At 42.0% G+C, this 71,372-nt stretch overlaps 2 protein-coding genes across 11 annotated transcripts; one reads left to right on the top strand and one right to left on the bottom strand.

Annotated features, from left to right (window-relative positions):
* The first annotated feature begins 18,724 nt into the window (after positions 1-18,724).
* On the top strand, positions 18,725-42,950 carry SKIC8 (SKI8 subunit of superkiller complex). Of its 10 annotated transcripts, none has more exons than XM_072628604.1 (12): positions 18,750-18,917; positions 19,362-19,411; positions 19,936-19,963; positions 21,036-21,141; positions 24,608-24,780; positions 26,047-26,195; positions 30,480-30,573; positions 30,991-31,084; positions 36,273-36,365; positions 37,022-37,100; positions 41,001-41,106; positions 42,346-42,950. In XM_072628604.1, exons 2-11 carry the CDS (start codon positions 19,400-19,402, stop codon positions 41,088-41,090), a joined length of 918 nt encoding a protein of 305 aa, XP_072484705.1. In that variant the 5' UTR covers positions 18,750-18,917; positions 19,362-19,399; the 3' UTR covers positions 41,091-41,106; positions 42,346-42,950. The 10 variants fall into 10 exon arrangements, with proteins under 10 accessions (XP_072484704.1, XP_072484705.1, XP_072484710.1 ...); XM_072628609.1 differs by having other exon boundaries at positions 18,773-18,917; positions 42,778-42,950; XM_072628608.1 differs by having other exon boundaries at positions 18,773-18,917; positions 42,269-42,950.
* DNAJA4 (DnaJ heat shock protein family (Hsp40) member A4) lies at positions 42,944-60,434 on the bottom strand. The gene is made up of 8 exons (XM_072628601.1): positions 60,257-60,434; positions 59,414-59,552; positions 54,946-55,126; positions 52,885-52,989; positions 51,900-52,127; positions 50,411-50,641; positions 45,189-45,289; positions 42,944-45,100 (listed from the first exon to the last, which is right to left on the bottom strand). Exons 1-8 carry the CDS (start codon positions 60,325-60,327, stop codon positions 44,885-44,887), a joined length of 1,272 nt encoding a protein of 423 aa, XP_072484702.1. The 5' UTR covers positions 60,328-60,434; the 3' UTR covers positions 42,944-44,884.
* Between the last annotated feature and the right edge of the window lie 10,938 nt (positions 60,435-71,372).

The following is a 71,372-nucleotide window of genomic DNA, read 5'->3' as shown; positions in this document are numbered from 1 at the left end:
GAAGTCTCTAGTTGAGTGCCCCAGATATCTATGCTTACTCTTGTGCTGTTTAATATTTTCATCACTGTCTTAGATAAGGGTATATATGGCATTACCATCAGATTTATGGATGACAGGAAGCTGGAGAGGATAACTAAAATGTTGGATGGCAGAATCAGGATCCTAAAATGTCTCATCTGGTAAGAATCATAAATCCGATCTATTAATATGAAAATTAAGAGATAAATGTAAATCTCTATACATATATGCAAAGTAACCCATTGCTTAAATCTAAGATGCTATGTCACTAAACAACAGTTCATTTGGAAAAGATTGGGGGTTTTGGTGGACTACCAACTCTGTATGAGTTACCAGTGTGACATGGCAGCCAAAAAAAGCTAATGAAATGTGATGTTGCACCATGAACATGGTTAGCACCAAAGGAGGGATTGTACAGCCAGCCATTGGGACAGAGTCAGTCTGAGTGACCTCCATGTTTTAATGTTGTTCAGTCTTTGGGTACAATGCTCAGTCAACCTGGAGGAGAGGCTTGGTCTCCTTGGAACTATTCCCATCTCTCAATGAGGCAGTAATGGAGAAGAATTAAGGAGACACTGATCTCACCTCCTCATTGCAGGATCATCTTACCCTCACATGTAAATTGTTTTACTCCTATCTAATAAAAGCAGCTCTAAGCTGGAATTCAACAGTGGCCCCACTCCAACTGCTTGATCTCCAATGAACAACTCAGTAACAGTCTCATTGTACTCAACCTTGATCAGACGACATCTGGAGCGCTGTTTTTAGTACTACGTGCCATATTTTAAGGGAGGACATTGACAGACTCAAGCTGGAACGAGAAAGCGTAACCATAATAGTGAAGGGTCTCAAGACGCTGCCAGATGAGGTTTGGTTAATGGAGCGATATTTAGCCTGGACAAGAGAAGGCTAAGAGGGGACATGATTTCTGCTTCCCAATATTAGAAGAGCAGCCATATGGAAGAGGGATCAGATTTGTTTTGTTTGGCCCCAGAGGTAAGAACTAGGAACAATGAATGGAAGTGACCAAGAAACACGTTTTGGCTCAGTGGAAGGAAATGTTTCCTAATCATTAGGACAGTCCAATAGTGGATCACTTTGTGGACTGCTTTGGGAGATGGTGGGTTCTCACTGATTAGAGATCTTCAAACAGAGCCTGGAGGACCCTTTGTCATGAACAAGGAGGGAATTCTCATTTAGGGAGGTCCCTTCTAATTCTCAGATTCTGTGATTCTTTGTTCTCTTTCCCTTGCCTCCCACAGCCAGGAAGTTAGCAGGTCCTGCCAATTCTTCCTTAACTATCACTCTTGTATCCCTCCTAACCCACCACCACCACCCTAGTCCAAGCCCTCGTTACCACTCACCTGGACAGTTTCAAGAGCACTTTACCAGGGTCCTCCTCAATTTCTCCCCTTCTTAGTCCATCTTTCAGGTTGCTTCAAGACAAATCTGCCTTGCACATAAATTCTGTCCTGTTGCTACCCTATTAAAAATACTCAGTGGTCTCCCTTTACTTCCAATGTAAAGCTCAAGTTCCTTTGCCAAATATTCAAAGTCCCCAAAAATCCATTCTATCCTTCCAATATTTTCTTATGTTATTGCCTTCCATGTGTTCTATCCTCCAGCCAATCTGGTCTGTTCTGTCTCTCTGGGATCTGTTCTGTCTCTCATGTCATCTCCCACCTCCATACCTCTACTCATACTGTTTCTAATATCTGGAATGACTTCCTTTTATCTCTTGTTTCTGTCTCTTCCCCTTAGTTCTTAATTTCAGCCCTCCTTGTAACAGACTTCTAACTCCTGATCTCTCTCCATCTGGTATTTCTCTTCTTCTATTTCTCCTTTACAAACAACCAGAATGGTCTTCCTATTGCACAGTTCTACCCAAGAATCTTCTGTAGGTCCCTATTAACAATTAAACAAAGACGAGGTGCCTTCACCTGGTCATAAGGTTCCTCCATAGTGTGGCTTCTACTTACCTTTCCAGTCTTCCCTCACACTACTACCCCTTTTTAGTGTATTCCATGTTCTGATCCCCTCTTATCCTCTCCTACCTCCAGGCATTCTCAAGTCCCATCAGATCAACAAGCATTTATTAAGCACCTCCTACAATATGCCAGACATTGTGCTAAGTGCTGGGAATCCAAAGAAAGGCAAAAAATAGACCCTGCTCTCAAGGAGCTCCCAGTTTAAGGAGTGGAGTTGTTCACCCAATGGCAACCTCAAGGTGATGTCTTGATGTACCTGTGAAATGGATTTAAGTGAGGCAGGAGAAACATTTAAACAACTAGGTCCCAGCAAGTTATGGCAGGTTAAATTGAGGGTAATCTCAGAGGGAAAGCACTAGAATTAAGGACTAGAAGAGACTTCCAACCTGAGACTTGAAAGAAATCAGGGAATTTAGGAGTCAGAGATGGAAAGGGAGAAAGTTCCAGGTAGAGTGGACAGCTGGGGAAGTTTATCTGGAATGAATGAGATGAGTGTTCTGTATGAGGAATAATCAAGAGGCCCTGGGATCAATGGATCACAGAGTACATAGAAAGGAATAAAGTGTAAGAAGCCTGGAATGGAAGGAAGGAACCAGTTATGAAGGGGCTTTAAAAAGTCAATTAGAGGATTTCATATTTGCACCTCAAGGTAATAGGGAGCTACTGGGTTTTTGTTTTTTTTTTGCACAATGATGGGGTCTCTGAAGGTCCATCCAAATTTAGAGCTGTATTCCTATGAACTCAAGACTCAAGTCAACACACAGAATTGTGGTATGGATACATGGTTGATCTTGGAATCAGGAAGACCTACCTTAAACATGGACCAGCTGCATGACCATAAGCAAGTCACATAACCTTTTAGTGTCCCCAGGCAATTCTCTAGCAACTTAAACTACAATCAAATCAGTGATTCTCATAGGTTGAGGGAGTTTTTGCACAAAGAATTCCTTACACTGGTGAAACTGTGGTTATAGGCCCAAAATAATAACAACTATCACTTCCATAGTCTTTTAAAAAGTTTACAAAAAGTCTTCCTCACAACCTATCTGTGAAACTAGGATTGTGAGCATTATTTATCCCCATTTAACAGATGGAGAAACTGAGGCTCACAGAGGTGCTTTGCCAAGGTCATCCAGTGAGCAAGTGTCTGGACCCCAACTCAAATATAGGCTTTCCTGTTCTAAGTTCAGTGAGGGTTCTTCCTACTGAGTCACCATCTCTTTAGGAGAGGTTTCTCAGTTAACATCTGGGTCCCCAGAGCCCATAAGCAGATGCTAGCTTGGTCAGTCCAATCGAGACTGGGTGGGTGGATAGTTCTTGCAATCCTTAATACTTGCCATATTTCTTAAGGAATGTTCTGTATCCATTGAGTCTCTACTGCATTGGCATCATGTATGTGTGTGTATGTGTGTGCGCGCCTGCTGTTTTGGTCCCTAGATTCATGTTTAGTCTATCTTGGGGATGAGTGAATAACAAAATAGGATTTTATTCATGTATGCATACATTCATGTATGTATGCATAAAGCAAATCTGTAATAACCACCTACTTTGTGTCTAATCCCATGTTAGAGATGGTGGAGGAAACAGAGAGGAAAAAGGAAATGGTCTCTGTTGCCAGAGAAAGACCAGTGGACTTCAAATCAGAGGACCTGTGTTCAAATCTCTAACTCTGCTGCATACTCCTTGTATGACATAGGCCAAGTCACTTTACTTCCCTAGGCCTCAGTTTTCTGATCTGTAAAATGAGGGGATTGTATTGGATGACCTCCATGACCCCTTCCAACTAAAAATCTGGGGATCTTAGGGAAGCTGGGAAGATAAGACATACATTAAGAGTACAGTTTGATAAAGGAAAGCAGAAGGAAAGGTAACAAACCAATGGGTCATGGTTGGATAAGGGGATTTCTGAATTCTTGAACATGGAGGTGGTACAGTTGTGAGTGATGAGGAGATCTGTCAATCTTTGTTGACTGACTGTTTGGTAGATCATCTTTGGTTAGCCTGTTAAAGAATCCTTCATGGCACTATAAATGTTATTCCTCTTTTAGGTGAAGGACTTTTGGAGACAGATATGACCTTGTGAGCTTAGAAAAGTCAGGGTGGTGAGCTGCTAGAAGTCCAGGAGCTGGAAAGTTGGTTGGGTTTTATGGAAAGCCCAGAGAGTGAGTCACACAATCCTGAGCGACCCATTTGACTAATAGCAGGTGAAAGGAGCCAAGAGGCAACAGAGAGTCAGTTTTGGAAGAGAACTTGGTGGTGTGAATGCTATGTAGTAACTACTTTAAATATAAACCCGCTCTTCTCAAGATCAAGGAGATGGGGGGCAGGGAGGGAAATTTTGTGCTGATATTCTTCATTTTATCTTTGGTGTAAATAACCTTTTGCAAAAACAAATTGACATTAATTGGTTAAATGGAATTGAGATGATAATCAGTAACGGTTAAGAAATGGGAGAACACATGGAACTTGCAAGAACTAATAGCAGGAGAAAACCACCCTTGACTCCTCAGGGGTCCTCCTAGAGCTCTAATGGGGACCTATAGCCTTGCCCTGAGATCTGAGACTTGTCTGTTGAATGTGTGGTTGGGTTAAAGATCCTTGGAGCCTATGAAGTCTCTAAGACAAACAGAAGTACAAAACACTCCTCCATCCTAGGTGGTCCTTTTCAACTTTCTATGGTCTACCATTCTCTGGTCCCTTGTTGGTGGTGTGCTGGGTGAGGAAATAGAGGATGCAAAGAATCATATAATTTTTAGACCACCTACAAGTGTTTATTTAACCACTGGCATTTTAGATGTGAGATCTCTATCTTACAACCAACAAATGAGATCCTGATGGAAGGACTGAACTCAGCCAGTGATATTCTCAAACTAAATGAAACCAGAAGACAAAAGGAAGCTGTGGCTGTATGAAAGGGTGGTTTGAAGGTTCTCTCCACAGAAACAGACGAAGGGGCTGATGGAGTTAATTTCATTATGTGCCCAAAGGATGGAAGAAACATCATTTCTTGGGATACTCAGTTATTTCCTCCTGCAGTGCTCATGATGAGCACAAGCAAAACATTGCAATAAAGATAATTGCAGTTTATGTGCTAACATCTGTTGCAGAGAATGGAGAGGGAGACGCGTTCTAGAAGGAATTTAACAAGATCCGGTATCCCAAATCTACAAAGACTTTTTTAAGCCTTTCTCCTGTTATCAGGGAGCCTGGGTGGAAGGGACATTCTTTGGCACAGGCATTACCGGAGTTCCCCAAGTTTCTAGGTGTTTGGGCTTTTGAAGGAACTTCTTTCTGCCAAGATGTCCTGGAGTTACGATGCAGAGGAGCCAAGCAGAGAGGCTCTGAGGGTGGGGCTTCTGGCACCAGGTTGTGCTGGGTTGATCCCCTTGCTTGTCCTGCTGAGGCTGCAGGAAACTGGGGAGCTCAACAATCTCTCTCTGTCACAGAGAGAGAGGGAGAGGGCCAGAAGGCAGAAGGAGAAAAGGGAGAAGGGAGGAGGATAAAGGGGAGAAGAGAGGAGAAACACTCAGATCAGCAGACCAAGGGGAGTGAGACCTCTGTAATTTAAGGGTTTGTCATTTTTCTTTCCTTTGCTTCCTAGGAATGTTGTCTGGGAAACTGCCCTCTGTTTACCTCACTGCTTTCTTCCTGTTTCTTCCCCTCCTCCCTTACACCCTTCTATATTGGGGTACAGGTTCATCCCAGCCTGAAAAGGGAAGCTTATTCCTTTAAATGCTCATTGGCGTTATGTGGATAACAACAACAATAGCTAACACTATATAGCGATTTCAGGTTTGCAAAGATGTACACGTAAATGATCTCTTTGGATCTTCACAACAGTCACGTGCGGCTTGTTGCTGAGACATTTCAGTGGTCTGGCTCTTTGTGATCCTATTTGGGGCTTTTTTTGGATACTGGACTGCTTTGCCATATCCTTCTTTGGCTTAACTTGCAGAGGAGGAAACTGAGGAAACAGGGTGAAGTCCAACTCTTCATGACCCCATTTGGGGTTTTTTTTAGGTACTGCAGTGGTTTGCCAATCCTTCTTTGGCTCATTTTGCAGAGGAGGAAACTGAGACCAACAGGGCTAAGTACCTTCCTATAGGAAGTGACTGAAGTAGGATTCAAACTCAGGTCTCCTTGACTAAAAGCCCAACATTCCATTCACTGGGTCCCTAAGTTGCTAAATGATATGGCCATTTATTGCAATGTTTGTCAGAGAAAAATGTAACCTAGAGCTCAAATGCAAACCTTTGCAAAAAGTTCTCTTCATTAGTGGAGAGAATTCATCTTATGTCATCTCAGACCAGAAGCCAGAAGAGCAATTTTCTCCCAGGCTCTTACCAACTCCACAAAGACTCTGTGTCTGTATGAGGGGTGGAGTCAATGAGAGCCTGGGAGAGGGAGGACAACAAATAGACAGAAAATGAAACAGATTTGCCAATATTTCTATAACCATTTATTTTCATTACGTGGAACTGCCACGTTAGACTTCAACACCTCTGCCCTTTATGTGCTCTGTAAGTAAATAGAAATGAGATTTAGGAACGTGAGATCAGGAAAAGCAGCTGGATTAGGTCAAATACACTCTGTAGGAATCTCTGCTGGATTGGATTTTGTTTCATAATATATCACAGAGAGGAGAAGATATAAGAAACCCAACAAACCATCAAAGACCATCTTAGTGATTGACAGTGTCTGTAGGCAACTTGATAATGAATCTCCCCACAATCTTAGCTAGGCTGGTGCTTAGAAAACAGACCTATAGCCCATGACGTGGCTCAATAGCTTATGTTCAACCGGCATATACCCTTTGAGAAACCAGGGGCACCTCTAAGCCAAGATGAAGCATCAGAGCAGGTTATAAATATAAATAACAGCATTTAAGAAACCATTAAGAAATATCAAAAGGGAATGTGAGTCACATAAATGGAGCAGACACATCAGAAGAGGGAAAGATTAGGCGGGGAAGTCTTCATGGAGGAAATAGGACTTAAAGACTCAGACAGGTGGAGATGAATTTATTGGTATTCTAAAAAGCCAACCTTTATTGGGAGAGGGAGGAGGATTGGGGGAGGACTTAGTTAAGGGGAGGCCTAAGGGTGGGGTGAGATACTGCTGAAAATGAGGAGGGATGTTTCAAATCTGTTTTCAGAACTGGCCTTGGCTCCACTGGTTCTTCATTTAAAATTTAAAAAATGTTGGATTCTTTTTCTTTCTCTGTTAAATTAACTGACTAATAAATCAATATTGATAAAATTTATTTGTTGCTGTTTATTTAAGCCATGTCTCATTCTTTGCGATCCCTTTTGGGGTTTTCTTGGTGAAGATATGGGAATGGTTTACCATTTCTTTCTCCAGCTCATGTTATAGATGAGGAAGCTGAGCCAAATGGAGTTAAATGACTTGCCCAGGGTCACACAGCTAGTAAATGTCTTAGCTGGATTTGAACTCAGGTCTTCTTGACTCCAGACTGGGAGTTTTATTCACTGTACCACCTAACTGCTCCAATAAAATATATATTCTTAGCTTAAGGATGGGGGAGTGGTTGGGCAGGAAAAAAAATTCCTTAGGATATTAGACATATCCTTTCTTTCTCATTGGGCCTCAATGTTTTCCTTTGTAAAATGAGAGGAATGTGATGGTTTACTTAGAAAACCCCAGTAAATTAGTGAAGAAACTGAAACAATTAATGACTTCAGTAAAGAACAAAAATGAAATCATCGAAATTACTATCATATAGTACAATAAAAACCAATGCAAAATGATAGAAGGAAAAATTCCATTCAATATAACTAAAAATAATAAAATAACTGGGCATTAGCCTTATCAAGACATACATAGGTCTTACATCGTTACAACTATAAAACACAGAAACAAAAGAAGTTTTAAACAATTGAAAAGATTTGTTGTTCATGGTTAGGTTGAACCAATGCAATAAAAATTAATAGATTACCTAAATTAACTTAGAAATTTGGTGTTATACCAACCAAACTGCCAAGTGGATATTACATAGAACTAAATAAGGTAAGAGCAAAATTGCCTGGAGGAACAAAAATTCTAGAATCTTAAGGGAATTCATGAAAAAAAGTAGGGTTAAAGGAGGTATAGTATTATTAGATCACAACCTGTATTTTAAAGCTTTAATTATTTTTTAAAAAACTATTTGATACCAGTAAAAAAGATAGGAAAAAAGATAGAAAAGTAGGTCAGTGAAAGAGACTAGGTTGGCAAGACTCTAAAGCAATTAGATAGAACAGGTCAGTGTTTGTTAAACTCAAGAACCTAAACTCCTTAGGTAAGGACCCTCCATTTCTTGACAACTGGGAAAAGTGAAAGGCAGTTTGGCAGAAATCAGATTTAGTTCAAATTTTTATGTCATAAGGTAAAAGAAGCTCAAGATGGGCATGTGACCTAAACATAAGAAAATTCCATATCAATAAAAAAATAAAAGAGTAGAAGGAGTTGCTTTTATGAGTATGACAAGGGGGGAAGTATGACTACACAGTGTCAACAAAGTCATACAAAAGTCAAAAAAAGGATGGCAAACCTTGTGAAACACAAAAGTGGACAATTTTGATTATACAAAATTAAAGCTTTTGTACAAACAAAATCAATGCACATAGAATAAGAATTGAAACTATCAAATAGGGGGACCAGCGCTCCTCTGAGGGGAGTTTGAAAATCAAGATATATAGAAAACTGACACAAATATATGACAAATCATTACTGAACAGATGGTTTTCAAAAGAAAAATTGGATACTATCCATCACCATACTGAAGCCTGCTTCAAATCACTTAGCATAAAGGAAACATACATAAAACTCAAGAATTGTTTTAAGAATTATTTACGTATTCATCATATCAAAGATGATGAAAAATGGAAATAGTAGGTTTTAGAAAAGCCATGGGAAGAGCGAAGCATTAATAGCATTGTTGACAGAACTATGGATCTCTGTCTCTCAAAAATTTGTCTAACCAGTATGGAAAACAATTTGCAATTATGCAAGAAAAATCACTAATTTTGACTCACTAATCCCTCTACTGGATATATTCTCCAAAAAGAAAGGAAAAAACGATATCTGCCTATCTTAATACTGATATGGAGATAGATAGATATAGCTTTTCCTTTCTTCTTGGAGTATATATCTATAGATAGATATGCACATATATTTACATATTTATACAAAACATACATATGTATATATGTATATATGTATGTGTGTATATCTATCACAGCATTGTTATGACATGAAAAACTAGAAATAAAGTGAGTACCTATCTATTGGGACATTATTGAACAACATGTATTATATGACTATAACAGAGTATTATTCAAGCATAAGAAATTAAGGATATAACAAATTCAGACAAATGTGGGAAGATTTATATGAACAGATGCAAAATGGAGTGGAATCAAGAGAAGATTCATAATGGCTATAGTAATATGAGTGAAAATTTTTAAAAAGATATTTGAATGCTATTAATTTCAGTGCCTAATCTGGGTCTCAGCTGGTAATGAAATACCTCATCTTAGATGGGAAGTAAGGATTATAGATGCAGAATGAGTTATGTGCTATCCGACTCAGTCACTGGTTTGTGTGTGTGTGTGTGTGTGTGTGTGTGTGTATGTATGTGTGTGTGAGAGAGAAAGAGTGTGTGTGTGCATGCGTGTGAGAGAGATTGTGTGTGTGAGAAAGTGTGTGCGTGTGCGTGAGAGTGTGTGTGTATGTGTGCGTGTGTGTGAGAGTGTGTGTGTGTGCGTGTGAGAGTGTGTGTGTGTGCATGTGTGAGAGAGTGTGTGTGTGTGCGTGCGTGCGTGAGAGAGAGAGAGAGTAAGAGAGAGAGAAAGAGAGAGAGAGAGAGAGAGAGAGAGAATAGTTTAATTGTAAGAGTTAATGGAAAGGTACTTTGGTCTAAAAACAAAATTCAACCACAAAACTTTAAAAAATCCTATCTATAAAAATATAAAATCAGGGCATTACATTAGGTGATCTCTAGGGTCCCTGTCTAATACTAACATTTTATGTTCCTTGTTCTAACATTCTAGATCTCTTCCAGTTCTAATATCGTATGATTCCTTTTGTTGCCTTTTGAGAGGGTCCTGATCCAATTGCTACCTCATCTCCACACCAAGTTTAAAGACAGTATCCCCTGATCTCAGGATTCCCTATACAATTATACAGACATCTGTTCTTCCTGCTCACTGGGACTTCCAGATCCTTAGAGATAGCAACAGTTGGGTATGAAGAAGAAACCAAATGATTAATTATGAACATCACTGGCTATAAGGAATTAGTGGTGGTACCACTTGCTTAGTTTTCTCTCCCAACCCTACCCCTCCCCTCAAAAAACCAAACAAACCCAAACCAAATCTTTGACAAACATTAGTGAACATCTCTATCTTCTCTCTGGTCCTCAGGCTAGAGTCTTGTCTTATCTGAGAAGTAATGGAAAGACCCATTCACCCTCTTGCAGCTCCTTTTCCCTGCTGGCCCTTCAGTAACTCTGGGTTCTAGTTCACATTTGGTTATGGACTTGCTCTGTGGCCCTGGAGTTAGGAGGACCTGAGTTTAGATTCTGCCTCAGAACTTACTAGCTGTGTGACCCCCAGACAAGTCATTTAATCTTGTTTGCCTCCGTTTCCTCATCTGTAAAATGAGCTAGAGAAGGAAGTGGCAAGTATCTTTGCTAAGAAAACCCCAAATGGGATCATGAAGAATCCAACAGGACTGAAACATAAGTGACCAACAACAACATATCTGTATCTATATAAACATTAATTAAAAAAAAAAAGTCATTTCCTCACCTTTGGTATCATTTGGATCACCTTGTCAGGAGAAAGGGAGGGATTCATTGGAATTCACAATCAACTCAAGGGGCCAATACAGACCTTTAGAAAGCCAAGAGTTCTGAAGTGAGAGCCTAAAAAATATTATCATAGGTCAGCCCTCCCTCCCCATTTAATCCATACAAACTGATGGAATATTGGAAGGTCCAGCCCAACCTATTTAGTCTAGCATTCGAGGCCTTCCACAAAATTATTATTCCTTACTTGTTCTCTTGCATCCAATTTTCCATCCTGTTACTTCTAGACCTAGAGCTCAGAAAATGTTGGAGTTGGATGAGACACTGGAAAACGACTGGTCCAACTCCTCCTTAGACTAAAGCCCAGGTCTCCTGACTCCTAGTGCAGAGTTCCTTCCTTGTACTGTTGGGCCAGAGCGAGTCCTTACAAGTTCTCTGACATTGACCCCAGGAACTCCCCCCCCTCCACCTCCTTGGGTCCTCCTTATCCCTGAGGCCCCTCTCTTAGCTCCCACTCTGAATGGTCCAGGAACTTGAGTCCCTTCCTGTACTGTGTGTGGCCACAGAGAAGGTAAAGGAACTGCAAACTCTAGTATGGAGGCACCCAGTGTGGCTTTGGGGATATAGATAAGAATCCTCTGTCCTTTCTTTTACCCAATGAGAGAAGAGATTTAACTAGTGATTTTAATTTTGTTTTTGTTCAGTTATTTCAGTCACATCTGAGTCTTCTTGACCCTCTTTGGGATTTTCTTGGCAAAGATTTAGAGTGAGTTGCAATTTCCTTTTCCAGTTCATCTTACACATGAGGAACTAAGGCAAACAGGGTGAAGTGACTTGCCCAGGGTCACACAGCTTGTAAGTGTCCGAGGCCAGATTTGAACTCAGGGAAAGGAGTCTTCTGGACTCCAAGCTCAGCGCTTTATGCACTATGAAACCACCTAGCTGCCTTTCTAAGGCATGTGATTCAGGGCAAATCACTGCACTCTCTGAGTCTCAGGCAACTTGGGTAGAGAGGGAATGAGTGTCAGTGTGTTGGAGGGAGCTGCCACACTGGGAGTTCTCTATAAGGATCAGATCACAAATTCTTCTGTGTTGTGTTTCACTTCTCTTAGACCTGAATCCTAGAGGATTCCTCCCTAGAACTGTGGGATCTCAGCTTTGAGAGGGACCTTCAGTTTGCTCTTTATGCAGTTTCTTTGCTACTCATTTTCCCATAAGGAGTTGGAGGGTTCCTCACTGGATATTTCCAGTAACTTGATGGGTTTTCTGGGTTGTTACTTATTCTCCATGGAGTTGTGCAAACAGCAGCAAAATCCCCTCTTCTTCCAGACAAAGGCTGCAGCTGGAGTCCCCACACCCGCATCCCACTCGGCATCTGTCTGGATTAATGATGTCTCCCTCCTATCCCACAGAGGCATGGTCTGTCACATCCACTTGTACTCCTGGAGCAGGAGGCGGGTGTGGCTCAGTTCCTCATTATGAAGTGACTCCAAATCCAATCTTAAACACTCGATCTGCTCCACAGATGTTCTCCAGAATTCACAGAAAGGTTGGGGGGGGGGGGCAGAGCAAGGGAAAGCAATGAATCATCCCTTAGGTTAGCTTAAATTATTTTTCAAAGAGAAATGTGCTTGGACTCTAACTCTCTGGAGATGGCAGGAGGTCCTTATAATAAGAACCAATGTTTACATAGAACTGAAAGGTTGGAAAGCATTCTACATCTCTGATCTCATCTGAGCCCCAAACAGCCTTGTGAGATGGATGGTACAGCTATTATTTTTCTCATTTTACAGAGGAAGAAACTGAGCCTCAGAGAAGTTAAGCGACTTGTCCATTTTTACTGAGGCAGACAGTGGTTTAAATGATTTGCCCAGGGTTACACAGCTAGCAAACATCTATGGTTCGATTTGAATTCAGGTCTTCCTGACTTTGGGTCAGTTATCTGTCCACTGTGCCACCTGGCTGCCTAGGTTGTAAAAGGTCCATTGGGCAATATGCTCTGGACAGAGAACCATTCTGTCCTCCAGACGGAACGGGCTCCCTAATCTTGCCAGCCATCTTAAAAATACACATAGAGCAAAGAGGTATGCCAGGAATATTGATCATTATGATCCCAGATCTAGAACTCAGACAAATTTGGAAACTGAGACCCAGAGAAGGAATGGGACCTGTCCAAGGTCACACAAGCAGTAAATTGCAAAGCTAAGATTTGAACTCAGGTTTTCTGACACCAGATTCAGTGTTTTTTCAACTAAATCACACTCTCTTCAGTTTTGGTTGTTCTGACACTCACTAATCTGGTAACTAGAGACAAATTCCTTATCTTTTGCCACCTCTTCCCTCTCCAGTCAAAATTTTCTCATCCATTAAACAGGAATGATGAGACTTAGACTACCTACGTCACTACATTGCTGTGAAGACAGCATTTTATAAACTGTCAAGTGTTACAAAGGGGAGTGCAGATGACTCAGTGCTACCTATTCCCACTTCTAGGGAAAGTTATGGAATCACTCATCTGTCCAGCTTGGGCTGGAATTGGGGATCATCATCATTAGATACTGGGCCATTCCTGGGCAGAATCTTTGAATAACTAAAGGAAAATACCTCTAATGGTATAGGAGGTATCTGAGACAACCTGGGGAAGGGTGGGGTTATCTGACTTTCACAAAAGTATTACCATTTAAGAGAGAATGAAATTGAAACATGAAGAGAGGGAAGAAGACTTATCTCCAGGTCAAACAGGGGCAGGGCCAAGCCTAGAACCCATGTGTCCTGACTCCCAATTCAGGGTATCAGTTTGTCTGTCTCCCTCTCCTCAGACCTCCTTTCACCTCTGTAGATCAGCATCTTATCTGTAAATAAGGTGTCTTGCCCACAGTAACGTAAGTATTAGGTGCTAGAGTCAGAATTTGAACTCAGATGTTCCTGACTTCAGGGCTTATTCTCAACACTTCCTCTCTCAGGATTCTTTCCTCTCTGCTCACCCTCCACTCCCCATTAGGACAGTAGGTACAGCTGATAAAACAGACAAGGATGCACAGAAGACGACAGGAGAGGGAGTTGAGTAGGAAGCACAGGCAAGCAGGACAGTTTTGAAAGTAATGAGTGGAATTTATTATATAAAATTTTTTATTGACATTTATTTTACATTTTCTAAATTTCTCCAAGATGCCCCCTCCTAATGTCCCTGCCAGAAAGACATCCCATATTAAAGACTTTTTAAGAATTCAAGCTGTTGTGCATCCTTCATTCTCAAAGAAGACTGATGATATCAGGAGGGTGATGTCTTGACTTGAGCATGGATAGGATTTAAATGAGGCAGTCATCAGCCTCACCTTGCTCTCTTTCAGAATCATTGTAGTTCTGTGGCAAGACAAAGGTCAAGACAATTGGTGATGGTCCCAAGAAATTAGTGGCATGAAATTCATGGTTTTATACAATTTCTTTTTGTCTTTTATGGAAATGCTGGTTTTTTTTGGTTTATTCAAAATAAAATATAAAATTATATAAAACAAAACAAAAATCCCCCCAAGTCTAAAGGCAGGTTTGCTTTCTCTTTGCAAGGTTTTTTGGTTTTTTGTGAAATGTTTCAGCCTGGGATGGTGATGTTTGGGGAAGGGAGGGGTGTGAGGTGCACAGGAGGGAGAGGCAGAAGGAGGGATGGTGGAGAAGGAAGGGGCTGAGCCAATACATCCTTCATTACATTCCAGTGGTTTTTAAGTGGGTAAACGTGGGCCATTGTCTGGAGGGGACCGTCTCACTCTGGGCAGCTGATGTCAGTTTCTCCTGGCCTTGATGTTTCAGGGAGCAGATACTTGGGCTAGGACTCCAGGAGCTTGGCTTGCTGTGATCACTGTTTGGGAACCCCTTTTCCTATGGAGACAAGTGAGGGCATTTGAGCTTCACTCTAGGAAATATCTTGGAGGAGGCAAGAAAAAAAATGGGGAATGAGAACTTGGAGGAGCAAGGAGGGTAGAGGGTTGTTGTACAAGCTTTTTGGTGTCCTTTGCTATCTGGAAGACTTGGCTGGGCCAAATGACTCATTCATTCCCAAAGGTCTGGGAGTGGAGAGGTTTTGTTTTACACCATGACAAGTGTCTTCTGTATTTCATGGGAGCCACTGTCCCAATAGAACCCTTCCATAACATGGCTTATTACTACAGATATAGATTCCTTGAAATTATGGCATCATTTGAGAGAGCCCCGGGCTGAGTCAGAGGCCCTGGAATTGTACTTCAGTTGTATTGACTAGATTATTGACTTTAGGCACATCACTTAACCTCAGTTTCCTCTTCTGTCAAAAGAAGAGGATGGACAAAATTATCTGTAGGGCAGGGGTGGGGAATCTGCCGCTTTGAGGCTACATGTGACCCTCTAGGTCCTCAAGTGCAGCTCTTTGACTGAATCTAAAGTTTAAAAAGATTCAAAGGGCTGCACTTGAGGACCTAGGGAGCCACATGTGACCTCGAAGACACAGCTTCCCCACCCCTGCTCTAGAGTTTCTCCCCATTATAACAGTTATGTCAGAGATCAACATGACTATTATTTGTCCTTTGTATCCTTCTCTTCCCTCACCTTCCACGGTCAGTCTTTTTACAAGAAGGACCAATTCTATTCCTTCAGTATCTCTCCAGCCATCTCTCCAACCCCACTGCCACCACCTTACCTCAGGCCCTCTTCCCCATCTCAATATTCTCCTAACTTGTCTCACTTTCTTTTCCAAATTCATTCTTCATAAATCTTGGCTGAATATTTCCCCCAAGGTACAATTTTAACAGTCACTCTTGCTAATTAAAAAAAAAAAATCCTTTGATACTTCCCTATCTCTCCTTAGCTTGGCATTCAATGCTCTCCACAATCTGGGTTCCAAAGGACCTTTCTAACCTGATCTTCACATTATTTCCATTGGCCAGCATGATCCCTTCAGAGATATTTTATCCATATATGAGAGTGATCTTCCCAGAATAGTATCCCCTGATCCTATAGCAGATGAAAGCTGTTTGGCTCTGGTGAAGTTCCTCCCAACTGGGAGATTCTGGACTTCAGGTTAGGATCACAAATCATAGATTCAGAGGTGGAAAGGACCTTTGATGTTACCTAGTCCACCTACCTTGTTTTATGGCTAAGAGAGCCCAGGCCCAGGGATACAATATGATGTCCCAAGATCAGCTATGTAGTTAAGTGGCAGTCAGGATTTGAATCTAGGGCTTCTGTCTCCAAATCCAGGGTTCTTTTCATTGCAGAAAGCTGACATGGAGTTAGACCCTTGACATTTCAGGGGAGTACATCTTAGAAGTTATCTAGTTGGGCTTCCTTATGACACAGAAGAGGAAAACAAGGTCCAGAGAGGGAAATAATAAAAACTAACATTGATGTAGCCCGTTAAGCCTACAAAGTCCTTCACGTATACTAAGTGTGTCTGATTCTCAAAACACTATGAGGTAGATGCTAATATTATCATTCCCACTTTACAGATGAGGAAACTGAGGCTGACAGGGGTCAAGCGACTTGCCCAGAGTTAGAGCTGTTCCATGGTGGAGCCCAGATTCCAAGTGCGTCCGGACCCTGTGCAGAGCTAAGTCCACAGCGCCACCTAGCGCCTCTTTAGGGAAGTGACTTGCTTAAGTCAGCATTAAAATCTAAGTTAGACACAACCAAACCCAAGGCAACCAAAATCCGGAGGGATGTAGTAAATTGGGAAAGAATTTTTACAGCTAAGCTCGGGGATAAAGGCCTCATTTCTAGAATATATAGAGAACTGATCCAAATGTATAATCATACAAGTCATTCCCCAATTGATAAATGGTCAAAGGATATGAACAGGCAATTTTCAGAGGAAGAAATTAAAGCTATCTATAATCATATGAAAAAATGCTCTAAATCACTATTGGTTAGAGAGATGCAAATCAAAACAACTCTGAGGTACCACATCACACCTATAAGATTGGCAAACATGACAGAACAAGAAAATGATAAATGCTGGAGAGGATGTGGGAAAGTTGGAACACTAATTCATTGTTGGCGCTGTGAGCTCATCCAACCATTCTGGAGAGCAATTTGGAACTATGCCCAAAGGGCTACAAAAATGTGCATACCCTTTGACCCAGCAATATCGCTACTAGGACTATATCCCCAAGAGATCATAAAAATGGGAAAGGGTCCCACATGTACAAAAATATTTATAGCAGCACTCTATGTAGTTGCCAAAAACTGGAAGTCAAGGGGATGTCCATCAATTGGGGAATGGCTGAATAAATTATGGTATATGAATGTAATGGAGTACTATTGTGCCATAAGAAATGATGAACAAGAAGACTTCAGAGAGGCCTGGAAGGACTTATATGACCTGATGCTGAGTGAAAGGAGCAGAACCAGGAGAACTTTATGGACAGCAACAACCACAGTGTGTGAGAGTTTTTTCTGGTAGACTTAGAATTTTGTAATAACACAAGAACTTCTTACCAAAAAAAAAAAAAAAAAATCCCAATGGAGGATCTCAAGGCAAAATGCCTGCCACACTCAGAGAGAGAAATATGGAAGTCACTCACATAATGTAGCAGATCATGTTTGTGTATGTGTATGTGTTTGTGTATCATGTTCTGATTTGTTATACGATTTCTTTCATTTATCTTAGTCTGACTACATAGCATGACTATAGTGAAAATATACTCAATAGGAAAGTATATGTAGAATCTATACAGAATTGTATGCAGTCGTGGGGAGGGAGGGGGGGAGTGGGGGGTAGGTGGGGGGGTAAAATCTCAATTGTATGGCAGTGACTGTTAAACATTACAAAATAAAAAAATAAATAAATAAATAAATATCTCCAGGGGAAATCATAAGCAATAAAAAAAAAAAATCTACGTTAGAACCCATCCTCCTGGCTACCTTCCTACCTTCTTGAGCTCTATACATCGAATAAAAAAAAAGACCACATTTATTAAGGGCCTCCTGTGTGCCAGTCACTGTACTAAGTGTTGGGGATACCGAGAAAGGCGTAAGACAGTCCCTGCTCTGCAGGAGCTCACAGTATAACGCTACAATGTAACACTAATAACATACACTCTTTAACATTTACACAGAGGTCCTGCTAGGGGTCAGGCACAAGGCTAACCCTTCGTAATGGCATCTCATCGGATCCTTACAACAACTTGGAAGGTGGGTGCTGTTATCATCCGTTTTACATTTGGGGAAACCGAGGCAGGGGTCACGTGACTGGCCCACGGTCCCCTAGCTAGGAAGGATCTGAGGCTGGATTGGAACTCGGGCCTTTCTGACTCCTCTGAACCACCCAGGGGCTTCGTGCCCGGAGGGACGTCTGGGGGAGAACAAAGGGGCTTCTAGTAGGCCCCGCAGGAGCGGGGGAGAGTTAATTGTCCTGACGCGGCCACCAGGGCCTGGAGGCTCGGCCTCAGGAGCCCCTGAGAAACGCTCTTATAGAAGGTGGGATTTCAGCTGGGGCCCGCAGGAAGCCAGGAGGCAGCCCGATAGCCGGGGCAAATGCCCGGAGTCGGGAGCTGAACGACGGCGAAGCCCGTGCCGCGGGGACTCGGGGTGGGGAGGCCCAGAGGAGACGGCCGGCGGCGGGTCTCTGCCTCGGGGTGCCAAGTACGCAAAGGGGCCGAGGCCATCCCCAGGACCGCTCCACGCGCGTGGCCGAAGCTTCCGGCAGCCGTGTAGACCTTCGGGGGCCCTAGGTCCCCAGGCTGGTCGGAGCCGGAAGCGCGAGGGCAGAGGCTGGGGGCTCGTTTCCGGGGGCCCACACAGTTCCCCCTCAGGTGTTGTAATTTTTTCCGGGCTGGAGAAAGGAATTCGTGGTCTGGAAGGAAGGGCGGGGCCCTAGGGATGGGGGCGGAGCCAGCACCGCAGTGGGCGGGGCCCGAGGACCTCCTCATTCTTCTTTCCTTTTCACCTGAGCCCAGCAGGGGGCGACCGGACGCCACCGCGGAGCTCACGCGGCGTCGTGGCGTCACCCTAGCGCGCCGTGCGCCGGCATCCTCAGCTCGTACGTCATTACCCGGTGCCGCTGTCGCTAAGGAAGAGGCTGAGAGAGGAAGGCCTCGGCGAGGGAAGTCCAGGCTGAGCAGGAGAGCCCAGAGCGGGTGAGGCAGGGACCAGGGGAAAGCCCAAGCGGGCCGCGGCGAAGGAGGCGGGCCGGCCTGGCCTAGGTCAGGTTGTCTGCCCGCCCAAGCCCCCCTCTCCCTCGGCCGCTGAGAAGGTGGGAGCACACTGCCTCGGGCTTCCCCTCAGGAAGGGGGTGCGGGGGGCCGCGTGCCCGCCACCGGCTGGGGGATCCCGTCCCCGACCCTCCGTAAAAGGGGCCCCCCTGGGTGTGGTAAGCGGCGGCCGGGCGGGCCCTGGGGTGACAACGCTGCGCCGGGGCCTCTCGGCTTCTCCCCAGCCCGTGAGGCCGCACGGCCCCCAGCCGTGCCGGGGAGACGGCCTTCGTGTCCGGGGTAAACAAAGGCCGGGGTGGGGTGCCCCTGGGGTAGGGGTTCCTCCGAGGCCGGCCCTCCCTTTACCAGTAACACCCACTTCTTCCCCAGAGCAGTCTGCCCATGGTCGCTCGCCCTAAGCGGAAGAGATGAGTGTCCAGGTGAGCATCGAAGAGGCTGCGCCCTGGGGCTGAGGGCTCCCCCAGAGAAGCAGGGTGTGGTGTGGCAGGATGGGGCTCATTGGGTCAGATACTCTGTGCTGCCTGGTGACCCTCAGTCCCCTCCTTTGTGAAATGGGCTGGAGAAGGAAATGGCCCCCCTGCTGGGGGCCCAGAGAGTCAGACGGGCTGGAGAGAACCGAACAAGGCGTTTGTCCTTTGCAAGTTCACGTAGGTGACAGAAAAGTGTCTAAGAAGGCAGCTCCTGGTCTGCCCAGGTTATGTGGCCGAGGTGCGGAGATGAGGTATAAACACACCAGAAGACTGGCCGGCAAACTCTGCCCGGTCTGCTAAATGAGGATGCTGGTCCAGGGGCCTCAGGGGCCCCTCCGCCCCGCACAGGCTGTACGAGGGGCAGTCAGGGAAGATGCCTGGGGGATGTTGTGGGAGCGAGGGGCCCTTGGATAGAGAAGGTCTGTTGTGGAGCTCTGATCAGTTGTGTGACGTGATGACTCTTCTCTTTTCAGTATAGCATTCTCTTCAAACAAGAACAAGGTATGGAAACAGTCTTCTGGCCTTTGGTTTCTCATCAGAAAGCAACAGCTTTCAAGATTCCTTGTTCTGCAGAGCTGCAGTTCCTGAGCCCATCCTTACTTGGTCTTGTGGGTTTTTAGGGAGTACAATGGGTCACTTGCTATGACTGAAAAATTCTGTGTCCTTCAGCCAACCTAGTGTGGAACCTCTCTCTCTAAACCTAACAGAGGCTGGTCTTCAGGCATCAGATATAAATTCCTTTTGGGTACATGCTTACCCATGGTCACACAACAAGTTTGGGTTAGAGATGGGCCTAGAACCCAGGTCTTTTGATGTTAAAATACCTTTTATCAAATACCTCTCTCAGTTGACTTGCAGTTCTGAAGATGAACAAAAATACACTGCTCCACACAGCAAGAGCCTCCAGCCCACAGATTGAAATAGTTTACCCTTTGCACAAGGGATGTGATTGTACTGGAGGCAGCATGATGTAGTGGTTAGCAAGTGGACCTCTTAGGCAGACCTGAGTTCATTCCTGCTGGTGTCACATCCTTACTCTGTGACTCTGGATGAGTCATGTAGACTCTTTCTGCTGCCAGCAACTTTACCTCTATTTAAGTTGCAGAGAAAGTGTGGATTTGCAATGGTAGAAGAAATTCCTCACTAGATATTTTCTATAATAATGAAATCACAGGTCTGGTCTGAAAAAAGATAGCCCATGGTGGATAATATTTTAATCCAACAAGGATTGGTAAGTGTATGACATCTCTGTGCCACTGGGCTGGATTTCATGATTTCTAGGAAACTTCCCAGCTAGCACTTCTTTTTCCCCCCCTCAATGTTCTGTTGTCCAGTTTAAGCCTATTTTAATATCTTTGTTTTTGGAGTTATGGAACTATATGTATAAATTTTATACACATGATTGAAACATAACTTCGGTATGTCAAAGATCTATGATTTCATTGTTGTGGATATTCATTCTGCTCACAGATTCCCCCTATAGTATATGTCTTTTTGAGTTCTTTTGCTTGAAACATTTTATCACCTAGTGACCAACCCTCTTGTGATGAATAACTCTTTTTCCCTGTCCTAGCTCATGATGATGCCATCTGGTCAGTTGCCTGGGGGACAAATCAAAGAGAGAACTCTGAAATGATTGTCTCAGGATCCTTGGATGATCTAGTCAAAGTGTGGAAATGGTAAGTCAATTTTTCTGGGAGTGTTAGGCTTAAATAAAGTTTTTGAATTTTCATCAGGTTACATGATCTTTTGGTTTTTTTTTTTTTTTTGGTTTCAACAGTGGTGAGTTTAAATTGCAAAAAGATATACATTTTTGGATGTGACTAATGTGGGAATTTGTTTTACCAAACTATGTGAATCTGTACTGAGGGATTTATGTTTTTGTTTTGTTGTTTTTTAATTTGCTCTCTGGGTATGTTTGTGGAGGGGGGTGGGATAGATTAATTGAAGAAATATTTATTAGGGAAAATTACAACTACTGAAAAAAACAAACCAGTGGTTGTAATCAGGAAAATACTGAGTTGTAGGAAAGGAGGGACAGCTAATGTTCTTTCAGCCTTACACCCTCCTATGTGTAAGTTTTAAAATGTCCTAATGGCCCTATCACACATATATCGTTAAAATATTTTCATCTATTCTCTAGCATCTAACCATATTTTGGGGATGCAGCCAAAACAACCTGAGGGAAAAAATGTATATCTCTAAACACTTTAATCAGCAAAAGAGAAAAAGGAGCATACAGCTATAAGAAATAGAAAAATTTTCAAATTAAAAACTCTCAAACACAAAAAGATACCATGGAAATCAAAGAAGAAAGAAAGTTGAAACAAAGAAAAACAACTGAATTGATAAAAACTTAGAGCTGTTTTTTCTGAAATAAGATAGGAAGACTTAAATAATATTTTTTTTGAAAAGAAGAATAAATCACCAAAATCAAGAATGAAAAAGGGAATTCATAATAAATGAAGAAGAAATCAAGGAAATTTAAAGCCATATATAAGCCTAATTACATGCCAACAAAACTGAAAACTTAAATGAAATGGAGTACCATTTATAAAAATATACAACACAGATTAATAAGATAAGAATTAGAACATTTCAACAACTCAATGTCAGAAATAGATCGGAATAAGCTATAAGTTAACTCCCAAAGGAAAAAGCTCAGGGAGCCAAAATGGATTCACAAATGAATTCTATCAAACAGTAGCTCGTTTAATAAATACATTGTTTGCAAAAATAAATAGCACCTCCCCTTACCAGATCCTTCTGTGAAACAAATATGAGCCTGATAATTAAAGTAGGGAGAGAGAAAATTGTAGAATAATAACCCATTCTAATATTGGTGCAAAAATATTGAATAAATTATTACCAAATTATTACAAAGTTGTATCCCAGAAATGCAAGGAGGGTTCAACATTTGGAAAACCTCAATCATAACAGACTGTTAATAACAAAAATAACAATCATCTGTAGATGAAGAAAAAACCTTTGACAAGATAATTTTATATTAAAAACACTAAAAATCATAGGAATAACTGAATCTTTCCTTAATATAATAGATATTATCTGTTTAAAACCAAGAGCTAGCATTATTTGTAAGTGGAAGTTTTTCTCATAAGATGATGAGTAAAGAAAGGATGGCCATTATTCCTTTTACTATTTGATTTAGGTTTAGAAATGCTTGCCATAGCAATAAAACAAGGAAAACAAATTAAAGGAGTAAGTGTAAGCAAAATTATCTCTAGTGCATCTGCAGAGCACCAGATGTGAAGTCAGGAAAGCATGAATTCACATCTGACCTCAGAAGCATACTGTTTCCCTGAGCAAGCCACTTAACCTCTGACTGCCTCAGTTCTCTCATCTGAAAATGGGGATAATAATAGCACCCTCCTCCTAAGGTGATTTTCAGGACAAAAATGAGATGAACTTTGCCAAACTCAAAGAGCTCCAAACATGCTACCTGTTGTTATTTGCTGGTTACAGGGTGGATCAGTTATAGAATCTTTGAGATTCAAAGAAAAAATGGAAATATTTGTAATTTGAGTCAACTAAGACTAGGGTAAGCAGAATCCCGAAGCAATTAAGCCTCATAGTCTCATGTTAAGTAAATCTGAGGGAGCATTTGCTGAGAACAAGATGTTCTATTCATGATAAACTGTTGAAAAGGACTAGAAAGTAATTGGGCAGAATTGAAGCTTATGCCACTTCTTATACCATTTACCCTGAAAAGCTTTGAATAGATAAATAACCTAAAGGTAAGGGTCACATTAATTTAAAAAAAAAAAAAAGAGGCTAATGAAAAAAGGCACCTTATAAAACAGGCTAGGAAGAGAATTCCTAACCAAACCAAGGGGTAGCACTGATCAAATATGATAATATGTAAAGTGTTATGTAAACCTTCAAGCCCTCTATAAATGCTAGCTAGCTATTACTAAAGAAGATAAAATGAACAGTTTTGATTATATAAAATAGCAGAGCTTTTGCATGAGCAAAATAACGCAGCTAGACTTACAAGCAGTTAATTGTAAAATCTTTGAAGTACATTTGATGAAAGTCAGATATTTGTAATATATAGAAATATGTGTGCTTTGGTACATATATTATAGGCCTCAGTTACTGTATCTGTAAAACAAAGGGCTTGTACAATGTGGCCTCTGGATCCCTTCTAGCTATAGGGTGATGATCTACTGATGATTGGCTCTTGTTATTTGAAGCAAATCTCTCTTACGAAAGTCCAGTATTTAAATTATCTAGGGAATTTGATACACACATATGATAACAAGAGGACCTACCTCAGGGTTGTTGTGGGATCAAATGAGATAATGAATGTAATGTGCACAATGCCTGGCACATAGTAGATGCTTAATAGATGCTTGTTCCCCCCACACTCCCCTGTAGGTTATCATAGCTCTAGAGTTAGGAGGGATCTCAGAGGCTATATGGTGGAACCCTCTTATTTTCTCAAGAAGTTTACTTTTGAGGTCCCCAGAGGTTAAGTGACTGGCCCAAGGTCACATAGGTAGTACACGTCAGAAACAGAATTTGAATTCAGGTCCTTTGACTCAAAGGGCAAGTGCCCTTTCCATTGTACCATATGGACTGTAGGTGCAAATTAAAGACCTTATTGTCAGAAATGGTCAGTGTGATCATCTCCTTGGCTTGACAGTCATTCCCTTGTTAGAAGGGAGGGAATAGTAATAGGAAGGTGACACTAATGCCGTTAGCATCAGTGAAGCATTTAAAAAAGAATTTTCTTCTTCCCTCCTTCCTTCTTCCTTTCCTTTCTTCCTTCTTCCCTTCCTTCCTCACTTGCTATTGGGATAATACAAGATGAGGCTTCTTGTAAGAAAGAATGCCACATAGAAGTGTCCACCGTTATAATTGCTGTCATCTTTTATAGATCACCGTGTGGCAGTCACTTAGTGGCCATCTGCTGATCGTTGGACAGCAGACACTGCTGTTCTTTGCTTAATTTTGTGTTAATGCTTGTCCAGCTCAGCTCCTTCCTGTGATTGATTGTGTTTCGTAGAAATGACTAGTCATGCAAAACGGACATCCAGAATGTTTGTGTTCTGTCTCAGTGTGCCTCACCAGCTGTAACAAATGGCCATTTCATCTTTGCCTCATTCCCTCTTCTTATTGAAGGAAAAATGAGAAGCTAGAGTTACAATGGAGTCTGGAGGGTCATCAGTTGGGTGTGGTTTCTGTGGACATCAGTCACACTGGGGCCATTGCTGCATCTAGTTCGCTTGATGCTCACATCCGTCTGTGGGATTTAGAAAATGGCAAACAGATGAAGTCCATCGATGCTGGACCTGGTAAGGAGTTTTGCTTTTTGTTTTGCACAAAATAGAGCCAGGCTGTTGCATGATTTCTTGCTGAAGAGACAGTTTCATAGAAACTCGAATAGAGCAAATCTGTGGCCTCATGTAACAAATGTTTTGTGTGATTTTAGCTATATTTCCTTTAGTTATCTATAAAAGTGTTTCATATAATTGATGGTTGATCAGAAAGTGCATATTCCCAGCACCAAAGTAATTCCTTTTGTGTATAAACTGATAGTGACCTATTCTCTTATCTTTACCTGCTTTAGGATTCTTAGCTCTCTCTCAAACTCACTTGGATCAGTGAAATTTCCAACTGCCACCTGCATGTCACACAGTCACACTTTATTCAGCTGCTAAAACCACTACTGCTTAAGTGCCTTGTGTGCACACAGTAGGTGCTTCAGTGCTTGTTGAATCAAATAGGGTTTTTTGACAGTTGACCAGGCACTCTTCTCACCCTGCCCTGGGGATGGATGAACCAAACCTGACTTTCATTATCCATTGAGGAAGGAGTGTGGAATTTCATTGCTACTTAATTACCTTTCAGTTGAACTTTATTACAGAAAGAGCGTGGGTTAGTTTCAGCTAGTGCTGATGGGTTATTGCCAAGGAAATCTGATTATTAGCCTTTTTTATTATAAAAGAAATTTTCTGGTGTCTAGGGCTATTCCTGTGCCAGTCTTTTTGAAGAGATCCTTTGAGTCTTCTTGAAGGCAGAGACTTGGTTGTAATTATCCTGGTACCTTTCAGTCCCCAGCATGAGGTTTGCATGAAATAGGCATGTGATCAGTATTTGAACTGATTAGAGTTCCTTTAGGAGTTACAGCAGACTTGTCTCATGCACCGTAGACTCTTTCTTGAATAATGCTACAAGGTTTGAGTATTCACTTAAACTCAAAGCAATAATAACTTTCCAGGTTCCAAACTCAGATCCTGAAGTTTAAGATGTCGATGGTCTTATTCAGAATGTGCCTAGGTTTAGGATTGTTAAATCTTATCTACAGTTAAGCATGTGAAACATATTTATGGAAACAAAATATGATGAGAATTGAAAGCTAAATTCTGAAATTTATAAAATGCATCCAGTAGTGATGTGTAAAACAACAAGTGGGGGACAGTTTGTTAAATTTTGTAATGCAGAGATGTCTAATTTAGTAAAAAAAAAAAAACAAAAAACAAAACAAAAAAAAACAAACCAGAACAGCAGGCTGGAAGACTGTGAATCGATCCCAGTCATTGTTCTCTTTCTCTTTGCAGTGGATGCCTGGTCTTTGGCTTTTTCACCTGATTCCCAGTTTTTGGCTACAGGAAGCCATGTGGGGAAAGTAAACATTTTTGGTGTCGAGACTGGGAAAAAGGAATACTCGTTGGATACAAGAGGGAAATTCATCCTCAGCATTGCCTACGTAAGCAATCCTTTCAGACCTGGGGTTTCACCTACGTTTGGTTGTTTTCACTCCAGGCTTCTAGTCCCCCCCCTCCCCCCTTTTTTTTTCTTTTTTTTTTTAGTGTTTATTTATTTTTAGTTTTCAGCATTCATTTCCACAAAATTTTGAGTTCCAAATTTTCTCTCCATCTCTTCCCTCCCCCCACCCCATAATACCTTGCATTCTGATTACCCCTTTCCTCAATCTACCCTCCCTTCTATCACACCCCTCCCTTCCCTTATCTCCATCTTCTCTCTTTTGTTGTAGGGCAAGATTGATTTCTATACCCCATTACTTGTATTTCTTATTTCCTAGTTGTATGCAAAAGCAATTCTCAACATTTGTTCCTAAAACTTTTGAGTTTCAGCTTATTTCCCTTTTTCCCTCCCCACCTATCCCCACTGGGAAGGCAAGCAATTCAATATAGGCTATATATGTGTAGTTTTGCAAGACTTCCATAATAGTCATGTTGTATAAGACTAACTGTATTTCCCTCCATCCTATCCTGCCCCCATCTATTCTGTTCTCTCTTTTGACCTTGTCCCTCCCCAAAAGTGTTTACTCCTAATTACTCCCTCCTCCCGTTTGCCCTTCCTTCTCTCATCCCCTCCACACCCCACTTATCCCCTTCTCCTCTACTTTCCTGTAGTGTAAGATAGATTTTCATACCAAATTGAATGAGCTTGTTATTCCCTCCTGAAGCCAAATGTGAAGAAAGTAAGCTTCACTTTTTCCCTCTTACGTCCCCCCTTTTCTCCTCCATTGAAAAAGCTTTTTCTTGCCTCGTTTATGAGAGAAAATTTGCCCCATTCCATTCCTCCCTTTCTCCTCCCAATATATTCTTCTGTCACCCCTTAATTTCATTTTCTTAAATATCATCCCTTCTTATTCAACTCACCCTGTGCTCTCTGTGTGTGTATATGTGTGTGTGTATGCATGCGTGTGTGTGCGTGTGTGTGCTTATATACTCGCTGTAATTACCCAAGTACTGAGAAAAGTCTCAAGAATTACAAATATTATCTTTTCATGTAGGAATGTAAACAGTTCAACTTTAGAAAGTCCCTTATGATTTCTCTTTCCTGTTTACCTTTTCGTACTTTTCTTGATTTTTGTATTTGAAAGTCAGATTTTCTATTCAGTTTTGGTCTTTTCATCAAGAATGCTTGAAAGTCCTCTATTTCATTGAATGACTATTTTTTTCCCTGAAGTATTATACTCAGTTTTGCTGGGTAGGTGATTCTTGATTTTAATCCTAGTTCCTTTGACTTCTGGAATATCATATTCTAAGCCCTTTGATCCCTTAATGCGGAAGCTGCTAGATCTTGTGTTATCTTGATTGTATTTCCACAATACTTGAATTGTTTCTTTCTAGCTGCTTGCAATATTTTCTCCTTGACCTGGGAACTCTGGAATTTGGCTAAAATATTCCTAGGAGTTTCTCTTTTTGGATCTCTTTTAGGAGGTGATAGGTGGATTCTTTCAGGATTTATTTTGCCCTCTGGTTCTAGAATATCAGGGCAGTTTTCCTTGATAATTTCATGAAAGATGATGTCTAGACTCTTTTTTTGATCATGGCTTTCAGGTAGTCCAATAATTTTTAAATTGTCTCTCCTGGATCTGTTTTCCAGGTCAGTTGTTTTTCCAATGAGATATTTCACATTATGTTCCATTTTTTCATTCTTTTGGTTTTGTTTTGTAATTTCTTAGTTTCTCATAAAGTCGTTAGCGGCATTCTAATTTTTTAAAGAACTATTTTCTTCAGTGAGGTTTTGAACCTCCTTTTCCATTAGGCTTATTCTGCTTTTTAAGCATTCTTCTCCTCATTGGCTTTTTGGACCTCTTTTGCCAATTGAGTTAGCCTATTTTTAAAGGTGTTATTTTCTTCAGCATTTTTTTGGGTCTCCTTTAGCAAGGTGTTGACCTGCTTTTCATTATTTTCTCGCATCATTCTCATTTCTCTTCCCAATTTTTCCTCCACCTCTCTTACTTGATTTCCAAAATCCTTTTTGAGCTCTTCTATGGCCTGAGACCACTGTGTATTTATTTTGGAGATTTTGGAAGCCTTGACTTCCTTTGATGGTATACATTGTTCTTCCTCATCCAAAAGGATGGAAGAAAATACCTGTTCACCAAGTTAGTAACCTTTTATAGTCTTACTATTTTTCTCTTTTTTGGACATTTTCCCAGCTGGTTACTTGACTTTTGAGTCCTTTGTCAAGAGTAAGGTGTACTCTGGGGACTTGTAAGTACTCAGTTCCTCCAAGGTTGCACAATCAAAGGAGAGGAATTTACTTCCCACCTGGCCTATGCATTGATTTGGGAGAAACCAAAAACTTATCTGCCCAGAATCTACTAGTAGAATTCCCTCTCCACAGCAGCCTCCAGCTCCACCATGCCAGTGCTGCTCCTCACCCCAGGGTTGCGCTCAGGGCTGAGATTCAGATCAGCTGCTCAATTCCCCCAGGGGCTTTAGTCCAAGGGCTCCAAAATGGATGCTGATGTTGCAGTGGCTGCTGCTGGCGGGGCCAGACTGCGTTCCCTTGTCACCCAGATGAAAAAGCTTTCTCGCTGACCTTTGAAGCTGTCTGTGGTATTTGTGGGTTGAACAATCTGATAACTGCTGCTGCTGGCGGCGCCCTGAAGCCTGTTCCAGGTCCTGTCCCTGCCGCGCCGGTGTGATAGACCTTTCCTGTCTGCCTTCCAGGCTGTCTTGGGCTGGAAATCTTTTTCACTGTCATTTTGTGGCTTCTGCTGCTCTAGAATTTGTGTAGAGTCATTTTTTACTGGATTTTATGGGCTATGTGGGGGAGCTTCTACAGGTCCATCCTTCTACTCTACCCTCTTGAATCTGCCCTCCTCTCCTTTTTTTTCTATACGAGTAAATGTATGCATTGGATGAGATCTGTTCCCTGAGTCTGTTTAGGTACTGACCTCGTTAGGCCCGGGCCAAAAGTCAGCAAGAGGTCTTAAGGGAGACTTTGTGGTAAAGGTTTGCAGGGTGGCATGGTGGGCAGCCTAGCACTTGGGCCCTGGATGGCCATGTTCTCTGGAATTCTTTGTGTGACCAACATTTATCCTGCTTTTTTGCTGCTTCCATGAACAATTTTTATTGCTATTTATTGGTTTACATTTTTATAACTTATTTTTATTTTTCCTTAACTTTTCTTGGCAGTATTAGAACCTTTCCTTAATTCCACTAATATATTTATTACCCATTTAGGTGATCTTTTAGTGTTTTGTCATTTTTGCTGCTGATTCAGCTTTTGTTTCTCTATTAGTTTTGTCTCTTGGTTCTTTTTTTTATTGTAGAATTTCTTTTTTTTCGAATTAAAATATTTCTTTGGTTTGCTGCATAAGGGAAGTCCCTGCCATTCACTGTTTTTATGCAGTTTTTTCCCTTTAATAAAGAGACAGATAACTCTGGATTTAAAATGAGCCCTCTCCCTGCGCTGCCCCATTGATTTGTATTCTTCTAGCCCAGGAGTGGGGAACCTGTGGCCTTTTAAAAGATTTGTTCTATAAATTTGGATTCAGTTTAAAGGCCAAGCTCAAGGATCTAGAAGGCCAGCTGTAGGCCACATGTTCTCCACCCCTGGTCAAGCCTGTCATGGAGTTGTAGTGAATGTTATTGGATGCTCCTGGCCTCTTTGCTAGGAGGATGGAGGAGGGGAAGTTGTAGTAGGAGTAAAGCTTTTGTGGTCGTTTCTTACTGTTTGCAGTTTTTATTTCAATGTCTATAAATTGCTTCCCTCCCCAAATCCTCCAGCCAACCCTCCCTCCTTGCTGTCCCTCGCAGCATTGGGGACAGCACAGTGTAGTAGTGGCAGTGTCTGCTTTTTCTTCCCTTTTTGTCCCAGGGTTGGGGTTAAAGAGGATATCACTCCCTGGTTCTGGTAGTGTCTGGAGCTGCTTAAACCCTACTCCCTCCCCTCTCCCCTGCCTAGATAGTGCTGGTGAGGTACTGGCTGCTTTTGAACTCCTCCTCCTCATCCTTGCTTTCCGCTCTCTGCTTTCCTCTTCATTACTCTTTACCATTTTGCTCTAATTTCATTTTTTTTAAATGTTTGAGCATTGTATTTATTTACCAGTTGTAGCTGTAAAGTATTTATATTTTTTTTGTTTTCGAATGAGTAAAAAAACTATTCCACCAAAGATCAGAAGAAATTCTATATGTATATGCCTGTGTGCATGTATGTGTATATGTAGTGCACTATTTCCACACAGGATTCTATTAATGTCAACTATGTTAATGCCCCCTTGTAGAGTCCTGATGGGAAATATCTGGCCAGTGGAGCCATCGATGGAATCATTAATATTTTTGATATTGCAACTGGAAAACTTCTCCATACGCTTGAAGGTATGTGTCTTTGCATATATACATAGGCCATGTTGTGTCAGGCCAATCTAGTCATCTCTTAAGATAACAAGATAACAGTACTGTTAGGTGGTAAATGAATTTTGTATTTGAAAACCCAGGAGATAATGATTTCAGTGATCTCCAGATGAAGCCTGCTGGAATGATGTATTTGAACACTGATTGTCTTGACTGAAACATGGTGGTACTGAGATAGAAGTCAGAACAGAACTGTTAAGGCAGAACAGCTTGGGACGAGAAGGTTCTGTGTGTCCAATGGACTTTGGAGGACTGTAGGGAGACCCTGGGAGAAGGGCCAGGAATGGGCCAAAGGGCAGCTGAGGAGGACCCTCTGAAGAAGCAGAGCCTAGGTCAGTGGAAATTTTTCCCCAGATTAATAGTATCTATTCTAAATTTCAGGCCATGCAATGCCCATCCGCTCTTTGACCTTCTCCCCAGATTCTCAGCTACTTGTCACGGCTTCAGATGATGGCTACATTAAGATTTATGATGTGTAAGTTGCCGTTTCCAATGAAAGTGTTATGGTGAACACATGTGGTGCCTGTGTTAGTCAGCAAGGGTTTAGACTGTCGGGATCAGTTCTGTGGGCTGAGCCCTTTGTACATTGGAACAACTTGGCACATGGGGATTGTTGTCTGAATTCCTGAGTCAGCAGATGCAGTTTTCTCCACTTCGTTCTCCTCAGTCTTTGGGGATAGGTTATGTGGGCAGGGTTCATTAATAATTAGCATCCTTCTCCTTATTACTTAGATACCCAAATAACTCTGTGATCTCCTTGACATAACTGTTCCCTCTGAGAATGCAGCTCATAAGCTGCCTGTGCCCACCCAGTTTGTTCAGTTCTTGTGCGTAGCCTTCACTCTCGCACACTGTGTCCTGCTGATAGGTGTGGCCTTCCCTTCTTTTTCAACAGAGATACCATCGAGATACAGCTTTAGCTTTCTCTCACTATATGATTAACTCATCTTCTTTTTCACTTACACATTTCTTTTTAAAAACTTTTTTACTCTGGTCCCATTCATGATTGCTTGTGGGTAATTTGTGCCTCTGCTCACACTCACTTTACACTGTATTCCTCTGGTTTTGAGGCAGTCCTAATAATGACTAGTGTCTATTGGATTCTTTAGAGTTTGCAGAGCTTTTAACAAATGCCGTATCATTTTGTCCTCAAAACAACCCTGGGAGATAGGTGCTGTTATTCCCATTTTGCAGATTGGAAAACTGGGGCAGAAGAAGTTAAGGGACTTACTTTGGATGGTCACACAGCTAGTAAGTGTCTGGCATTCCTCATTCCAGGTCCAGCATTTTACCCACTGTGCCATTTATTTAGCTGCCTTCAAATATATTTATTTTTATAGATCTTTATGGTTATTATTGTTTTTATTTTTCTTCTTAGTTGTTATTATACAGGTAAATCAATAATTACTCCCATATTGGTGATGGGAAGTCTTAATAGACTTTGAAATAAAGACAATATAGGGGCAAAATGTGAACACTTAACCCAAAGGACCCTTCACTAGCCAGTAACAAAGAGTAGGCTAATTCAGTGCTCCTACCTCTGATATTGGAACATTTCCTGAAACCCCCCTTTTTGTGTCATTTGAGGAATGACCTAGAAAATTGAGGAGTTTTGTCTTGGTAGGGGTATGTGTCATCGCATTCTGGAAGTATCCCAGAATCTCAGACTGAGAAGGGAGACCAGCACTTGTGCTATCCACCCTGGCCTGCACAGAAGTCTCCTTGACTAGCCCCTTACTGACATTCCAGATACTTTATGGATGGTAGGAAATTCAATCTGGTTTACCATGAAGTCATGGAGTAGATTACTAGGAAGGACATCAGAGATATCTGGACACAGATCTTTTTATTTGTCAGTTAAGGAAGCCGTGGCCCAGGGAGGAAGTGTGATGTGCCCTGGAGCCAGGACTGTAACCTAGAGCTCCCTGACTCAGTCCTGAGGTCTTTCCACCACACTATACTGCCTCTAAATGCAGAATAAGAAGATTGGAATAGGTTGAAAAAATCCCTTGTAGTGCTAAATCATGTAGGCTTCTGGTCTTCCCATGGTTATCCAGCTGGTACCTTAAGAGGAATCCTGAAATTGGACTCATCCTTTCCCCCAAAACTTGTTTCTCCCGGTCCCCCAAACTTCTCTATTTCTGGTGATGGTTCCACAGTCTTCCTAGCCCCTGAGTCTAGTTACTTCAGAATCATCTCTTCTTCTCTCACGTTCTGTGTCATGGATTGCTCTTCCCCAGCCAGTCAGTGTCCAGGTCCTTGCCAGGATCCTCCCTGACACTGGTCCATCACCATGGTGGTGGTGGGGGGCTGGGACTCCCGGGACAGAAGCAGCCCTGCTAAGCAGCATTTCACTACGTCCGCTTCTTTGGTTTACTGTTAGATGGTTTGTGAGTGTCCTGAGACTGAGCTCCCAGCTTCATTCAAGTCAGGCCGAGCCCACAGTACCTGTCCTGGTGCCCTCTGCCCTTTCCTAAAGGGAGCTATTTCTCTCCTCACATATTTCCTAATCTTTTGTCTGGACATTTTATCTTGGCACATTTCACTCGTGATCATGTACTAATCTTGCTTACCTTGTTTTAGAATTACTCATGGACTTGTTTTTTCCTCTAAAAATAAATAAATGAATGAATGAATAAATAAATGTCCCCTTGGTAGACTGGTTAAGCCTATGAAACCCTTCTCAGAATAACTTTAAATTTAAAAATCATAATTGAAAGGGCTGTTAAATTTTAATTAGAGGTTAGTGAAAATAAAGATAAACTTTTTTTCTCATCCAGATTCACTTGACACCCCTGAAATCTATTCTAGAACCAAGATTAAAAATTCCAGATCTCTAGGAAATCCTTCTACATCCACCATGATGGTGAAGAACACCATCAGTGACCATAGAGAAATCTCTCTTTTATTTCTCACTTGATATTTTTCATCAAGATTATTGAACAGAATTATCTTTTTCATGCTTGATGTCAAGGAGTCTCATGATTTTAACAACTTCATGGGCAGTGTCTTTTTGGAGAAGTCTACAAGCCTCTCTTTTTGTTCTTCCAAGTCAAATGCTTTCTATAATCAGTTAATAAACATAGTGGGATCATGTATTCTCTGTACCTTTTTTTTAGTCATTTGTATGAGTTTGAGGATGCGTACTGTCAAAAATCATTTGTGAAAGACCACTTCCTTTCTCATTTTCACTGAAGATAACGCTGATATATAGGTCATACATACCTATATTATATACAGACTACATACACGCACACACACACACACACACACACAAGCATACACATACTGCTTTTACAAAGTTTTTGGAGATATGTAAAAATAAATATGGGTTGGTAGTTATAAATGTTCTTTCAGGTGCATTTTTTAATAATACCATTTGTTGGTTTTTCCCCTACATCTTGGCTGCCTTTTCTGTTTAGCTATATTGAAAATCAGTTCCTCAGTGTTTTCAAAATTTTGTTAGCTCTAACACCTTTTTTTCTAGTTTTGGTTGGCCTGGCCAGCTCTTCCCATCTTCATCTCCTTGGGTGTGATTATTCTTCCTCTCCTAGAGCATTTTAGGAAGTGAGGTGTTTGAGTCCAGATGTTGAGATTCTAGTATCAAGGACAAAAGGTTTGGTGTAGCAGGCAATGCTGGCAGATCTCTTGTCCCATTTTTTGTCTTTCTCGTCCTTCTAGTTGTATCTGTTAATAGTCTTTGCTGGTGTGACTTAGTTGAGGCCTTCTCCCTTCACTACCCTTTGCCGTTTTGGGAGCAATCCTATTTGTAATCTTTCACATCATCATCCTCTCACTATTGTGAAGGAGGTTATATCCCTAAGCTGGTGACCACCACCTTTCTCCACGTAGCAAGGATATCAACTTTTGATTGACTATAAAGGTTTCTAGACTCTTTTGGCTTCCTCATTGTGAAAGTTGCTTTACATAAGTTAAACTTATGTAGAAAATGGTGATTGTCCTATCATATGGCTCTTATCTATTTTCCATTTTGTTTTAATAGAGAACATCAGAGCTATTGTAATTGCAGAGGGTCATCTTGACTCAGCTGTATTTTTTCTTCTCACTAGGTGGTGATTTTGACCTTTGCTCTTGAGTGAATGGTCTGATTGCTCACAAACTGATCTTGAAATTATTCTCACATCTGTAAACAGCCATATTTGTTAAGATGTATTTGCTTTCTTTTTCTTTTCTGGTGTGTGTGTATATTCAGTGCTCGCAGTCTAGTGACGTCTGACCCTCTTGGAGAAAATTTAGTCATGTATTCTTGAGACTTCTAAATAGTCTATAAATGTTCATTTTCTTTCATTTCTTAATCTTGAACTATCTTTTTCAGAATATTTTTTCACAAGCATCCCTGTATATCCACCTTTGCTTTGAAATCACTCAGAATCAGTGTATCTGTTACCCTGGTTTGGAAACTTTGTTGATTTTTGTATAAAATTTCTGTACTTCTTAGTCCTCTGTAACAGGAATTGTTGGCTCTGTAAGAGTGTTTATCATGTTCACCTTTGGTTTTTGCTTATTATGAGCATTGTGAGACAAGGTGATCAAAGTATTCCAGTAAATTTTGTGTACTGTCTTTGAAATGCTGACTTCACTGTGCCTTTATCTGTTCATCAAAGACTACCTGAGTATTGCAGCTTCCTTCTATTTTCTGGTTTGGTTTATAAGAAGACTATCATTATTCATGTGGTTAATTTCCCCTAGTATTGTGTCAAACGTTTTGTACACAGAGATTTCATATTGAGATTGCCATCAGTTAATGTTTGTGGATGACTCAGAAGCCAAGACTCCAGCTCTGCCTTGTTTTCTGTTGTGCTGCCACTGTTATTCCAGAGGCAGAAGGGACCTGCATGAACTCAAAGATCTCATGGATTGTGGTGGCACCAAAGAATCCCATGAGGAGTTTCACTTAGGTAGTCTGGTCCTTGGATAGCAGATATAGTCTGTTAGCAGGACTGTATTTAAAGCCCTTATGGCTTGGTAGAACAAGCTGGAGCTGGCTGCTCTTAAGAAACAAGATCACCATCCCAGTAATATGAGGCACCCAAAGAGGGTTTCTGCAGCATACTGCAACAGGCATTGTTTTATCTGACCCCTAGACCAGCCCTGTGAAGTATATACAACTAGGTTTATTTGACAAATTAGAAAACTGATGCCCAAAGAGGTTCAGATACAATTCCTGAACAGCTGTCCGTGATCTTTGATGAGTATGGGAGAACAAGACAGGTGTCACCAAAGTGGAGATGGTTGGTCAGAGGCTGCTTCACTATCATGAAGAAAGCAGAGCCCACAATGACCCAACAGTGAACTTGGTCCTGAGGTTCTTCTGGACTTTGGGCCAGCCATGATCACATGGTGTACGTAGTCAGTCTAGCACTTGAACTCTGGTGGTTCTGATCCAATTCCAGGGTGTGCTCCATTATACCACACTGATTCTCTCTTAAATCAGAGAAAATTCTGTGTGTTGTGGGGTTGCAAAAATTTAACTTAATATTTTCTGCCATAGTGTAATATTTTTATAGAAAAACAAAACATAATCTGGGTAGTTTCCAAAGTCTTTCTAAGGCTGTCAGGCTGATCAATCAATTGAAATTGTTGTACTTAGAATCTTTACTTGAAATGTATTTTCATGTATTTAAATCTGTTTCTTTCAACAGACAGCATGCAAATTTGGCTGGTACATTGAGTGGCCATGCGTCCTGGGTGTTAAATGTTGCATTTTGTCCAGATGATATTCACTTTGTGTCCAGGTACTCAGAATTCTTTTTAATTTTACTTATTTTCAGCCATGTCTGATTCTTCATGGCCCCATTTTTGGGGTTTTCTTGACAAGGTTACTGGAATGGTCTGCCATTTCCTTCTTCAGTTCATTTTACAATTGAGGAAACTGAGGTAAATAGAGGTTAAGTGTCTTGCCCAGGGTCCCACAGCTAGTAAGTGTCTGAGGGCAAATTTGAACTCAGGTCTTCTGATCCCAGCTGCAGCGCTCTAGGCACTATGACTCCATCTGGCTGCCTCTCAGAATTCTTAGTTCATCTCCACCTGCATTTCTGTAAATGATTCTTGTGATTCTTCTTACTTGTGAGGCGTTGATGTTTTATTGTGGAACATCATGTTTATATTCTTGAAAACTTGTGTGGTTTAAACACATGTTTAATGATGTTGAAAGAGATGATCTCCTGGGTTCTTTTGTACAAGGGATGATCATCCCCAATTTCTCTTTAGTGTAAATCCAAATCTTCCCCTCACGTGTTTGTTCAAAGCAAGTCACCTCTCCCCCACCCTCCATGGGGATGTCTCAGTCTCAGAATTCAGTGATCTTGTTGCTAAATGTTGGCCTACTTGGCCAAGGCTTTTTTTCTTGAAGTGCAATGTAGCTCACTGGTTTCACTTTAATATTTTCTAGTTCATCAGACAAAAGCGTCAAAGTTTGGGATGCTGGAACAAGAACTTGTGTCCACACGTTTTTTGACCACCAGGACCAGGTATTGTACATCTCCCTTGGGTCTTGAGGTCTCATGAGCCATAAGGGCCCTACAGTCCTTTGGCCCTACCAGCTGGCTGTTTGAATTGACCTCACTCAGTCTTTTCTATTCTTTTTGATCACAAGGCAGCAGATAAAAGAGCCATGTCTTCTCAGTAACATTTACATATGTCTTTTGTCTCTTTCCTGCTCTTCATTTCCACTCCTACCAGCCTAGTCTGGGCCTTTGTCCCTGATTGCCCAGACCATTTCAGAAGCCTCTAGGCTGTGCCCTTTCTAAGTATCTTTAACACAGTACCCCAGTAGTGGTCCTTCTAATCCACAACTGACCATGTTTTCTACTCACAAATCCTCACTACACTCTGGCACTTGTCACTACAGATCTCATTGCTGCCTTCCATGTATATCACACTCCACTCCACTGGAATATTGCATGTTTCTGTGAACAAGCCCTTTGTGTCTAATACCTGTATGCCTCCCTCTCTCCAGAGTCCCTGGCCAGTGGCATTCTTCTTATCCTTTAAGACTCAGTGAAAATGGCCCCTCTTCCATGAAACCTGCACTATCTTTCCTTCCCCAAGCTTTCCTTCAGGAGCACTGCTCAGCCTGGCTTTTGTAGCTCTCCTTTGGTTTTCTTTTATGCTCATTTCTGTAATGTATTTCGTCCACTCCTAAATAGTAAGTCATACCTTGCCCAGTGAGCATGTGCTTAGTAAGTGTTTATGGAATGGAATTGGACAGCAAACCTCCAGGCAAATCTTTGAGGCCATTCTATCAGCTTTGGCGCCTGTTCAGTTAGAGTGCCCCATGAAAATTCTGTGCCTCCAGGTCAAAGGATGGAAATTCTGTCTACCATTCATTCAGTGAGCATTCATTATGTTCAGGTGATATTTCGCTGTTAGGGAGACAGGAATAGACACAGTGCTTGCCCTTAGAGATCTTAAGGTCTGATGGGGAAAGATAAGGATATTCCTGAAATGGTTAATGGACCAGAATATCTAGAGTCCTGGACTTGGAGTTAGGAGGACCTGGATGGAAAGCTGTGTCTCCTACTCACTTGCTCGGGGACTGTAGGTGAGTCATGTCATTCCTTAGGGCTTCCATTTCCTCCTCTCTGAAATGGGGTGTCCACTTCCCCGGGGCATGTGAAACACAAGAGAAATAATGTATGTAAAATGTGTAACTATGTCAGAATGTGCTTAGTCCCCTCAGAGAGGTACGGGGCACTGTGAGGATTCAGAGAAGTGACTGGTTGGGGAGAATTGGAGGAGAAGCTGGAAGAAAACGTGGTCAGGATCAGCATTGTCCTTGGTGGGGGAGGGGGCCTTGAAGGATTGGGACAGGAGCAGGAAGGGCGTCCCAAGCTTCAAGACCGTGGGAGCAAAGGGAGAAAAGCAGAAAGTTATGAAAAGAGTGTAGGAAACTGCAGCTCAGGGTGGTGTGCCTGCAGAGTATAGAGAGTGGTAGGAAATGCCAGGAAATGGGCCTAAGCACTGAAGGCCTTCCATGCTGGGCTGAAGAATAGGGCCTTACCTTATAGGCAAGAAGGATTCCTTGAGCATCTTTAAAGCAGGAGTGGCACAGTTAGAGCTATGCTTTAGGAAACCAAAGTGACAAACACTTGGTCAATTCCCAATCAGATGTAGATGAGGAAACTTGCAAGTAAGCACCTCCAGTGCTCTCCCTGAGGTATGTCTGATGGATTGTGTCTGGGTACTCCAGGAACTGGAGAGGACTGCATTTGACCATGTCAGGCTTTGAAATCCTCTCAGGTATGTGGGCCATGGCCAGACAGCTCAGGACTTTTGATGGCTGTTGTCAAAACAAAGCACACCTGTTTCAAATCATGATTCACCATATTTTGGACATGGCATGATATAATTTTTCTTAGTCGGTCCCAATTTTAGTTCTTCTAACCCATTTAAAACAGGGAGTTAGAGATACTTGCCCTGACAGTCTCTCTTTAAACTGCTGGTGGAGGCAGACCCTTAGAGGTCCATTTATTTGCCTACTAGTAAAATGCTTTCAATTCTAAGTATTGTATACATTTGAAATGTCAAGTTTTCTTTAAATACTAAATTTAAAAAAGATGATTTTCCATTATAGAAATTCACTTTTAATAAACCGTGTCTTCATATGGAAATGATTTTGTTGATTTTTCTCATTTTGATAAAGATTGAAAAGAAATATTCCTTCCCTCTTCCTTCCCCCTTTAATGATGGCTGCAATTACATGTACTTTGCTTTGACTTTTAATCTTCAAATAAATCGATCCTAACTGTGTGGCATAACTCTTAGTTTTGACAAAAGTATGGAAGCTTCTGAACATGCATATTTTACTTGAAAGTCATAAATCATGTAGACAGCTGCTTATATCATATTACCTGTCAGAGGCTGCCATTCTTCAGCCGGGTGCTGTGTTTCATTCCAGACAGCTTGGCTTGGAGGAGACCCTTTAATGGTGGCAGCTGTTTCAGGATACCAGTTTGCGTATTGGAGACTTTAACCCAACAGCTTAAACTTGTTCACAAAAGTGTGAAAGTTGAGTTTATAACCTGTAAGAAAACTCTGTTTATTCCCTGGTGACTGATTTCACCTTGGGTTAAACTCTTTCTGTGTTAAGATTTCTGTTCCCAGATAAGATTGGCTGTGCACCAGATGTAGGGAGAAGATAGAAATTCTCCTTTTGGGCCGGAAAGAGGTGAAGAAAATTAACCAAATAACACTGGAGGGGAGCTTCCCCTTAAAAAAAGAATTTGGCCAACTGGTAGGGGTTAGTTAGTGACTTCAATTTAGGATTTCTGGTCATGGGTTTAAATGACTGCCAGCAGAGTGAGCTAAGAGAAATTTGTGATCGAACAGTTTGAGAGTTCCCAACTGAGAAATAACCTGAAAATCATTTGCAGGTTCATTTTCCTCCTGTTTGAGAGATCCCTCCTGTAGATTTATGACCCAGGAGCCCCTGCTGAATTTTGCATTGACCAGGGGAGGGGCTCTCTCATTTTACAGATCCAGAGGGGAGGTTACCCTGGTAAGAAAAGGGGTGGAGCTGGGATTTGAACCCAGTTTCTCTGTCCCCAAGTGCAGTCTCTTTTTTAGTACACCTCCAGGCTTGATGTGAGTAGTCTAGTCTAGAGATACTAGCCCCTCTGGGGTTTTATAAATCTTCATTCTTCAGAGATTTGGAGCTGAAAAGGACTTTGGAGATCAGTAGCAGCCCTGAGGGGAATGACTTGTCCGAGTTCACACAGGCAGTAGATAGCAGAGCCAGGATCTAAATGGATGTTTCCTGACCTCACTAACCCAGCCCATGTTCCTCTTAACAGACTCTTCCTAACCTTGCCAAGCCTGCCCTTTGATGTCCAGGCCATGTGATGGGACCTGAGAGGGTTCAGCTGAAGCAGACACATGTCCTCGAGTGTTGATAAATACTAGGAATGGGAAGGAAGAACATTCTTTGTACAGCCGCAGGCCGTGTGCCAAAGAGCAGTATAGGAAGACCCAAGTTCCACTCTGGCCTTAGACCATTACCTAATTGGGTACCCTGGGGCAAGTCTCTTAACCACTGTCTGCCTCAGTTTCCTCACCTGTAAAATGGAGATAATAATAGTCCCTACTTTCCAGAGTTGTCATGAAGAACCAGTGAGATGACATATACTAGAAAGGCTCTAGCTACTGATTATCTAGTTCATTATTGCTCTGGGATGAGAAATGGAGAAACCCCACTTCACTCTTCACTCCGTTAAAGTTGGGGAATGAGGGAGGGCTAATTCACATGCTGCCGAATGAACATTGTCTTCTGTCTTCACACTTGTCCAGTATGATGAAAAGTTTAGAAGTGGGTGCAGCAATCGGATCTGAGTAAAGGCCTCAGTGGTCATGACCTTCTATTTTCTTTGCAGGTCTGGGGAGTGAAATACAACGCAAATGGTTCCAAGATTGTGTCTGTTGGAGATGACCAAGAAATTCATATCTATGACTGTCCAACTTAATCACACTCCAAACCGGGTAGGCTAATGTGAGGGGGGAGGAAGGCATACAGAGAGGGATGGACTACGACATCCCCCACCTTTGTACATGTTAACAGATGGATTGGGCAGAAACTTTGATATTTTTGGATATTCTTGATAAGTACAAACAAATTTATATGTAGTTGTCATTTTCATTCTTTTAATAAAGAATGGTGTATTCTCTGCACAGGTATTTAAATATAGTATGAAATGTCTTTTTAACTCCCTTATTACCTTTCCCTGTGTAGACATTCTATTTTTTTCAAGTGGACAACCCATATGCGTCTAAACAAATTCACTTGAGAGAAGAACCATGAGTCATTTTAATTAAAGTCTCTTGAAATTACGTGTTAGTTATGTCAAGAAGAGACCAGTTTTGCTTCCAAGGAGCTATCTAGTTATATAACCTTTTCCCCTTTTATTCTGGTGCTTAAAACAAGGCTTACCACCTAACTAGAGGTATTTGTTTCTTTGGTTCCCAGTGATTTGGTTATCGAACAGACTTTCCTGCCTGTCATGTATTTTAAGCTACACAAAAGTTATTTTTGTGCGCTAAAATTGAACTTCCTTACTTGGAAGTTTCAGTCATTGAAACATTGCTTTGGAAAAAAAAAAATTAGAAAAGAAAGAAGAGAAGTTGGACCTAGAAGAAAAAAAATTTATGAATAAACAAAAAACTCAACTATATTTACAAAAAGGCAAAGGGGGATTATTGCTTGTTAAATTTTCTAGTTCAGGAATATCAGATAATGTCTTTTTGGTTCGAGGGATTGACAGCTTTCAGGGAGATATTTCAAAGCTAAAAATTGCTTAGTCATTTAAACTCTTGAGCCTAAGTTTTTTGAGGAACAGTATATTCAGCTACCTGCCTTATCAAATGGCAGTGTGGAAAGCACTCTGTAAGCCTTAAAGTACTACGGAGATGGTGTGACACAGTGAAAGTGACTTGGTGGTGGAGTTGTTGTATCCCTTAGGAAAGAGGAGAAATCTCCACCTTAGGATAAGTAAGAGGGGGTCAGAAAAAGATGATGTCGTAGGAACCATAGGTTGTGCACAAGACCGCACACAATTCCCCTTTTTTCTAAGTATGATCTTTGACCTAATTTCTTTCTTAATCCTCAGATTAAGTCATATTTTAACTCCCTTTTCCTTTTCCATAGTAATTAGAGAATTACTGTTAGACTGGCATAGAATTTTCAAGAACTCAAGTGTTGATACCATTCTGTCTCACCTCCAGCATGGTCTAGTCAAAGATGAATGGCTTGAGAATCAGAAGATGTGGATCCAAGTCCAAGTGATGGGACTTGATAAACCGTGGAGCTTCTCTGAGCCTCAGTTTTCTTTAGTTAAATTACCACCATTACAAGATGGTTGTATGGAAAATGCTTTGTAAACAGTCAAGTGCCATGTGTTAATATATGATCATGTTATCTTTATAAATTGACATTTTTAAGGGTGCCTAACTTTCCTCTTAACACAAATTTTCTTAAAAGATCAGCTTACAGTTTAAATGTAAGTCGTCATGATAATGGATTAAAAACTGATGCAGTTTTTTTAGCAGTTAGTATCTGTGTCTTAGAAGCCATGGTCTAATACATTCATGCCTTTAATTAGCATGAAGTATCTATACTACCTGAATTAATACGTGGTTTTTCTTCATATTTGTCAGTTACACAGTTAGGAAAAGTGATGCAACTAAGTCTGGTATCTCTAACATCTTTTGCAATGACTCCATGGGGTCTGTTCACTGGGCGCGCAAGACTCAAGCTTTGAAACTGGCAATGAGTTTCCTGACTTGATATATCCGTGCTTTCAAAAGGAATAAAAGTCACAACTTTCAAATCCCAGCACAATTTTATTTCCAGAATGACTTGAAAATACAGGTGAAAAAATTATTTAAAATAACACCCCTCTATGGTCCCCATTTAGACAGTCTACTTAATCAACAGAAGAATGTAGAAAAATAAATTAAATTGTAATAGAACTAGCATTGCTAAGTACTAATCATTCTTGTTAGGAAAACACACAATGGCAAGAATGGGGGAGGAGAAGCCTTGATTCATTTTAAATGTGAAACTCCATTTGTGCACAGGGAGAAAGAAGTTCCCACATTGCTTTGTTCTGTGCCAGAATGTTATTGGCCAGACATGGTTTTTTTCCCCTAAGCACAAAGTCTCACGTTCACTTTGAGCACTGTCCTACCTGTATGATAGCCTCTAAATCTGACTGTTTTGAGTCATTGGGAAAGGAACCATTAACACTGTACAAATGAGACTTAGCCCAGCAACTGTTATCTGGTCACCTGGACCTGACTGCATGTCTACATTGCCTCATGGGTCAGAATTCAAGAAATGACCTTTATCCACTGTAGCTGAGAACATCGTAGCTAAATGAGGTCTGTATCTAAATGAGATAATAATAGGATTATCTTCTGTTTGGCGTTTTTCAATTTACTACAGGCTTGGAAGGACTTAACTGATGCTGTTTCCCATCTTTCTGTCAATAACCACACCTCAGTTATGTGTACTTGTCCACTGGAACAAGTGGTAGCCAGCTCATGCCTTTTCAGGCTGGCTGACTTAGATCACTTATAATAGAATTCAGTGGAATTTGATGGGCAGGTCAAGGTGTGATGGGTTGGTATTAAATCCAAAAGACCCACAAACGGCCAGTGACAGCATCAGAATAGAAGCCCTCCGAAGACATGGTGGGGCCCACTAGCTGGTTATCTGCCATCCAGAAACAGAGTAGAACAGAAAAAAATGCCCTCGTGCAAGTATAAAAGCAAGCTTCCTCAGTCATCACTTTTTTTAAAAAGTTAAATTTTGTAGGACATGTGAGTGAAAGAAGTGGCAAACATTAACATATTGAACATAGTACTTGACAGAACTTTACAAATTGTTCCTGAAGCCGCTCAGACTTGGAAATATCTCCCCTTGGTACTATTTTACTAGATACCCCAGCATCTGAAGGTCATGTTTGTTACTGGAGAAAGAGCAACACAATGGCTGTGGGGATGCAGAGGATTCTCTGCAGTGAAGCTCTTTGGCTTGGTCAGTGTTATGCAGGGGCCAGCAGGGAAAAAGCAATGTCAGATGAGCACCCGGCAGCCAGGGGCCTGCAGCCAAACTGTATTTTCATTATCCCTTCCAGAAAGGTGGTATGGTTTGGTTTTTTGCTTATACCACAAATGTTTTGGAAGGGTTAAAGGTAACATAAGAAAACAATCCAAAACTGCCTTGTAACCTCCTCCAGGTGAGAAGTGTCGTCAGCCCTCACCAGAGGGTGGACCAGGTGCTGTGGGCTGCCCTTCCCATCTCAGTATGGTGAGGCAGGTCAGCTTGGCCTGGGTGCTCTATTCTTTCCCCAGAGTGGCATTTTTGCTGCAGTGGGGGAGAGCCCAGAGATGACAGCATTGCTCGCTGCCATGGGTGCAGTAGCTGCTGGACTGCCCTAGGGCTCCAGCTCTGACACTTGAGAACCACAGCTTTCAGTCAGAGGCTTCTCGAATCTACAACCTAGAAGTGTAAATGAAAAATTCCATATACAGACTAGATGTGATTTACACTAAAAAAACATTTAAATATAAATTAAGCTATAACTTAAGATACAACCAAAAAAGGGGACACTCAGCAGTTCTGTGTGCTGAACACATACATACATACACACGTACACGCACACAGGACACCCCAGAAACGAGGCCGTTAAAGCGATGCCATTTTCATTGTGCCAACTTTACATTCATCAGTTTGCAAGTCCGCGCACACCACGACACGTCACGCTGTCTGGCACTGCACTCCCGCCCTAGGGCCCTCATCGTCTTCTTCATATGCTTCTGCGCTGTGGCGCCAGTTTTGTTCGTTGGGGTTAAATTCCTTGAGTTCTACTTGATCCATGTCATCTGTGATTCTTATTTTTTGTCTCGGCGGAAGTAGAGCTTCTAACTGAGGCAATTTGTCTTGGGAGAGCCAGTGTTTTTCAGGAAAGATAACCTATATTGAGGGGAAAAAGCCTACATAAATAGAAGGGAAAGGGTGTCATTGGAACAGATTTCATGTAATAAGAGGAAACAAGACTTACCAAGAACTGTATGATGAGAGAGCCTTTCTCTAGTGGTGCTTTGTAGATGGGCATGCCTTCATTACGTACACATTTCAAGTCACCATGCTTTATCACTTCACCTGCCCATAAGAGAGGTTGGTTTTATTAGGCACTAGAAATGAATAGTCTAGTTCTACAGTATAGCTGAATGCAGCCTATATAATAAAGTGTCAGCGTGATGTGAAACTCGGGGGGATGGGCTTGAAACCTTGAAAAGGCATCATTAAGTATATGTGATCTACCAGAAAAAATCTGTAAAATGATCTAATGGGAAATTTAGACACGAGAATTTCTGTGTGGCCCCCTCCCCACTCTTCACCAGTATTCAAAGACTAAGCTTTACGAACTTCTGGCTAAAGCAGGCTATGCTTGCCTGTTAGAAAGGTAGTGAGGTCAGAACAGTGTCTGTCATCTGAGAATATTGGGCAGAAGCACCTGGGATATCATATAAACAGTTAACCAGTGCTCTTAAAGGAAAGAAACTCCCAGCAACATCGGAGCAGAGTTCTGACAAACACTTTCCTTACATCCACACACCTCAAGGACATGTTTTTGTGAGCATTTTCCCTTTTGCATCCACCTTCCAACATTTAACCACATATTTCATCCACATACACTGGGGGAGAAGGTTGGAGGATACAATATTAGGCCCCTGAATTCAGCTTCTGGATAATAGTGATAGTCACTAACAATTATCACAAGCATACAAGGGGAGAAAAAAGAGGGCTGCCAACAAAGTAATGAAGGCAGGAAGAAACAAATATATGAGGATCATTCCCCTTATTAGATAAGCAAAGGGGGTAATATATTAGTATTCCACATAGCAGCAGTGAGGCCTCCTGTGGACTGATACAAGTCAGTCAAAAAACACTTTGGAAATAACTATTGTGGAAGTGATACAAAGTCTTACCTCCTAGTGGTTTGGTATCACGGAGTTGGAGGCCCTTTTGGGGACCAGGATGTTTTTCTATGTCTCATCCAGGGTGGGAGCGCCTTTGACAATATCCCCCCATCATCAAGGGGCCACCTGGTGTTTGTCACAAGGCACTACTAGCTCCTAAGTGATAGGAAGTTCCTCCTTCTAGAGCTGAAATCTGCTACCCCCTCTGTAACTATACACTACAACTGGAGGGCTGCCAATAAGGTCCAGATCACTCTTAGTTTGAGCAAAATAATATTGAAAAAAATTACCCACAAGTACAGGACAAGAGAGACCTAACTTGACACTATTTACATGGAATAAAAGCTAGAAGTTTTAGCTGATCTCAACCTTGAGCCAGTTATATGTCATTGCTGGGTTTTTGGAGAGAAAAAGAGAAAGAAAGAGAGAGTGAGTGTGTGTGTATTTTTGTTTTTAAAGCTAATGCACTTTTTTAAAGGCTGTAATGAAGCATGATGGGCCACTGTTTTATGCTTAACTTACACTGCTTCTGCCTTCCTGAGTAGGGGCCTGCTAACTCTGATCTGAGGACCAAATGTAGCCTCTCCCTGTTTCTGAGCATCCACTGAGCTAATAGGATGGTTTTATTTTGTTGTTTTGTTTTCTTTTAAGGCATTAAGGGCACAATTGGTTCAAGCTTAAAAGTCCACTTAAACTTCCAACTATTTATTTCTTCTATGTAAATAAACATTGTCAAGTAAGGTCCCTCCCCCCCCCAAACATTCTTTGGGCAATCATTTTCTTGTGCAAATAATTTTTTCAAATCTTAATAATCTCAGACATATGAGTTTGGAATTTACTTACAAAACTATTCTGCCTCAAAAATTGTACTTAAAAAGACAAGTCCATCAATGCCCAAACAAACTGAGGAATAAAGTGAAGTAGAGCTAAGCATCACATAGGACCAAAGAATAGAGCCTAAAAATACTATCTGGACTGTTGGTATTAGAATCCCTGTGATACGTGGCAAGGAATGATTCCTTACTTAAGAGACTTGGTGTTGGAATGATAATATACTGTAGAGACCAATGCTCTCGTAAGAATACAAAAGTATAAGAGGATGAGATGAATTTCTGTCCTAGCCTAGTTTTGTTTTCCAACCCCAGAATCCTTCCCAAATTGTCATTTTTCTGTGACAAGTCTGGGTCCTCTTTTAGTAGGATTTGATGACTTGTGTACATTTGGAGAAGGGGAAGAAAAAGGTGGGTCTCTTGATTTGTATTGTTTTTTACTATAATAACATGGAGAACTGAACATGAGGATAAATGTGGGAGAAAGGAGTAAAGTAACAATGAACACAACTTTTTTGATGAGATCCCATCAAGAGATGAATTGCTTCTATACTACTGTATAAGTAACACTCTCAGGCTTCACTGAGGCCTCCACAACATACATGTAAGCCCACAGCCCATCAAAAATGTATTTTTTGCAGGCTGTCTGTTGTGCAGGCCTGTTTGCACACAAGCAGCCTGTGGGCCGTATGTTGAGCACTCCCGGTGTATACTGATAACCACAATGATTAGGGGATTTGAGTTCTTTCATCTGTTTCCCTTTTCCACCTCTTTTTGGTATCAGTTATTATCTTTTTGCTGCTGATACAGTGATTGCTTCTAGCAACTCAACCCCTCTACCCCTTCTGATATTTACTTTGAACGTAAGACAACTGGCCTTGTTAGAATAAGATTAATTAAGGAGATGGAAATATGGAGATCTGAGGAATATAGAGAAAATACAGAGACCTTAGGAACAGTGTGAAAATTGGGTACTAGCTACCATGGCTGCTGAATTCAGGCTTTTAAAAAATCTTGATTCTTTATTGTGTCAGTCTGGGAAGCTGATCTTTCTGGATGGGCACATGTCAGTGTAAATGAAGTATTACTATAAAAGGAAAGGAGAGAGTTGTGAGGGACTGGAGAAATACAAGAAAAGAATGGGAGAGGAAAAGGAAAAAGAGGAAGAGAAAGATGACAGAGTTCTGCTAAGCAAAGTTTTCTCTGCCTTCATGGGCTTAAGTCTAGAAGTCTTCCTGCTTTTCTATCTCTCTGAACACCCCCCCCCACCCCCCCCCGGGCTGATAAACAGAAACAATGGTCTTCTCAGCCCTGCTTCTGTGCCTGCAAGGGTGTGGGCCTCTTGGATCCATCCTTGGTTCCCTGCCCTTTTCTCTTTCCCAGGTGGTAACTGCCCCAGAAACAAGTCTTCACAATAGCAGTTACCACATGGTACATGTGTTCCTTTAAGGAGTGACTCAAACCCCTCCCCTATACATACACAGTACTCCATCCCACCCCATGTGGAAACCTAGGATTCATGCACACTTCTAGCACAGTTTTTAAGGGGAAAAAATATTTAGAAATATATATTTCAAAATGCTCTAAATCACTATTGATTAGAGAAATGCAAATCAAAACAACTCTGATGTACCACATCACACCTATCAGATTGGCTAACATGACAAAACAGGAAAATTATAAATGTTGGAGAAGATGTGAGAAAACTGCAACACTAATGCACTGTTGGTGGAGTTGTGGACTGATCCAATCGTTCTGGAGAGCAATTTGGAACTATGCCCAAAAGGCTATAAAACTGTGTGTACCCTTTGACCCAGCAATACCACTTCCAGTTCTGTATTCCAAAGAGATCATAAAAACAGGAAAAGGACCCACATATACAAAAATATTTATAGCAGCTCTTTTTGTGGTGGCAAAGAATTGGAAATTGAGGGAATGCCATACGTTGGGGAATGGCTGAACAAGTTGTCGTATATGAATGCATTGGAATGCTATTGTGCGATGAGAACAGGCAGACTTCAGAGAGGCCCGGAAGGACTCACGTGAACTGATGCTGAGTGAAATGAGCAGAACCAGGAGAACACTGTACATACTAACAGCCACTGACTTTGATGGACTTAGATCTTCTAGCAGTGCAAGGATCCAAGACAACTCCCAAAGACTCAGGATGGATAATGCCATCCACATCCAGAGAAAGGACTTGGGAGTCTGAACGCAGAGGGAAGGGTATTATTTGTTCTTCTTTTGTGGTTTGTTTCTTTCTCATGTTCCTCCCATTAGTTCTAATTCTCCTTTACAGCATGACTTATGTGAAAATATGTTTCAGTAGAGCCTGTATCAGATTGCATCCTGTCTTGGGGAGGGTGGGGGAGGAGGAAGGGGGAGAAAATTTAAAACTTGAAATTTTATGGAAGTGAACATTGTAAACTAAAAGTAAATTATAAAAATATTTTTAAAATATAATATTTTGGGGAAGTATGCTTTAAAAAGCAATATATGTATATATATTTTATATGATCATTCAGGCAAGACTGGTAGAAGGACAGGTATGGTGCGTGGGGGAGAACGGGTGAGCGAACACCAAAGAAGTGTTTATTCATGGCTCTGTTCATCCCTCCTTCCTTCTTCACTCAGCTTTGGACTGAAGGATGTCATCATTCAGACTGGGCTTTGACCAGTTCATTAGCTATCTCACTCTTACTTCTGTTTCTTTAACCCTTGATCCTTAAACCTGTGAAGACTGATCTGAGTGGTGTAGACTCATTAACTAACTGAGGGAGAAATCATCCTGACCAGGGCAATGACATAGAAAACCTGTTAAAAAGCAGCTCTCGTGAACCTCTTGTTCAAACCCTTCACAGACTTGGTATCTTTTGATTCTAAGCCTTGTAATCTATTTGCATCTGAGGGGTCGACTTCATCAGTTCCTCCATAGTAAATGGAAGAAATTACAACTGCCACTGTTCTTGAGAAAGCCACTTCAGGATAAACTAAAAATGTGCGTTCATTGACTAAATATCTCCCATGGTGTGGGGGTGGTGTGTGGTGGTGGTGTATGTATGTGTCTGTGAGAGATATGTATGTTTGTTTTTATTTTACCACCCAGGGCCCAGAGGAGAGAGTGTGGATGTATTCGCTTTTTTAATTTCTCCTGAATAATATTTTTTTCCCGAATTACATGTAAAGATAGTTTTCAACATTCATTTTTGTAAAATTTTGAGTTTGGCCAGCTTAGTCTTGACCATTGCTATTGGAAAAAATAAAAACATGGCCTAGTGTTGTGTTACCTTCTTCTAGTAAAGGACAGAGAATGGGATGTGGGGAGGCAGAAGAATTGGAAGCAAAATGATTTGGCTGGACTTGACTGAAGGTGACTGGCAGCGAGTGCCCAAGGCAAAGCAATCCCACAAACCTTCCATACAAATGATATGGAACAGACAGTAGCACTCTTGACCCACCCCAGAGCTCACCTGCCTTCGAGGTTATAACAAGAGTGCGATTATCCAGTGTTTTGATCGTCTTCTTGAAGCCACACAAAGCTTCCGTGAGCTGAATTTTCATTTTCATTATCAAGTCATGGCCTCTTCTCTGAAAGACGCCATGGTCCTTCTGGTCCAGCACGATGATGACATCACCAGGCTCAAGCTCAGGCTCCTGGTCTCCTTCTCCATGAAACATAATCTTTTGTCCATCTTTCATACCTAGGAAACATCATCCCTTATTGATGAACCATTTTCTTCATTACGGTTTTTTTTGCAAGCCCTTTTTCAAGAAGGGCGGGAGGGGATATAGCACCTGTTGTTACGTGATGGGCACCACGTTGGGCACCTCATCTTAACAACCCTTGGGGGGTGGGTGCCATCATTATTATTCCCATTTTACAGTTGGGGAAACTGAGGCAGATGGAAGTTAACTGACTTGCCAGGGCTCACGTAACCACTGAGTGTCTGAGGCTGGATTTGAATTCAAGTCTTCCTGACTATAGGCTCAGAGCTCTATCCACTGAGCCCCCACCTGCCTCAGAGGCCTTTACAGGCATCTCTCTAACATGATCTCTGTAGAAGGGGGCTAGGATCATCACTCCCTTTTTACAGATGGGAAGATGGGAAAGGAGAGGTCAGATGTTCTAAGTCATGATCATGTAGCCAAGTCAGGAGCATTCTGGAATAGGACTAATGTTTCTGTATGCCATTTGGATTAGTTTGTCAAGTTCACTCATAGTTCTCATTTGGTGATACATGTAGATGTACCTGACACTATTAAGCAAAGTCATAGTGATAGGCAAACACAGAAATAACGTAACTTGAAATGTGAAAGAGTTAAGGATAGTATTGTACTTTTTGGTACTGGATTTTGTTCTTTCTTTGGTGTTTAGGCCAGGGATCGTTTGCTGTTTGTAAAGTATTCTTATATTGATTGTAGAGTTTTTTGTAGAGTTTTGTAAATTTTAAAGAGGGCTGTGATGTTGTCTGTTAAACATCAAGAATGGCATTGAGCCCGATTCCTACGTTGGGGCAGCTGGATAGAGCAGGAGGGGAATATTACGATAAAATTTGGATTCAGTCAAAAGGCCACACTTAAGGATCCAGAAGGCCACATGTGGCAGCATCAAGGCCACATGTTCACCACTCCTGGTTTAAGCTTTTGAAAGATGGTGGGTCACAGTATCAAAAAAGGGGGACAAGAGAAAAACCCCAGAAAAAAAAAGACTACGGTCCATTATCCACAAAGAAGTCCTTGTGTCTTAGAGCTAAAAAGCTTTTATAGCACTCTTAAGGAAGACATGACAAAATTTACGACTGATTTTATTTCTCCATGTATTGTGCTGAACTGGATTAGGGCAGAACCTTGTACAGGGATGAGTGTTTGAGTCCTCAGAGCTTACTTGGATGACTGGATGTTTATTGGGAAAAAGTTGGGGATGAGGGTGGGAGGCTGAAATTAGCCCTGGGGCCTCACCTTTTTCTATGTGAACTTCTATAATTTTTTTCTCTCTTACAACTTTACAGCCATTACAGTTCTCACACCGGTCCTTGGGGTTAATTCGTTCACCTTGGCCTTTACATTCAAGACATACTGTTTGAATCTGCTGGACCATTCCTGGCCCAATCTGCTGGATGTGAATTTGCATTCCTCTCCCTTTGCAGATGGGGCATTTTTCAACGGATCCCTTTTTCCCACCAATTCCTAGGGAAGCAAAACAAAAATGAAATTTATGATCTCTCTCAGAGTTAATCAGAGCCAAAAAATCTGAAAGCTATGGGTAGCGGCCACATGTTTGTACTTTGTTCCTTTGAAAACATATACAGAATGAAATGGAAGACTCAAGTTAAACATCTCTGCCTAAAATAGCTACAAAGTTGAAATGAAATATTTTGTTTTAGTCTGGCGTATCCTGAAGACCACCTTAGAATTAGTTTTTTGTTGTTGAATCATCTTTCAGTCATGTATCTCTTCATGAGCCTTTTCTTGAGGGTTTTTTTGGCAGAGACAGTGCAGTGGTTTGCCATTTCCTTCTCCAGCTCATTTTACAGATGGGAAAACTGAGGCAAACAAGGATTAAATGATTTGCCCAGGACCACACACACAACTAGCAAGTCTGAGGCCAGATTTGAACTCTAGAAGATGAGTCTTCCTGACTACAAGCCTAGCACTCAATCCACTAGTCACAAAAGGTTTTTGTTGCTTTTTTTTTTTTAAAACAGTGAGGGACATTTTAAAAGATATGTATTAATAAATACATAAGACTGGCATAAAATTTCAGTTTTCTTAGCAGATAGTAAATTTATACTTGGTGAGAAAGCAAACTGTGTGTATGTAATAATGAAGAATGGGGGGGTGAAAGTGTGTGTTGTATTTCACTTTATTAGTTTACAAGATATGTACATTGACTCTAAAGTCTGGGAAGTATTCCTCCTGTCCCCCTCCCCTCCTAATTCATTACCTTCACATTTGTCGCAAATTACATTTTTCTGGAGTGCGAGTTTCCTTGTGACTCCATTATATATGTCTTCAAGTGATACAGACAACTGATGCACGACATTCTTGCCTTCCAAGAAAAGGTATACGAATATAAGGACAAATAGGTTAGAAAACCTCAGTGTTCAGGTTTAGTACGAGTCACCCTAAAACAGAACAGTGCTTCTATCTCATCTAGTGTTTCTCTTTGGCCATCAGGGGAATACGTTCAAGGAGTTTTTCTACCTCTATATTTCTGTGAATTAGGCTGTTCAAGTCACTTACAAGTCAACTCTTTTAATCTGAGAGTCTTACATCTTAGCTTTAGCTAAAAATTAAAACTATAAGTTAATTTGCTGAGAGGAAATCTGAGAGAGGCAGATAGGAAACTCTGTACTCAATATAATATAAAGCAATGTAAACAGAAGAGACTTTAAATAAAGAGCCCACTCATTCCTGATAATCACTCAGTTGCAGCTTATTTCAGGAAGGTAAAAACTAGACTTCCTAAATCAATAAGCAACATTTTTTTTTTTATGTGAAATAAATAAGCTCAGTCTTAATGGGCCTACCCTGTCTTCTATCCTTGAGTTCTCAATCACATTTTTATAAATTTTTAAAAGCTTGGTAGTGTTGTAGAAAGCAAAGAAATATCACAGGTTAAAGGAAATGTACCCTAGCCACTGTCTGGGACAGAATGCATTAAGATAATTCTCATTAAAAAGGCACGTTTTAATTTTTAGTATTCTTTGTCTTTTTGGAACTGATCTAGGTCCTTCTAACTCTGGTTAGTAAATCAACAAGTGAAAATAAGTACATTTATAAATGCTTAACTTATTGAAGATCAGATGTTTAGGCCACAACCAAAAATAAGTAAATTAAAAAGGTTTCTGAGCAGTAAAAAAAAAAAAAAAAAAAGCTCTCCTCCCACCTTTCCAAAGGGCCCTTTTTCTATTTAATTTACAAACAATTCTAACAAATTGGTAATTTGTTTTTCCTAGCTGTATATCAGATTATGAAAGATAGAAAAGAGGTAAAGGTGTATGGGGTAAAGGAGGTAAGGTACCTAAGAAATACCAGAGACCATTCGGAAACAAATTACTCTGAAAAGCCTAAATCTGGGGCCATTCGTTGTATCCTTAATAACACACCTCCATAGCTGCCGAAGGCCCATTGCTGAGTTTGCCCACCATAGAACAATCCAAGTTCATAAAATGCATCAGTTCCATCACACAACAGGTAAAGGGAGGAGTGGGGAGTGGGGAGAAGCCTCAGGTAACTGGAATGTTCACCTTGTGGAAACCCAACAAAGGTTCAGTGAAGGCTTTATTTTTGCCTTTGAACACAAGGCAGGCAGAGTGCAGCAGCCAGAAAAGCTGACTCGATTGAGCAGCATTTATTTAAACAACAGTTAGGGGCCAGGTACTGTGCTAAGCAACTGATTTTGTTGGTATGTGGGCAGGGCATTTAAAAAACCAAACAAAAGCCTCAAACTTTCCTTTTGGGAGTCAGGGGAAGAGGACTGATTGGTTTCTGAACAATTCTTTAAGAGGTTTATGACCTTTTTGGGATGAGGGTCATGACACTGACATTTTGGCAGGCTGGTGAAAACCTATGGATTTCTTAGAATGATGTTTGTTTTTGCCTACATTCAGAATTGAAGGAAACATTAAATCTCCGTTACTAGTGCAAATAAAAATACAATTTTTTCCTATCCAAGTTCACAGCCCCACCCCTCATTCCTGTACTCCCCAAACCCCTGTTCTATAAGGAATATTTTACCTCTGTGTCATTATACCTCTTTATTACCTCTATAAAGAATACTTCATGAACTTATAAAACATTTGTAATACTCAGTATTACCTATATTCATACAATCTAGAGGATACTTAGGTTAGAATACTATACAGAAGTGTATAGAAGTTCAGTCTTTTTAATCTCGTTTATTATGAACTTAAATTGAGTGGTCTAGAAGAGGGCCCTTGTATGTATGATTCTGGCACATTTAAGACTTAATTTTAAACCTCCCCCCCCCAAGACCATTCACCTCTTCTCTCTCTAGTCATCCGTCCTCCACCGCCAAAGAACATGTCAAAAATGTCCATGGGTGATGAGAAGTTGCCGCTCGTTGTGCCTCCTTCTTTAATAGCCTGCTCCCCACCCTGGTCATAAATTTCCCTTTTCTTTACATCTGAAAGTACTTCATAAGCCTGGGAGATGAGTTTAAACTTGAAAACAAAAACAATAACAAAACCAGAGACTGAGTTGAACAGCTTTAACAGGCAGAGCTATCATCTGAGTAAGAGCAGTTCTCCCTCCTGGATGCTGTTCCAAGAACAGGAGCTTGCTGGTGACTGTCAGAGTTACAAAGGGCTTCTCCATAGCTAAGGCAGTACAGATAGAGGGGAAAAGCAGGCTTCCCCAGAGGGCCCCTGTCGGTGCCTGGGCATGGCTGTGGCTGTATGTTGCCAGCCAATGTCAGAATCAGGATTTGATTCTTGAGGCTCATGTTCCAGATATCATGTGGGGCATATTCCGTTTGCCTTTTCCTCCTCACTGGTGGCTCATACGGCCAAGACAATTCACCTCCATGACTGTCCTGTTTTTCCTTTGTACATAACATGAGCGGGTTACTTGAATTATAACTTCACATGCTTTCTATAAGGCTCAAGGAGCTGTTGTTAAATCTTAAAACTTACAATTTATAATGCATATTGTGACCCGGGCTGAAATGTTTCTGTGCATTTATTCGTACATTATTTCTTTGAGGAAGTAGCTATTATAGGCCCCCTTTTGCAGGCAGGGAAACACACAGCACCTTAAGTAACACAAAGGGAATTAGGACTTTGGAACTCAGGTCAAGCTGCCCTCAGAAACTGGTGATTCTCACATTCACAATGGCTAAGTCCATCATAAAAATCACAGTGAGAAATATTAACTGACTACCAATGAGGATGAGGCTTATGACTTGGATAGTTTTGGTAGCTTAACTAGCCCTTTTTTCTCTGTAGTAATAAATAGTTAAATGCTTTGATAATTTTGCCCTTGAAACTACTGGTAACTTGTCATTTAAAGACAGAAAGTATAGATCAGACTTTTAAATTCTTTTATCACAAACTTTAAAACAAACATGAAAACATTAAATATACAATGAATAGAAACTGAATTTTTTACACATATTTTTAAAGTATCTTAAATTTAACACTAAGTAGCTTGTCTACCTTCTTCTAGCACTAGACAGTCTAAATACTGTGGCCAAAGAGACAAAGCTGGCCCCAGCATCATCAGTAAGTACCCACAAAGTTTGGTTGGTATTTCCATCTGCAAATAACTTTGATCCCCACACCCAGTACTGGGTCTTTTTAGCTTTATAAAAGTTCAAAGTGACCCAAGCTGACTAGTTGCCTCACTACTGCTATATATTCTAATCCCCTCCAGCCCCCAGTTATACTGCTGGCCCTAAGCTGGTGGAGTCTGTGTACAAAGAGCTTGACCACAAAGCACAGCTTCTAAGTAATGCTGATGCTTAGCAACAACCCACAACAAGATGGAATGAGACCCAAACTTTCCCTGCACGGGGGGAGGAAGGGAAAGAGGTCTTGCTCTCTTCACTGTACTGTCATCAATAAGAACAAAAACCCAATTAGTAACCCTGAGAGAAGAAAACAAATTTGGTAGCCACATATGGACTTTAAAATTACACCTCACCATTTCCTTCCAAGAGAACTCAGGTCCTCTCTGTGCAGGGGCCATCCACGTCATGGGGCCTTCTTATTCTCCCTTGTGGAAACCCCCATCACCTTTTTTGCCTTTTATGCTTGTTGAATGTGCCAGTCCACTACTCACTTTTCCCTTTTTTGACATGAGGGGTCTGGACTAGGATTTCTTCTCTAACATGGTGTAACGTTCTTGCCTGTTTCCTCCACTAAGATACAGCAGTGGTGCCATTTGGTGCTTTCCACTTGAGAGGTTTTCCCATACACTTAAAAAAGGGACATTGGATTTGGAGTCTGAGGACTTGAGTTCCAATCCCTGCTCTTATTTTATTTACTAACTATGTTATGATCTTAGTTTAGGCAAGTTCACTTCATCATCTGTAAAAAATAAGGTTTAGCTAGCAAATTCCTTCCAATTCAATCTGTGATTCTCTTCCCTAATCTTAGATAAGGACAAGCTAGTCCATAACTCCCCACTTCCCTGCCTTCCCCCTTAGGTCAGAACCGTATTTAACCCCAACTCAAGAAGACAGGTTTACGTAAATTAGGCCATGGACTGGTTTGGGTGGGGTGTGCACAATGTCTTACAGCTAACTAAAATGGATTTCTAAGCCTCCAGCCTACTGGCACACTTCAACATTCAATAATGAAAATATTCTAGTATAACCAAAGAATTATATAAGTATTGAAAATATTAACAAAAAAACTGTACAAATATTTCTTTAGCCAACCCAAGTACCCAAAATCCCACAGAACAATGATTGGCACTGCCCTCAAGGAACTTGCTTTCCATCAGCTGGAATAAGTATAATTCAAAAGAGGTGGACATCTTTTGACATCCTTCACTGTAAAGAGAATTTAGTGGATGCATAATGTTTAAAGGAAAAGAACATATTCTCCTGATGGGGAGGGGTGAATGGTAGAGCTAAATGGGAAAGATTTCTATAAGAAAGAGGGGCTTATGACTGAAGATGAATTTATAGGGTGTGAGGGAACTGGAGGGAGCAAATGGGCACAGGGAACCACAAAACTGAGACCAGCCAGAATGACTGAATATTTGAAGGGAAATAATGGTAAAGGAGTCTGGAGCTAGCTTGCACAAATAATCTGAAATGCCAGACAGGTTAAGGATTCTGTATTTTATCTCACTGGCTGTGAGGTTTTTAGATCTGGGGATTGATAAGGACTAAATTTTTTGTTGTGAAAAAGCAATCTAAGACGACCATTCTGGAAATTAGAACTGTTTATAAAGCCTTTAAGAATCTTGAATCACATTTTCCAAGAACAAGAAATAAGATCATCCATGATGCTGACTGCATCTACAGAGCTGACTAGCAAGCAGCGTTGGAGACCTTAAAATGACCTACGTAAGACAAGAGAAAATTAGTTGTCCCCTAAATATAGATGAGAATGAACATAAGTGGGCAAGAGACAAATGGCCTAAGAGCAAGTATTTTAAACTTGTGACGATGGCCGTCGTTCACATAAAGCACATGCAGCTAAATATAAATATTCCATCAGTGCCCAGGCAAATGTGCTCTGAAGCAGCTCCCACTTTGAAATGAATAAGGCAGACAGGTATTTTGATACCAGGGTTGTTTCCATAGGTACTAAACAGAAGCCCCGCGGTGAACTGTGGCTAGCTAGTCTGCCTGAGTGTCTCCCCCAAGCCAGCTCCAGACTAAAGGAGAAGGAAGCCCGCAGAGCTTATATGGAAATGACAAAGCATAAAGGACGTACTGTTACCTACAGGGAAGGAGAATGACCATGGTGCCTTTCTCCAGGAATCCAATATTTGATAGTCATCTTTTTTTTTTTTTTTTTTGGTAAAGGGACAGTAACCATTAAAAGTATGAAATCGGGCACATATACAAAAAGTGTTCCTCTTGTTTGTTTGAGACTGAGTCCAGGTTGGAAATGAAGGGGGCTATTTCTCAGCCCAATCCAGAGACTGACAAGGAGCTTTTGACCTGGGCTAGTTGCACCGGCCCCAATTCACCACCTCGTGCTTAGTGAGAACACTGAATTCTGGTTTTAGTCCTATTATATACAGGTCACTAAGTCAGCGAGTCACAGAAACCCACCAGCTTCAGTATCCCCCTGGTAGCAGGGATCGATTATTACAGGCACCAACCACCATGCCTGGACATTAGGGTTTTTAAGTTCTCATTTTTACACCTGGCAAAATTTTCTCAGCTTAATTAATGGAGGAGAGTGGGGTATTGGCGGGTACTTCATTTGCGACTATAGAGAAACTAAGTTGTCCTTTGTAAACATTTGGGTTATAAATGAGGCTACTGTTATACCTATCCATGTTCACTTTTCAGCTTTTCTTGACTACTTTGTATCCGTTTAAAGCTTTGTATATAAACATTTATGACAAGTAGCGGGCTGCTCTTTTGATAACCCTTGAGAACCTTTGATAGTCGGTCCTCCTCCACTCATGCCCGACTCTGCCAAGATGACAGCTCTGACCCCGACAGAGCCTCCGCGGCTGCTGTTCTCCCATGGAGAGAAAAGAAAAAGATCGTTGGTCCTCCTGGTGATTCTGCACCCTGAGAAATGCCTGCTAGGGCTGACAGTTACCGGCTGCTGTCCAGGACCGGCCACGCTGAGCTGCCCACACAGCACCATTAAAGGCTGACTGCTTTAGATAAAAGTTCCTGCCCCCTCCCCCGGCCGGCGGGGCTCCCGTTTCCCCCCGCCAACTTTCAACGCCCATTGCTGGGGAGCGCGGGGCTCCGGCGGCCGGCCGCGTCCCCTCCATCCCCCTCGTCCTCCGCCCGGCCCCCGCCTCACCTTCTCGCCCTCGTCCGGGTTCTTGTCCGGGTGGTACTTGAGGGCCAGCTTCCGATACGCCTTCTTGATCTCCTCCTGGGCGGCGCTGGGCTTCACCCCCAGAATGTCATAGTACTCGGTCTCCTTGACCATCTTCGCTCTGCGGGAGGGGGCGGGCGGTCAGGCGGGCGCGGGAGCCCCGAGGGGCCGGGGAAGGACGGGCCGGACGACTGGACGGACTGGCTGAGGAGGCGGCGGTGGCTGCCCGAGCCCTCGGGCCCCAGGTCGGTCCGGCCGCCGGCCCGCGGCCCCCGCCACCCGGCTAGCCCTGGTCCCGGCCCCGGCCCGCAGCCGCAGATCCCCGGGCTCCTGGCAGCAGCCGCGGCCCCCCGCCCGAGGACGCCCCCAGTTGTCGCGGTCGCCTCCCCACCCGCCCCTGTCCCGTGCGGTCGCACACACGGCCCAGGGGCTCCTCCGCGGCCCCTTTTATGGGTCGCCGGCGGAAGGTTCCTCCGCGCTCGGGTGACGCCACAGTGGCCCTAGAACGTTCGCGGAGGTTCCCGCGGGTGGTGCGAGCGGAGGAGCTTCGGCCCGGCCGAGGTGGGAGGAAAGGGGGAATCCCCCTCCCCTCAGGGACTCCCCATCCCTCGGGAGTCCCCCCTCCCTCCCCCGAGGATTCCCCCTCCCTTCCTTCCCTAGGCCGGTCTCCCTCCCCTTCCCCAGGGGGTCCGCCTCCCCTCCCCAGGGGGTCCCCCTCCCCAGGAGGACTCCTCCCCCGGGGGATCCTCCATCTTCTGGGCACTCTTCACCCTCAGGGACCCCGGCGCCCCCACGGGCTCCCTCCCCGCCGGGTCGCACACTCACTCCGGCTCGGGGGTTTCCGGCTGTCCCTCCGCCTCCCCCGAGGTCCAGTTCTGCCCGCCGCCCCGGGCCATTTCGGAGGCCTCGGGCGGCTCGGCGGCGGTGTCGGCGATAGCGGTGATCGGGCAGGGGCCCGGGGCCTCGGGGCGGCGGGACCGGGGGCCACGGGGCGGCGGCGGCGGTGCGGGCGGCGGCGGCTGCTGGGGCGGCGGCGGGGGCCCGCGGGCCGGGCGGGCCGGGCGGGTTCGGGAGGCAGGGCGGCGGGAGGCAGGGCGGCGGGGCGGCGGGCGCGGAGCCGGCCCCGGCGGGCGGCCGGGCGCGCTCACTCTGGCGGCGGGGTGGGTGCGCGGAGCTCCCTCCGAGCAGGTCTTAGACGGAGAGAGGGAAGAGCAGGTGGGGCGAGGTGAGCGGCCCGGGGGCGACTGACCCCCCGCCCGTGTGGCGCGCCGATCCAGCCTGGCCGCCCCCCTGGGTGTGGTCCCGCACGCCCCTCTGTGCGGTAGATGGGGCGAGGGTGGGGCACTGGTGATGGTGAGGGGGTAGTGACCGAGGCAGCTGGCAGCCCCCTGGGTTACCACGGGGAAGCCTCAGCCCGCGGAGGGGAGGGCACAAGTGACGGGGGTCATGAGAGTTGGAAGGCCCCCCAAGGGCATCCGGCAACTCCCTTCCTTTACTGAGCAGGAAACTGAGGCCCAGGGAGGGGAATAGAGGGGACATGTCCCACACACGAGTCACAAAGGCAAGGATCCAAGGTTCTCGGACTTCAAAAACTAGCGCTCTTTCCACTCATGCGCCCGCACTGCCCCTGAAGAGGGGGGTGGGGTGCAGTGTCTGTGGGATTTGGTAAAAAGGAGGTGGAAATGATAGGAGAGAGAAGAAATGATGGAAGGAGGCGGGGATGTCTTCGGGCGGCAGGTGATGAGGGGGCAAGTACAGATGTCAGGGAGAAAGAGTGGGTGAGGAGTGAGAGCCGGAAAGAAGAGGCGGTGGAGACATGTAGTGGCAGGAAGGAGCAGATGATGGGAGCAGTGGAGATGCCGGGGACCATGGGGCAGGAGTGATGTGGGGAAGGAGGAGGAGATGAGAAGAAGTGATTTGGGTCGGGGAGAGTTGATGATGGATGGAGGAGGAGAGGTGGTAGTGGTGAAGGAAGGTGATGGAAAAGAGACGTAATTAGTGGTGCTAGAGCCTGAAGGTCATTGTAATTGGAAGTGATTCCTGTTATTTGAGAGAAGTGATGTGAGTGAGGAGAGGTGAGTGGGCAAGTTGACATGGGGGTGGTAGGCATGGGTGGTGATATCTCTGGTGAGGGGAATCAGAGGGTCAATCACAGTAGAAAAAGAGGAAAGAAATTCATGATAGAGGTTTAAGGAAAAGTAGATAAGGGTGTATGTGTGTGGGGGGGTCATGGTAAGAGGCAAAGATGGTGTCAGAGGATCATTATGAGAACAGGTGGATTTAATGGCGGGATTTATAGATAGTTGAGGCCCAGTGGTTAGATTCTATCAAGAAACTGAAGCAAATTTTGTCTATCCCCTCAATTTATAAGAAAAATGATTCACACACCTGAGAGCCTAAGTTAAGTATAAAGGAAAGATCCAAGAATTCTGAGAAGAGTTGAAAGACCTGGGTACTAGGCCTTTCTCTTATTTAGCAGCTGGTCATCCCAATTCACCACTTATTTTCTTCCAGAATAGAGATAAGGAAAGTAGCTGATAATTGTAAAGCTGTTGTCTAAGAGCAAAATGTGTGGATTTTTTTGTCTGATTACCCTCATTTAGTACAGACAGATCTATTATGGTCTAAACTTATCTTGAAGATTAAGAAGAAAAGAATTTGAGGCAGGAGTGTGCAGTTTAGGGATATTTGGTGCCCTCTGAATTTTGCCTTTGACCCCAAGAGCTCAAAGTTAATCTGGATTCTGAAAGATGGTCTCAGCAAGACTGCCCTAAGGTCTTAGGTCTCTTGGGAGACCAGCCTTGTCTGTAGCAAAGTAGTGGGTTAAAGGGGTGGATAAAAAGTGATGGAAGCTAAATGTTATCAAATAGAAACAGTTTAACTCCCTGCTGAGCCCCAAGCTGATCTGAAAAGTTGAAAAGGGGTTTACTTGGAGCAGGTTTTTTTTCTTTTTACACCCACTTAACAGAAACCAAACATTGAACAAGAATGGATGTGTGCATGTGGTGGTGGGGGGAGGATTTTTGGTTTGTTTTTTGCATTTCTGGTTTAGAGGTAGTCTTCTTAGATTTTCCTTAGAGTCTCACCTTTGAAGTGTATGTGTTCCATATTAGATAATTGTGGAGGATACTGTATACATACACACCCCTTGATTCCTGTGTTGTTTCTTTTAGTTGAATTTGAAGGGTGGCAAAGTGGAGTGGAGGTTAACTTAGCAAGTTGTCTTAATGAAAGGAGATAGAGCATAGGGCGTGTTATAGACAAAATTATCTAATTGGCATGAGAAAGGAGAGCATGGTATGGTATGATGGATAGAGCTGGCCTCAGAGCTGGGAGATAACATCCTGCTAGGGGCAAAGTCATGTAACCTCTCAAAGCCCAGATATCTTTCTAAGACTTAGTTGCACAGAAAATGCCTATATAGAAGTGGATTAAAAAAAGTGACTCCCTTGGGAACTCCATACACTTATTAATTGACAGATCTGGTCTGGAGAGAAAAAAAAAATTCTAAAGCAAAAGAAATGTTTTCCTACAAGTTTCCATTGGGTGAAGTGTGAATAGCATTGGCCAGGGAAGTGAGAAGCCTTGGGGTCTGTCACTGACCTGTTGCTCTGGGCTCGGGACTGTGTCATGGGCAGGCTGTCTCTGCTTCTGGGCTTCCTTTATCCATCAGATGGAGAAGAGGTTTCATTGTATTGATTCCTATCCTCCCTAAGATGCAAGGCATCTGTCTCGTTGTCTAGGGTTGAGCAGCACATCACTCCTCACCATCCTTTCCCCCCTCCCCATCATGCCCAAACTCAGGAGGTAGGATGAATAGACTGTCAGGTTCAATAGGCAGAAGGAAACTGAAAGGCCCAGGAAGTTCCTCTAGTCACTTCACTCCGAGCATGGGAGATCTGGGCCTTAAATTCTGGGGCAGAATTTTGAGAAGTAGCTTTAGGAGACAGCTGAGAATTATGCTGCAGGGCCACAGGCCTGTTATACATAGAGCACTATAGTACTGGGGAGAAACAGTCAGCCAGCTAAGCATTTATTAAGAACTAGCTGTGTAACCTGAGGGATGGAAGAGGGGGGTACACAGGAAGTCAATATGGTACTTGTCCTCTGGAGCTCACATCCTAATGGGGAGATAACATGGACACAGCTATGTTCATACAAGATCTACATATAGAGTCAATGTAAGGGGAATCTTTGAGGGAACAGTTTAAAAAGTGCAGAGGGATCAGACTCATAGTCAGCAACAATTCCTGATTGCTTTGTGAACTAGAATAAAATGGAACTGGGAAATGTTTAACAAAACAAATAAAAATACATTAAAACAAACAAAGTTTTGATTTATGGGTTTTTTTTTGTCAGTTTATGGGATCTGTTTCTATTTGAATTTGACTTCACTGGTCTAGTTGATAATTAAGTGAGGAGAATTCTGAAGTAAAATTTTGTTGCTGAATAGCAAACAGCCCAGGATTCCTGGGTAAGTCACATAACCCTGTTTGCCTCAGTTTCCTCATCTGTAAAATGAGCTAGAGAAGGAAATGGCAGACCATTCCAGTATCTGCCAAGAAAATCCCAAATAGGATCACAGAGTCAAACACGGCTGAACAAGAACAAAGAAATGCTAATGATTATTTCCATTCCCTTGGTTTTTGTTGTCTTTCCACTTTGATCTGCACATTCTCCTAAGGTGATGTTGGGTCTCACACTAAGTGTTTTCTAGGTTCATTCCCCCCCCCCCCCCCATGCCCATCTCTTAGAGAAGCAGTCAGTGCTCCCTATAATCTTCAATTGTCTTCCTTCATGATGTTGGACACACAAGCTTGATTCAAAACCAGTATCTTCCTCAGTTCCCCCATCTCATGTTTGTTGGCTGGGGAGGTATTTGGGGGCTGCCCACTGTGGAAATTATTTTATTTCAGATAAATTTATTTCATAAGTAATGATAATTGGACTTAATGTCTTTATTTTTATTCGTTAACCGTCTGATTTAAATAGATCAAGTGGAACCATTGAGATTCTGGTAATATGCAATGTCCTCTCATATTGATCATTTAAATGGTGACTGATGTGACTGCACAGACAGTTGGTTCTGAAATGATTCCCATGTCAGTAACTAGTTATTTTCTGTCCTCTAGGATAGAGATGTTTTTTGTTTATGTTTTTGTTTTTTTGCTGACATTTTGTGCTGGCCACATCCACTGCCTTCCAACTTTTTCCTCTGATCATTCATGGTGTATTTTTTTTCAGATCAATGAGTTTATCATTTATCTTTATTTAACTTTATCATCCTCTGGCCCTTTTTTGATGTTTGTTTCTTAATTCCAAGCAATTATTTCTTTCTTTTGTAAACTGTATTTATGTCATTTTTCCCCCCAGCACTGCCATGGCCACAGAATTCATCACCCAGTAGTCATTTTCTGGTGGTGGGGCTTTTGACTGGTCAATCAACAAATATTTATTAAGCACTTAGTATGTTCCAGTAGCACGGGGCTAGGCACAGTGGTTCCTTAGTATATCTACAGGATCTTACTGGAAGCCTGTTGAACTTTACTAGGACACCCAGATCCTTCCTCTTGGTAGCGTGACTGTCCAGAGCCTTGGGTCAGAGATATAAAGGCTTGACATATGAGAGATCATAAATGATCAAACTTGTACAGTGAAGGAATGTGGTTGTCAAAGAGGCCTTTGGAGCTGGAAAGGATCTGGGAGGACTTCTAGGCCAACTTATTTTGCTGATGGGGAGGCTGAAGCTCAGGAGCATATGGCAAATGGGTCTTGTCCAGGCTCACAGAGATAATGGTGTAAGTGAGGCAGGAGCCTAGGTGACCTGTATCCAGATTCCAGCTTTGCCCCTGTAGAACCTGTATGACCTTGGACAAATCCCTTCCCTACCATGGGCTGCCATTTCTACTTCCAAAAGGAGGGGGTTGAATGAGATAACCTCCAAGGTTCCTTTTCTGCTCTCCAACTCCATTCCTATAGTCCTGAACCCAAATTCTGAGTAAGCCAACAATGTGATCAGAGCTGGGTTTTAAGAAGGTGAATCTTTAGACCAAGTTAATATCACAAAAATGACAATTCTACCTAAATTAATTTACTTATACAATACCATACCAATCAAACTACTAGAAAATTATTTTCTAGAGCTGGAAAAATAATATCAAAATTCATCTGGAAGAACAAAAGGCCCAGAATATCAAGAGAATTAATGAAAAGAAATGCTAGAGAAGATGGCCTAACCATACCAGATCTCAGATTATATTGTAAAGCAGCAGTCATCAAAACCACTTGGTACTGGCTAAGAAATAGAGGAGTAGATCAGTGGAATAGGTTAGGTACTCAAGACACAGTAGTCAATGAATATAGCAATCTACTGTTTGATAAACCCAAGGACCCCAACTTCTGGAATAAGAACTCACTGTTTGACAAAACTGCTGGGAAAACTGGATAATACTGTGGCAGAAGCTGGGCATAGACCAATACCTGACACCATACATCAGAATAAAGTCCAAATGGGTACATGATCTAAGTATAAAGGCTGATACTATTAACAAATTAGGGGAGCAAGGGATAGTGTATCCCTTTTTATGACCAAATTTATGACCAAAGAAGAGATAGAGAACATTATGAAATTCAAAATGGATAATTTTGATTACATTAAATTGAAACATTTTTGCACAAACACAGTGCAACCAAGATTAGGAGGGAAGCAGAAAACTGGGAAAGAATTTTTACTAGTGTCTGAGATAAAAGCCTCATTTCTAAACTATATAAAGAACTGAGTCAAATTCATTCCCCAACTGATAAATGATCAAAGGATATGAACAGGCAGTTTTCAGAGGATGAAATTAAAGCTACCTATAGTCATATGAAAAAAATGCTCCCAATCACTATTGATGCAAATCAAAACAACTCTGAGGTACCACATCACACCTATCAGATTGGCTAACATGACAAAATAGGAAGATGATAAGTGTTAGAGAAGATGTGGGAGAGTTGGAACACTAATTCATTGTTGGTGGAGCTGTGAGCTGATCCAACCATTCTGGAGAGCAATTTGGAACTATGCTTAAAGGGCTACAAAAATGTGCAGACCCTTTGACCTAGCAATATTGCTTCTAGGACTATATCTCAAAGAAATCATAAAAATGGGAAAAGGTCCCTCATGTATAAAAATAGTTATAGCAGCTCTTTTTGTGGTGGCCAAGAACTGGAAATCGAGGGGATGACCATCAATTGGGGAATGGCTGAACAAGTTGTGGTATATGAATGTAATGGAATACTATTGTGCTGTAAGAAATGATGAACAGTTGGACTTCAGAGAAGCCTGGAAAGACTTATATGAGTCTGAGTGAAAGGAGCAGAACCAGAAGAACATTATACCTAGTAACAGTCAAAGTGTGCGAGGACTGTTTCTGATAGACTTAGCCCTTCACAGCAAAGCGAGGACCTAAAACATTCCCAAAGGACTCTTGAGGCAAAATGCCAAACACATCCAGAGAAAGAATTATGGAAATGGATCACAAAATGAAGCAGACTATTTTCTCTTGTGTTATGTTTTGGTTTGGTTTGGTTTTTCTCATGCTTTCTCCCATCTGTTTGAATTATTAATGTAAAAATGTGTTTAATAAAAATGTAAGTGTAAAACCCTTATAAGATTGCATGCCATCTCGGGAATTAGGGGAAGAAAATTAAAAGCTTATGGAAGTGATTGTTGAAAGCTGAAAACAAATAAATCATTTAAAATTTTTAAAAAAGAAGGTGAATCTTGAGGCTGGATCTGGAATGTTATAGCAAGGTTTATTATCCTAGTGACCCTCAAAGGGTCAGTGACTAGATTGTCTTGGCTTAATTGTAGCTGCACCACGAGCAAGTTCCTTGACTTCCAATGGGGGAGAAGGAGGGCATTGAGCTGGATCGCTGCAGGCTGATTTGGGGCTTCAGGAAGGGAGAAGCTCTGAGACAGAGTCACTGGCCGTGACAGAAGCCTCTGGAAACCCAGATCTGACAGGGACAGGGGAAGTCAGCTGCTTCCCAGTACTCCATCCTTATGACATCACGTGTTTATTAGATGCTTTCTATGTGCTCGGCTCCATGCAAAGAACCATGTCATTAATGAGACAAAATAGTAGCCTCAGGAGGCATCTCTGCAGTCTTTAAATCAGAGGGACTTAGAAGAGATGGAGTGCTCTGATAAAGCATATGGTATCAGGACCCTTCTTAGAAGCTTAGCTTAGCTATTTGCTGCCTGTGTCACCTTGGACCTATCACTTTCCCACTCAAGATTTCAGTTTTCTTAACTATAAAATGATTTGGTTGAGTCAGATTAGCTCAAAGGCCATCTCAGTCTATGATCCAAATCCTCCCTGTTCTTTGTCTTCATTATGACTTCCAGCCTTTGACATTGTCCATCACATTCTTCTTGATAGTCCCTTCTCTCTAGTTTTTCTCAACACTGATCTCTCCTGTTTCTTTTACTTCTCTGACTGCTTTTTCTCAGTCTCTTTTGCTGGGTCTTCATCCAGGTCATACCTCCTCTCCATGGACATCCCTTAGACCTCTGCCTTGGACCATCTTCTCTTCTATCTCTATAGTGTTTCACTTGGTCTTGGATTTAATTATTATCTGTATGCCAATGATTCTCCATTTTACTTATCAAGCCCTAACCTTTCTGCTGACCTCTGGGTTCACTTTCCCACTTGAACATCTCAAACTGAATGCCCTGTGAATATCTTAAAACTAATATGTTCAGAACAGAACCCCTTGTCATTGTCCCCCAAATCTGCCTTCTTGGCTTTCTAATTATTGTCAAGATATCACTATCCTTCTAGCACCCCAACTCTCAATCTCTCATTCTTTATTCATTACCCACCCCCATCCAATCACTGGCCAAATCCTGGCATTGGACGTTATCTTTAGCATCTCTTATATACACCCTCTGTTCTTCTCTGACTTGTCACCAGGTCCTCATCAGATCATGCCTAGATCATTGCAGTAACCTGCTGCTGGGTCTGCCTGCCACAAGACTCTCCCCAGAGCAGCCCATTCTCTGCTCAGCTGCCATATTGATCTTTCCGAAAGCACAAGTCTGATCATATCAAGCTCCCACTCCCAAACCTCCTGCTTTCAGTAAACTCCACTGGCCCCTATCATCTTGTGCATAAAATGTCATTCTGTTTGGAATTCATAACCCTTTATAATGTGATTTCCTGCACCACCACCCCCATCTCTGCAGTCTTTTTACACCCTTTAATCCCCCTTGTGTACTAGGCACTCCAAGGATGGTGACTTCACAGAAGACACTGTCACTCCTGACTTGGGGTGTTTTCTTGGGCAGGTCCCTATGTCTGGAATGCTTTCCTCCTGACTTCCTGGTATTCTTTTCAAGACCAGTTAGAACCTCACCTTCTACAGAAGCCTTTCCTAATGCCTTCCCTCTGTTGATCATCACCCATTTACCTGATCTATAACTTGTTTGTACACAGCTATTTGCATGTTGTCTCTCCCCATTAATCTGTGAGCTCCTCAAGAGCAGGGACTGTCTTTTGCCTTTCTTTGTATCTCTGGTGCTTAGCACGGTGTTTGACCCATAGTAGGTACTTAATAAATGCTTTTTGACTGACTGACCTCCCCTGCAATGGGCACTATTCTGGGTGCCAGGGAATATAAAGATAAATATAAAACAGTCCCTGCATTTTGGAGACCTCATAGTCTACATTTTTTTGTCTTCTTTATCTTGAATTCTTTCTTCCTTCCTTTATTTATTTATCTATCTGTTTATTTATTTTTAGTTTCCAACATTCATTTCCACAAGATTTTGAGTTCCAAATTTTCTCCCCATCTCTCCCCTCCCCCACCCCATAACATCTTGCATTCTGATTCCCCCTTCCCCCAATCTGCGCTCCCTTCTATCACACCCTTCCCTTCCCTTATTCCCATCTCTTCTATTTTCTTGTAGGACAAGATAAATTTCTATACCCCATTACCTGTATTTCTTATTTCCCAGATGCATGCAAAAACAATTCTCAACATTTGTTCCTAAAACTTTGAGTTCCAACCTCTCTCCCTTTCTCCCTCCCCCTCATCCCCACTGAGAAGATAAGCAATTCAATATAGGCTATACATGTGTAGTTTTGCAAAAGACTTCCATGAAAGTCATGTTGTGAAAGACTAACTATATTTCCTTCCATCCTATCCTGCCCCCATCTATTCTATTCTCTCTTTTGACTTTGTCCCTCCCCAAAAATGTTTACTTCTAATTACTCCTTCCTCCCATTTGCCCTTCCTTCTATCATCCCCTCCAGACCCCACTTCTCCCCTTCTCCTCTACTTTCCTGTAGTGTAAGATATAGTTTCATACCTAATTGAGTGTGCATGTTATTCCCTCCTTAAGCCAAATGTGATGAGAGTAAGCTTCACTTTATCCCTCTCACTCCCCCCTTTCCCCCTCCATTGAAAAAGATTTTCTCACCTCTTTTATGAGAGATAATTTGCTCCATTCCATTTCTCCCTTTCTACTCTGAATATATTCCTCTCTCACCCTTTGATTTTATTTTTTTAGATATCATCCCTTCCTATTCAGCTCAGTCTGTGCCCTCTGTCTATATATATGTATATAATCCCTCCAGCTACTCAAATACTGAGAAAAATTTCCAGAGTTACAAATATTATCTTTCCATGTAGGGATGTAAACAGTTCAACTTTAGGAAGTCCCTTATGATATCTCTTTCCTGTTTACCTTTTCATGCTTCTCTTGATTCTTGTGTTTGAAAGTAAAATTTTCTATTCAGCTCTGGTCTTTTCATCAAGAATGCTTGAAAGTCCTCTATTTCACTGAATGACCATTTCCCCCCCTGATGTATTATACTCAATTTTGCTGGGTAGTTGATTCTTGGTTTAAATCCTAGTTCCTTTGACTTCTGGAATATCATATTCCAAGCCTTTCAATCCCTTAATGTGGAAGCTGCTAGATCTTGTGTTATCCTGATTGTATTTCCAGAATGCTTGAATTGTTTCTTTCTAGCTGCTTGCAATATTTTCTCTTTGACCTGGGAACTCTGGAATTTGGCTACAATATTTCTAGGAGTTTCTCTTTTGGGATCTCTTTCAGGAGGTGATCAGTGGATTCATTCAATATTTATTTTGCCCTCTGGTTCTAGAATATCAGGGCAGTTTTCCCCGATAATTTCATGAAAGATGATGTCTAAAACTCTTTTTTTGATCATGGTTTTCAAGTAGTCCCATAATTTTTAAATTGTCTCTCCTGGCTCTATTTTCCAGGTCAGTTGTTTTTCCAATGAGATGTTTCACATTGTCTTGTATTTTTTCATTCTTTTGGTTTTGTTTTGTAATTTCTTGGTTTCTCATAAAGTCATTAACTTTGATCTGCTCCATTTTAATTTTTAAAGAACCATTTTCTTCAGTGAACTTTTGAACCTCTTTTTCCATTTGACTAATTCTACTTTTCAAAGCATTCTCCTCATTGACTTTTTGGACCTCTTTTGCCATTTGGGTTAGTCTATTTTTAAAGGTGTTATTTTCATCAAAATTTTTTACATCTCCTTTAGTAAGCTGTTGACTCATTTTTCATGATTTTCTTGCATCAATCTCATTTCTCTTCCCAATTTTTCCTCCACCTCTCTTACTTGATTTTCAAAATCCTTTTTGAGCTCTTCCATGGCCTGAGACAATTGCATATTTTTTTTTTGGAGGTTTTGGATGCAGAAGCTTTGACTTTTATGTCTTTCTCTAATGGTGTGCTTTGTCCTTTCTCATCTGAAAGGATGGAAGAAAATACATGTTCACCAAGAAAGTAACCTTCTATCATCTTATTTTTTCCCCCTTTTGGGGGCATTTTCCCAGCCTGTTTCTTGACTTCTGAGTCCTTTGTCAAGTGGAGGGTATGTTTTAGAGACTTGTAAGTTCTTAGTTCCACCAAAGTGGC

This window comes from Notamacropus eugenii, chromosome 1, assembly GCF_028372415.1.
Source record: "Notamacropus eugenii isolate mMacEug1 chromosome 1, mMacEug1.pri_v2, whole genome shotgun sequence".
NCBI lineage: Eukaryota > Metazoa > Chordata > Mammalia > Diprotodontia > Macropodidae > Notamacropus > Notamacropus eugenii.
Note: the sequence above shows the minus strand (reverse complement) of the source record. Positions and strands in the feature narration are given on the sequence as shown.

Excerpts from the sequence above, each read along its gene's own strand:
- SKIC8 (XM_072628604.1), top strand. Across the intron at positions 19,964-21,035 it reads TCTCTTCAAACAAGAACAAG|CTCATGATGATGCCATCTGG; the intron begins GTATGGAAACAG and ends TCCCTGTCCTAG. Across the intron at positions 37,101-41,000 it reads TTTTTGACCACCAGGACCAG|GTCTGGGGAGTGAAATACAA; the intron begins GTATTGTACATC and ends TTTTCTTTGCAG.
- DNAJA4 (XM_072628601.1), bottom strand. The coding sequence starts at position 60,327 with ATGGCCCGGGGCGGCGGGCAGAACTGGACCTCGGGGGAGGCGGAGGGA. Across the intron at positions 45,290-50,410 it reads TGTTATAACCTCGAAGGCAG|GTGAAGTGATAAAGCATGGT; the intron begins GTGAGCTCTGGG and ends TCTTATGGGCAG. Across the intron at positions 45,101-45,188 it reads CTCTCATCATACAGTTCTTG|GTTATCTTTCCTGAAAAACA; the intron begins GTAAGTCTTGTT and ends CCCTCAATATAG.